This window comes from Trachypithecus francoisi, unplaced genomic scaffold (assembly GCF_009764315.1).
Source record: "Trachypithecus francoisi isolate TF-2019V2 unplaced genomic scaffold, Tfra_2.0 Lachesis_group18, whole genome shotgun sequence".
NCBI classification, from domain to species: Eukaryota; Metazoa; Chordata; class Mammalia; order Primates; family Cercopithecidae; genus Trachypithecus; species Trachypithecus francoisi.
Genome location: NW_022681463.1, coordinates 56,422,832 through 56,494,920, shown reverse-complemented (window position 1 = coordinate 56,494,920; position 72,089 = coordinate 56,422,832). Strand labels below are relative to the sequence as shown.

General features: G+C 39.6%; 1 long non-coding RNA gene across 1 annotated transcript; it reads left to right on the top strand.

Moving 5' to 3' along the window:
* Positions 1–17,775: 17,775 nt before the first annotated feature.
* On the top strand, positions 17,776–53,469 carry LOC117063436. Its single transcript, XR_004428927.1, has 5 exons — positions 17,776–17,865; positions 42,676–42,826; positions 48,471–48,562; positions 51,616–51,767; positions 53,437–53,469. It is a non-coding gene; the product is annotated as an uncharacterized LOC117063436 (long non-coding RNA).
* The last annotated feature ends 18,620 nt before the right edge of the window (positions 53,470–72,089 follow it).

The window sequence follows — 72,089 nt, the reverse complement described above, 5'->3', positions numbered from 1 at the left end:
ATATATTAAGTATGTGTATCCTTTTTTTTAGGGAGGGTATTAGCAGTTTTGGGTTGTATGATACAAGTTGAGCATCCTTAATTCAAAAATACAAAGTACAAAATGCTCAAAAATCCAAAACTTTTGCCCACTCACATGACACAAAAAATACGCTCCTTGGAGCATTTTGAATTTCGGATTTTCAGATTTGGGATGCTCAACTGGTAAGTATTTGCAAACATTCCAAAATCTGAAACCTGAAACACTTGTGGGGCAAGCATTTTGGGTAAGGGATACTCAACCTGTCACTGCATCATATTAAGTAGAAGCATCCTTTTACTATTATCTTCATTTGACAGTTAAGGATGGTCAAATGAGGTATATGTGGCTGCTACGATGAAACGGGTGCAAAGTCCTAGATTGTACTATTGTCAATTTAGAAACTATTTTCTAGAATCCCTTATGAGTAGGTTAGAAGTAGCTGATAGAGGAACTTGCACAAGATTTAGAAGGCAGAGTGAATCAGTGGCTATTATTCTTAGAAGGTTGTGCTGAGTGTGGCAGTCAGGTGCAGAGGTGTCTGTGAGGTCTCATTGTTCTCCTCTGCTCCGTGTCTAGCTCATCTTTGTTATAACTGCTGGCCGTGCTGACCAGTGGTGGTCCCAAGCCTATCACCAGATGTTTGGCTGTGAACCTACACAGGTGGTAGCTACACAGAACCAACTTCCCATAGATAACCTCCACGTGCCCCATCATTGTTTTCCTAATTTGGTGGCTAGAAATGCTTGGCTTCTTGGATTTCCCTGCACACTCCAAATTATCCACCCAGGCCAGCTAGGCAGGCAGATTAGTAACTCACATTTTTTATTGTGGCTCTGCAAATTCCTCTTGAAGACCTTTACTTCCCCAGCATCTCCCTCACAAGTTTAAATTTTAATCTCTATAACAAATTGCTTATTTCCATACTAGTAATTGTAATATGCTCTGCTTCACTGACTGAATCCTGAATAATGATCTTACTCAAGGACATTGGCATTGTAGTTGTTCCCCCTTTCTTCTGCATCATACATTATCTCCTCTTTAGCAGATCATTAATTCCCACCAGGTAAACATGGTATAGTTTTCTCCAATTTAAACTGTAAATACTCTCTTAATCTCACATATTTTTTTCAGCAACAATTATTTATTTCCAGTTATAGCAAAGCTTCTTAGGACATTTGTCTATCATCAGTGTGTCCAATTCCTATCCTTCTTTTTTTCTTTTGAATTTATTGCAACCAAGTTTCTGCCCATCACCTTTCACAAAAACGGCACTTCTCAAGTTTCCCAATTGCGTCCCTATTGCTGTTTTCTTTTTCTTTCTTTTTTTTTTTTTTGAGGCAGAGTCTCGCTCTGTCGCCCGGGCTGGAGTGCAGTGGCCAGATCTCAGCTCACTGCAAGCTCTGCCTCCCGGGTTCACGCCATTCTCCTGCCTCAGCCTCCCGAGTAGCTGGGACTACAGGCGCCCGCCACCTCGCCCGGCTAGTTTTTTTTTGTATTTTTTTAGTAGAGACGGGGTTTCACCGTGTTTGCCAGGATGGTCTCGATCTCCTGACCTCGTGATCCGCCCGTCTCGGCCTCCCAAAGTGCTGGGATTACAGGCTTGAGCCACCGCCCCTGGCATTGCTGTTTTCAATAGACAATTCTAATTCCTTATTTTATTTCACTCCTCAGTTGATATTCATTCCTTCTTGCAACCTTTCTTCACTTGGCGAAGGATGTTCTTTCTCTCTTTTTTCTGTAGCACAACTGTTATCTCTTTGTAGCAATTGTGAGTGGGAGTTCCTTCATGATTTGGCTCTGTGCTTTATTGTTGGTGTTTAGGAATGCTTGTGATTTTCACACATTGATTTTGTAACCTGAGCTCTGCTGAAGTTGCTTATCAACTTAAGGAGATTTGGTCTGAGATGATTCTATATTTCTGAATACAGAATCACGTCATCTGGAAACAGAGACAATTTGACTTCCTCTTTTCCTTTTTGAATATCCTTTATTTGTTTCTCTTGCTTGATTGCCCTGGCCCGAACTTGAGAAGGCATCCTTGTCTTGTGACGGTTTTCAAAGGGAATGCTTGCAGCTTTTGCCCATTCAGTATATTGGTGGTGGGTTTGTCATAAACAGCTCTTATTATTTTGAGAGATGTTCCATCAATACCTAGTTTATTGAGAGTTTTTAACATGAAGGGACGTTGAATTTTATTGAAGGCCTCTTCTGCATCTATTGAGATAATCGTGGTTTTTGTCATTGGTTCTGTTTATGTGATCGATTATGTTTATTGATTTGCGTATGTTGAACCAGCCTTGCATCTGAGGGATGAAGCCAACTACATCATGCTGGATAAGCTTTTGATGTGCTGCTGGATTCAGTTTGCCAGTATTTTATTGAAGATTTTCACATCGATATTCATCAGGGATTTGGCCTGAAGTTTTCTTTTTGTTGTTGTGTCTCTGCCAAGTTTTGGTATCAGGAGGAAGCTGGCCTCCTAAAATGAGTTAGGAAGGAGTCGCTCCTTTTTAATTGTTTGGAATAGTTTCAGAAGGAATGGTACCAGCTTCTCTTTGTACCTCTGGTAGAATTTGGCATGAATCTGTCTGGTCCTGGGCTTTTATTTGGTTGGTAGGCTATTACTGCCTCAATTTCAGAACTTATTATTGGTCTATTCAGGGATTTGACTCCTTCTTGGTTTAATCTTGGGAGGGTGTATGTGTCCAGAAATTTATCCATGTTTTCTAGATTTTGTAGTTTATTGGCATGGAAGTGTTTATAGTATTCTCTGATGGTAGTTTGTATTTCTTTGGGATCATTGGAGAGATCCCTTTATCATTTTTTATTGTGTCTATTTGATTCTTTTCTCTTTAAGTCTAGCTAGTGGTCTATCTTAATTTTTTTTTCAAAAAACAAGCTCTTCATTGACTTTTTGACAGGTTTTTTTGTGTTTCTATCTCCTTCAGTTTTTCTCTGATCTTAGTTATTTCTTGTCTTCTGCTACCTTTTGAATTTGCTTGCTCTTGCTTCTCTAGTTCTTTTAATCATGATGTTAAGGTGTCAATTTGAGATCTTTCCTGCTTTCTGATGTGGGCATTTACTGCTATAAATTTCCCTCTTAACCCTGCTTTAGTTGTGTCCCAGAGATTCTAGTATGTTGTCTCTTTGTTCTCATTGGTTTCAAAGAACTTCTTGATTTCTGCTTTAATTTCATTATTTACCCAGGAGTTATTCAGCAGCAGGTCATTCATTTTTCCATGTAGTTGTGTGTTTTTTAGTGAGTTTCTTAATCCTGAGTTCTAATTTGATTGCACTGTGGTATGACAGACTGTTATGATTTCAGTTCTTTTGCATTTGCTTAGGAGTGTTTTACTTCCAATTATATGGTCGATTTTAGAATAAGCGTGATGAGGTGCTGAGAAGCATATGTATTCTGTTGATATGGGGTGGAGAGTTCTGTAGATGTCTATTAGGTCCACTTGATCCAGAGCCGAGTTCAAATCTTGACTATCCTTGTTAATTTTCTTTCTTGTTGATCTGTGCAATATTGACAGTGGGGCTGTTAAAGTCTCACAGTAGTATTGTGTGGGAATCTAAGTCTATTTGTAGATCTCTAAGAAGTTGTTTTATGACTCTGGGTGCTCTTGTATTGGGTGCATATATATTTAGGATAGTTATTCTTCCTGTTGAATTGATCCCTTTACCATTATGTAATGCCCTTCTTTGTCTTTTTTGATCTTTGTTGGTTTAAAGTTTGTTTTGTCAGAGACTAGGATTGCAACCCCTGCATTTTTTTTTTTTTTTTTGCTTTCCATTTGCTTGGCAAATTTTCCTCCATTCCTTTATTTTGAACCTGTGTGTGTCTTTGCATGTGAGGTGGGTTCCTGAATACAGCACACAGATGAGTCTTGACTCTTCATCTAATTTGCCAGTCTGAGTTTTTTTAATTGGGTCATTTGGTCTATTTACATTTAAGGTTAATATTGTTTTGTGTGAATTTGATCCTGTCATCACGATGGTAGCTGGTTATTTTGCACACTAGTTGAAGCAGTTTCTCCATAGTGTCTTGGTGTTCATATTTTGGTGTGTTTTTGTAGTGGCCAGTACCACTTTTTCCTTTCCATATTTAGTGCTTCCTTCAGGAGCTCTTGCAAAGCAGGCCTCTTGGTGATGAAATCCCTCAGCATTTGCTTGTCTAAAGAGGATTTTATTTCTCCTTCACTTATTAAGTTTAGAAGAAAATTATTTTCTTTAAGAATGTTAATATTGGCCCCACACTCTTTTGGCTTGTAGTGTTTCTGCTGAGAGATCTGCTGTTAGTCTGATGGGCTTCCCATTGTAGGTGATCTGGCCTTTCTCTCTGGCTGCTTCTAACACATTTTCCTTTATTTTGACCTTGGAGAATCTGATGATTATGTGTCTTGGGGTTGCTCTTCTCCTGGAGTATCTCATTGGTGTTCTCTGTATTTTCTGAATTAGAATGTTGGCCTGTCTTGCTAGGTTGGGGAAGTCCTGGATAATATCCTGAAGTGTCTTTTCCAACTTGGTTCCATTCTCCCCATCCCTTTCAGGTACTCCAATCAATCGTAGGTCCAGTCTTTTTACACAGTCCCATATTTCTCAGAGATTTGTTCATTCCTTTTCGTTCTTTTTTCTCTAATCTTGTCTGTCTGCCTTATTTCAGCAAGATAGTCTTCAAACTCTGATATTCTTTCTCTTGTTTGACCAATTCGGCTATTGCTACTTGTGTTTGCTTCACGAAGTTCTTGTGCTTTGTTTTTCAGCTCCATCAGGTCATTTATATTCTTCTCTAAACTGGTTATTCTAGCTGGCAGTTCCTGCAACCTTTTATCTAGGTTCTTAGCTTCTTTGCATTGGATTAGAACGTGTTCCTTTGGCTCAGCAGAGTTTGTTATTACCCACTTTCTGAAGCCACTTCTGTCAATTTGTCCATCTCATCCTCTGTCCAGTTCTGCGCTCTTGCTGGAGAGGTGGTGTGATCATTTGGAGGAGAAGAGGCACTCTGGCCTTTTGTTTTCAGCGTTTAGTTAATTCTTTCTCATCTTCATGAGTTTGTCTAGTTTTGATCTTTGAGGCTGCTGACCCTTTGAGATTTTTGTGGGGAATTTTTTTTGTTGATGTTGTTGTTTTCTGTTTGTTTTTCTTTAATGGTCAGGTCCCTCTTCTGTAGGGCTGCTGTGGTTTGCTGGGAGTTCACTTCAGGCCCTACTCATCTGATTCACTCTTGTATCTGGAGATGTCATTCAAGGAGCCTGGAGAATAGCAAAGATGGGTGCCTGCTCCTTCCTCTGGATCTCTGACCTTGAGGGACACCTACCTGATGCCAGTAGAAATGATCCCGTTTAGGGTGTTTGACAACCCCTTTTGGGGAGTCTCACCCAGTTGGGTGGCACAGGGAGCAGGACTCATTTAATGAAGCACTTTGGCTGTCCCTTGGTGGAGGGGGTGTGCTCTGCTGGGGGGTGACCCACTCATTTAGGTTGCCTGGATTCTTCAGAACTGGCAGGAGGAAAAACTAAGTCTGCTACTCCGCAGAGACTACAGCACTCCTCTCCCTAGGGGCTCAGGCCCAGGGAGATCAGAGTTCTATTCCTGAGACCCTGACTGGAGTTGCTGGAGTTCTTGCAGGGAGGCCCCACCCAGTGAGGAGGGATGGGTCAGGGTCAGGCCTGAAGAGGACAATGTGTTGGGCTGTGGGGAATACCTCTTGGGACCAAGGCATCCAGCCTCCTGGGCTTCGGCAGGGGAAAACCATGGTATAGAGCTAGAGAGGTGGCTGCTGCCCTTCCTCCACACTGGGACCTTAGTGTGTTAGTCAGCTAGCAGTCCCAGTGTTGGCTACGCCCCTCCCCCAAGGAGCTCAGATGGCTTAGACAGCAGGCATCCACAGTTGTGATGGCCCCCCGTCCTCCCAGGGACTTGGCAGGCTTAAGCAGATTCTAGCTGAGTGGATGTTGAGAATCTGCGCAGCTCCGTGGTTGGGACCCAAGGCCCTAGTGGTGTGGTCTCACAAGTGGGATCTTCTGATCTATGGGTTGCACTGTTGCATGGAAAAAGCATGGTTTTCCAGGCTGGGTAGCATGCTCACTCACCACCTCTCTTGGCTGGGGATGGGGGCTCCCCTGCCCCGTGTGGCTCTCAGGTGGGCTGCTGCACCACACTGTTCTTCCTTCCTCTTCTAGGGTCATGCCAGCTGCCCAGTCAGTCCTAGTGACAGAAACTGGATACCTCAGTTGCCAGCTTAGGATTCGCACCATGTTTTGGTTCTTTTCAATGAAAGCCTCTGATCACTGCTGCTTCTATTCTGCCCTCTTGGCCCTGCCCCCTGCCACTCCCACCCCCCAGCACTTTCTCATATCCAGTATTCTTATCACAGAACATGGGAGTACTAAAAGGCATCCCCTGAGGACCTCAAGCATTCCACACATACTCTTCTCTGGTCCAATTGCGTTATAGCTATTTTCTTGATAGTCAGAATCAATCACTCCAGTATAGTAACCATTTCTTTTTTTTTTTTTTTCCCCTATTGGTTCATTGGTAATCAGGTGATAATTTGTCTTTGTTTATAATTTGTATTTTTCTTCTACAATGTAAGCTCTCCCTCCTAGAATGTATGCATTTCCTCTAGAGGGCATAATTTTAAAAAAGAGAGTTTATATTTTGGAGCAGTTTTAGGTTCACAGCAACACTGAGCAGAAAGTAGGGAGAATTCTTAAATAGTCCACACCCCTACACATGCACAGCCTTCCTCAGTATCAGCATTGGGCATTGGGCACAAGAGTGGTACATTGGTTACATTTGATGAACCTAATCCTAATCAACACATCCTAATCACCCCAAACCCACATGTTACATTAGGGTTCACTCTTGGTGTTGAACATTCTGTGGTTTGGACAAATGTATAATGACACACACCCACCACTATAGGATCACAGAGTAGTTTCACTGCTCTAAAAATCCTGTGGAGTTGAGCAGGGAGGTGCCAAGATGACTGACTAGAAGCAGCTAGTGTGCGCCTCTCACAGAGAGGAGATAGAGTGGTGTTTAAACACTAGCTCTTCAACTGGATGGTCCAGGAGGACAGGTTGGAATTCATCAAGAAAGCAGCATGACCCATGGAGAACACAGAACAAGGAGACAGGGCAGCCCCCCAGCTGGGATTGGCTTAGAGCCTGGGAGGCCCCCACTGCTGGGAAATGGTGAGTGAATGAGAGCCCTTGGGGACCCATGCTTCTACCATGACTCTGCAATCCTAGGCAGAGGAGATCCCCCTGACCGTCTCCCCTGGGTGTTTTTAGACTGACACTGAGAGCTGCAGTGGAGTCTGGCCAGAGCCTCCCAGGCCCATGTAGATCCTCAAGGGCCTGAACTCCTGATCACCCCGGTGCCAGCTGCCATAGCTCTGCCAACAAGAAAAGCCAGACTCTCTCTCATATCCCAGACTGCACCCAGGGTAGGGGCTGCATCCACAGTGCTGAGAAGCAGAAGGGCTGCAGGCCTCACCTCCACTGTAGCTCTCCACTCAAAGCCCACTGGCCTGGGGCCTCAGCACAGCCACCTCACCCTGCCTGAGTCTTGGGCTGGCAGCAGCTTTGCATTTCTCTGGGACAGAGCTCCCAGGGGTAACAGACAAGCCCGCCATTTTAGCCACTGCAACAGCCCCTGACCGTACTGCCCTCAGGCTGGACAGGGAGGGAAGAGCCAAAGGGCTTGACGGTGGGTCTCCTGCACAGTACAGCTAGCTGCCTTATGGAGAAGCGATGGGTCTACTGTCCACACGGTCTCTGTCCCTGCTACTCCACACTGGGTGGGGCTTCCCATCTGGGCCCCGGCACAGCCACCTTGCCTCTGCTTGGTCACTTCCACGGTGGCTGTGCATTTCTCTGGAAAGGAAATCTCAGAGACGAGCCACAGGCCCTCTGCCATTGCCACTGCATGGGGTCCACCCTTGCTGCCCTCGGACTGGGGAAGCAATAGAGCCTGAGTGCTTTACTCGTACCTCCAGCACACTACAGCCACTTTACGAGATGGAACCCAGTCTCTTCCCTGTGAACTCTCACCCCACTGCCCTTCACCAGGCAGGGCCTGCTAGCTCAGCATGACCCATGGAGAACACAGAACAAGGAGACAGGGCAGCCCCCCACCTGGGATTGGCTTAGAGCCTGGGAGGCCCCCACTGCTGGGAAATGGTGAGTGAATGAGAGCCCCGGCATTCACTGGGCCCCGGCGCAGCCACCTTGCCTCTGCTTGGTCACTTCCACGGTGGCTGTGCATTTCTCTGGAAAGGAAATCTCAGAGACGAGCCACAGGCCCTCTGCCATTGCCACTGCATGGGGTCCACCCATGCAGCCACTGCACCCAAGGCTGAACATTCCCATTGGCAGCAGCTCGGCATTTCTCTGGGTTGGAGCTCCCGGGGCAACCTAAAGCCCCTCTACCACTGCCACTGCAGCAGTACTGCCCGTTCCACCCTAGGGCTGAGGAAGGCACAAAGACCCCGAGTGCTTTACTAGACCTCTGGGAGGCTACAACTGCCCTAGGGAGAGGCCATTTTGTCTTCCCTGCAAATCCCCCTCTTCCTCTGCTTATAACCAGGCAGGGCCCTCCAGCTTGGGCCTGCAATGCGGCCCCCACCCTGGGTCAATCGCTTTGATTGGCAGTGGATCTGCGTTTCTCTGGGGGCAGAGCCCCAGGCGACAAGTGAAAGAAGCCCCCATTGCACTTGTTGCCAGAAGCTGGGGAGGGAACAAAACATCTGAGCTTACCCCAGGGATGTGGTGCAGTCTGGGAGTGTTGAGCCGAGATCTGCAGCCAGCACTTAGGTGGGAGAGGAGCCCCCACTCTGAGAGGATTGAGAGAGAGTGCAAGGCTGTAAACCCAGGATATACAGTGGGGCCATGGAGGATGGAGAGAGGGAGGCAGGGGTTGAAAAACTATTGAGTATTATGCTGATTACCTGGGTGATAAAATTATCTGTACACCAAATCCCGCAACATGCAACAGACAGACACATGTATTCCTTGAACCTAAAATAAAAGTTGGAAAGAAATAAAAATAAAAATCCTCTGTGCCTTGCCTAGTCATCCCTCTCTCCTCTCCACCCTGACAACCATTGATCTTTTTTATTTTTGCATTTTTAAGTTGGGAATGCATTTTAAAATAGATTTTATGTTTTAGAGCAGTTTTACATTCACAGCAAAATTGAGCAGAAGGTACAGAGATTTCCCATATATGCCTTACCACTGATCTTTTTTACTGTCTCCATAGTTTTGCCTTTTTCAGAATGTCATATACTTGGAATCACAGCAAGTAGCCTTTTCAGATTGGCTTCTTTCACTTAATCAAATGTGTTTAAAGTTTCTCCATGTCTTTTCATGGCTTGATAGCTCATTTATTTGTAATGATGAATAGTATTCCATTGTCAAATGTAGCATAGTTTATTCACCTGTTGGTGGTGCAATTTTGTTCAACATTGTAATACTAGATCCTAATACACTGCTTGGCACATAGAAGATGTATAGTACGTTTTCTTTATGCTTTTTAAAAAAAAATTTTCAACTTTTAGATTCAAGGGGTACATGTGCAGGTTTGTTACCTGGGTATATTGTGTGATGCTGAGGTTTGGGGTATAATTAAGTCCATCAGCCATGTACTGAGCATAGTACCTAATAGTTGCCCCTCTTCCTCCCTCCCTCTCTTTCTCCCTCCCTACCTCTAGTAGTCCCCAGTGTCTATTTTAGCCGTCTTTATGTCCATGAGTACACAGTGCTTAGCTCCCACTTATAAGTGAGAACATGTGGTATTTGGTTTTCTGTTCTCATGGTTATTCACTTTGGATGACAGCCTCCAGCTACAACCATGGTTGCTGCAAAGAACATGATTTTGTTTCGTTTTTTGAGATGGAGTCTTGCTGTGTCACCCAAGCTGGAGTGTAGTGGCGTGATCTCTGCTCACTGCAACTTCTGCCTCCCGGGTTCAAGCAATTGTCTGCCTTAGATTCCTGAGTAGCTGGGATTGCAGGTGCCCGCCACCAAGCCCGGCTAATTTTTGTATTTTTAGTAAAGACGGGGTTTCACCATCTTGGCCTGGCTGGTCTTGAACTCCTGACCTCATGATCAACCGCCTTGGCCTCCCAAAGTGCTGGAATTACAGTTGTGAACCACTGTACCTGACCATGATTTCATTTTTTATGGTTGCATAGTATTTCATGGTGCATATGTACCATATTTCCTTTGTTCAGTCCACCATTGATTGGCACCCAGGTTAATTCCTATGTCTTGGGTATGGTGAATAGTGCTCTAGTGAACATATGAATGCATGTTTTTTTGGAAGAACAATTTATTTTCTTTTCCAGGGTCAAATTGTTAGCTCTGTTTTAAATTCTTTGAAAATCTCCTATTTTCCACAGTGGCTGAACTAATTTACATTCCCACCAACAGCATATAAATGTTTCCTTTTCTCCACAGCCTCACCAACATCTGTTGTATTTTGGCTTTTTCATAATGACCTTCCGATTGGTATGAGATGGCATCTTACTGTGGATTTGATTTGAATTTCTCTGATTACTGTGGATTTGATTTGAATTTCTCTGATTATTAGTGGTGATGAGCATTTTACCATGTTTGTTGGCCATATGTCTGTCTTCTTTCAAGAAGTGTGCATTCATGTCTTTCACTCATTTTTAAAGGGGGTTATTTGTTTTCTGCTTGTTTAATTATTTTAAGTTCACTATAGATTGTGGATGTTAGACTTTTGTCAGATGTATAGTTTGCAAATATTTTCTCCAATTTTATAGGTTATCCATTTACTCTGCTGATAGTCTCTTTTGCTGTGCAGAAGCTCGTTAATTTAATTAGGTTTCACTTGTCAATTTTTGTTTTTGTTGCAATTTCTTTTTTGGACTTACTCATAAATTCTTTCCTAAGGCTTATATCCATTTCCTGGGTTTTCTTCCAGGATTCTTTTTATTATTATTATTATTATATTATTATTATTATACTTTAAGTTCTAGGGTACATGTACATAACGTGCAGGTTTGTTACATATGTATACTTGTGCCATGTTGGTGTGCTGCACCCATCAACTTGACATTTACATCAGGTATAACTCCCAATGCAATCCCTTCCCCCTCCCCCCATAATAGGCCCTGGTGTGTGATGTTCCCCTTCCCAAGTCCAAGTGATCTCATTGTTCAGTTCCCAGCTATGAGTGAGAACATGTGGTGTTTGGTTTTCTGTTCTTGCGATAGTTTGCTGAGAATGATGGTTTCCAGCTGCATCCATGTCCCTACAAAGGACACAAACTCATCCTTTTTATGGCTGCATAGTATTCCATGGTGTATATGTGCCACATTTTCTTAATCCAGTCTGTCACAGATGGACATTTGGGTTGATTCCAAGTCTTTGCTATTGTGAATAGTGCTGCAATAAACATACGTGTGCATGTGTCTTTATAGCAGCATGATTTATAATCCTTTGGGTATATAACCAGTAATGGGATGGCTGGGTCATATGGTACATCTAGTTCTAGATCCTTGAGGAATCGCCATACTGTTTTCCATAATGGTTGAACTAGTTTACAATCCCACCAACAGTGTAAAAGTATCCCTATTTCTCCACATCCTCTCCAACACCTGTTGTTTCCTGACTTTTTAATGATTGCCATTCTAACTGGTGTGAGATGGTATCTCATTGTGGTTTTGATTTGCATTTCTCTGATGGCCAATGATGACTCAAGCTATTCTTCCAGGATGCTTACAGTTTATTGTCTTATGTTTAAGTCTTTAATCCATCTCGAGTAAAATTTTATGTATGGTGAAAGGAGTCCAGTTTCATTCTGCATATGGCTGGCCAACTATCTCAGCACCATTTATTGAATAGGCGGTCCTTTCCCTGCTGCTTGTTTTTGTTATATTTATCAAAGATAGGATGGCTGTTAGGTGTGTGGCTTTGTTTCTGGGTTTTCTATTTTCCACTGCACTATGTGTCTACTTTTGTACCAGTGCCATGCTATTTTTGTCATGATAGTCTTGTAGTGTAGTTTTATAGTATAGTTTTATGTCAGGTAATGTGATGCCACCAGCTTTATTCTTTTTGCTTAAAATTGCCTTGGCTATTTGAGCTTTTTTTTTTTTTTGGTTTTATATGAATTTTAAAATAGTTTTTTCTAGTTTTATGAAAAATTAAGTTGGTAAGTTGTTGGAACAGCAATGAATCTGTAGATTGCCTTGGGCAGTATGGCCATTTTTATGATATTGATTTTTCCAAGTCATGAACATGGGATGTTTTCCATTTGTTTCTATCATCTATGATTTATTTGAACAGTGTTTTGTAGTTCTTGTAGAAATCTTTCACCTCCTTGGTTAGGTGTATTCTTAGGTATTTTATTTTTTTGAGGCTACTGTAGGTGTGATTACATTCTTGATTTGCCTGTTAACTTGAACATAATGTTCAAGTGGTGTATAGAAATAATTCTTATTTTTTTTAATACTTATGTTGTATCCTGAAACTTTACTGAGATCAGGAGCCTTTGGTGGAGGCTGTAGGGTTTTCTAGGTATAGAATCATATCATCAGTGAAGGGAGATGGTTTAACTTCTTAGAATTTCTTTATCTTGCCTGATTGGTCTGCCTAGCATCACCAGTACTATGTTGAGTAGAAGTAGGAAGAGTAGGTATCCTTGTCCTGTTTCGGTTCTCAAAAGGAATGCTTCCAGTTTTTGCCTTTTCAGTATGATGCTGGGTGAGGGTTTGTCATATACGGCTCTTATTATTTTGAGGTATGTTCCTTCAATGCCTGGTTTCTTGTGGGTTTTTTTTTTTTTTTAAATCATAAAGTGATGTTGTACTTCATTGAAAGCTGTTTCTATGTCTATCGAGATGATCATATCATTTTTGTTGTTAATACTGTTTATGTGGTGAGTCACATTTACAAATGGCCTTGTATCCCAGAAATTAAGCTTACTTGGTCATGGTGAATTAACACTTTGATGTGCTGCTGACTTTGGTTTGCTAATTTGGTTTGTTAGTATTTTGTTGAGTTTTTTCTGTTTTTCAGGCATATTGTTCTACAGTTTTTTTTTCCTGTATTTTGTCACTTGGGTGATGCAAGCTTCATAGAATGAGTTAAGGAGGAATCTTTCCTCCTCAATTTTTTTTTTTTGAATAGTTTCAGTGAAATTGGTATCAGATCTTCTTTCTTTGTATGTCTGAAACCATCTCGTCCAGGAGGGTTTTTTTTTTTTGTCTTTTTTTTTTTTTAAATTTATTATGGATTCAGTCTTGGAACTCAATATTGATCTCTTCGGGGTTTCAATTTTTTTCCTGATTTAATTGTGGGAGATTATGTTTTCAGGAATTTATTCATTTCCTCGAGATTTTCTAGTTTACATGCATATTTTATATCCACCTTCCCATTCTGTGCCTTTTAAGTGTGATCATAATAGTCTGAGAATCTTTTGCGTTTCTGTGGAATTGGTTGTAATAGTACCTTGTCATTTCTGATTGTGATTATTTTTTGTTAATCTAGCTAGTGGTCTATTAATCTCGTTTATCCTTTCAAAGAACCAGCTGTTGGCTTTGTCGATTCTTTATATGGATTTTTGGGTCTCAATTTTGTTCAATTATTTTCTGATTTTAATTATTTTTTTTATTCTGCTAGCCCTGGGGCTAGTTTGTTCTTGTTTTTCTAGTTCCTTTAGGTTTGATGCTAGATCATTAATTTGAGATCTTTCTAATTTCTTTGATGTTGGCATTTAGTCCTATAAACTTTCCTCCTAACACTGCTTTTGTTGCATCCCAGAGATTTTGGTGTGCTGTGTCTCTGTTTTCATTTATTTCAAATAAGTTTTTTATTGTTGACTTAATTTTGTTGTTTACCCAGAAGTTATTCAGGACAAGCTGTTTCATTTCCATGTGATTTTGTGGTTTTGAGGGATCCTCTTAGTGTTTATTTTTATTTTTATTCCACTGTGGCCTGAGAGTGGTAGGTATGCTTTCAATTTGTTTTTGGAATTTGAAATTTGCTTTATGGTAGAGCATGTGGTTAATCTTGGAATATGTTCTGGTGCAGAGGAGACGAATGTATATTCTGTTGTTGATGGGTAGAGTGTTCTGTAGATATTTATTAGGTCCAATTTGTCAAATTTAAGTACATAATTTGTTTTCTGACTTGATGATCTGTCTAACACTGCCACTGGGGTGTTGAAGTCCCTCATTATCTTTGTGTGGCTATGTATTTTTGTAGATTTAGAAGTACTTTATGAATCTGGGTGCTCCAGTGTTGGGTGCATATGTATGATAGTAAGTCATCTTGTTGAACCCTTTAGTATTACATAATTACCTTCTTTGTCCTATTCTACATTGTTGGTATAAAGTCTGTTTTATCTGATGTAAGAATAATGACCCTTGCTTTTTTTTATGTTTTCCGTTTACATGGCAGATCTTTTTCCAACCCTTTACTTTGAGCCTGTGGGTGTCACTATGTGTGAAATGTGTCTCTTGAAGACAGAAGATAGATAGGTCTTTTTTTTTTTTTTCCTTTTTCCCCCACCTTCTCACTCTGTGCCTCTTAAGTAAGGCATTTAGATTATTTACTTTCCAGGTTAATATGGGTATATGAGGATGTGAGGTTTTGATCCTATCATGTAGTTGTTAGGTAGTTGCTTTGTAGTTTCTATTGTGTGGTTGCTTGATAGGGGGTGTGGGCTATGTACTTAAGTATGTTTTTGTAGTAGCAGGTATTATTCTTTAATTTCCATGGGTAGAACTACTTAAGGATCTCTTGTAAGGCTGGTCTAGTGATAATGAATTCCCTCAGTGCTTGTTTGCCTTGAAAATATTTTATTTCCCCTTGGCTTATGAAGCTTAGTTTGATGGGATATGAAATTCTTGGTTGGAGTTTCTTTCTTTCTTTTTTTTTTTTTAAGAATGCTGAAAATTGGCCCCCAGTCTAGTCTGGCTTGTAAGGTTTCTGCTAAGAAGTCAGCTGTTAGCCTGATGGGGCTTTCTTTGTATGTGATGTGACCTTTTTCTCTAGCTGCTTTTAGGATTTTTCCTTTAGCATTGCCTTTTTTTTTTTTTTTTTTTTTTTTTTTGATGAAGTCTTGCTCTTTCACTAAGGCTAGAGTACAGTGGTGCCATCTCAGTTCACTGCAACCTCCACCTCCCAGGTCCAAGTGATTCTCCTCAGTTCAGCCTCCTGAGTAGCTGAAATTACAGGTGCCCACCACCATGCCTGGGTAATTTTTGTGCTTTTAGGAGAGACAGGGTTTCACCATGTTGGCCAGGCTGGTCTTGAACTCCTGACCTAAAGTAATCCACCTGCCTCAGCGTCCCAAAGTGCTGCGATGCAGGCATGAGCCACCACACTCAGCCCTTAGCATTGCCTTTAAAGAGCCTGGGCATGATATGTATTGGTGATGTTCATTTTCTGTAGTATCTTTCAGGTGTTCTCTGGATTTCTTGTATCTGGCTATGTACTTCTCTATCAAGATTAGAGATTTTTAAAAGATTTGTTCCTCAAGTGTGTTTCCCAGGTTTGTTTTTTTTCTTCATCTCTCTCAGGAATGCCAATAATTTGCAGTTTTGACCACTTTACATAATTCCATACTTCTTGAAGATGTTTATTTGTTAATGTCCTTTGCCTTAGTTTTATCTGACTACTTTGAAAGATTGTTGTTCAAGCTCTAAAACATTTTTATTTTGCATGGTTCAGTCTATTGATAAAACTTTCGATTGAATTTTGAAATTACTTGAATCTATTGATTCTAGAAGCTCTGATTTATTTCTTTTTAAGATGTATATCTCTTCTTTCCTTTCTTGGATTGCTTTAGAAGTTTTTTTTGTGATGATTTTCAGTTTTCTCTTTGATCTCATTGAGATTCCTTGCAATCCATGATTTGAGTTCTTTATCTGTCATTTCTGAGTTTCCGTATTGCCTAGGGACCATTGCTGAAAAGCTAGTGTGATCCTTTGGTGGTATCATTACATTCGTATTTTTCATAGTGTCAGAATTCTTGCACTGGTTCTTTCTCATCTGGAGATACTGGCACTTCTGATTTTTAAAATGACTTTTTGTGCAGGTAGGATTTTTCTTTTTCTTTCTTTCCCTATACAATTGTCATTTTCTTTCCCTTCTCCCTCCCTCCCTAGTGTGTGTGACTTTCGAGAATGTTGAGTAGGGTCTTTTGGCTTTGTTTCCATAGCCCTGTGCACTTCTGTCACAGGTTTTTATTGAGCTGTGCCATTCAACCTACACACCAGTGGATGCGTGGTGCTTATGCATAAGAGCTGGCCATGGCCAATGTGGCTGGGTATATACTTGATCCGTAATTACTGGGAGAAGCTCTCTGTTGCCTTAGGCAATGGGCTGATTCATGGAGTGCACAATTGTCTGAATTCCATCCTCAGTCCTGGGATGTGGGGGTCAGATGTACAGATCTAGTCTGGACACGTTTGCTACAGGTCCCCTGATGGCAAGCACAAGCCCCAGCACTGAGGGAGAATCCAGTGGGCAGCCACCAAACACCCAGAGATATGCCTAGGTGTGCAGCTGGGAAACCTCCTCAGCTTCAAGTTCTTTGCATGGGGATGGCCTAAACTCCCAATCTAGGACAGTGGGTGCTCTAGATGCCTGAAAATCTGCCTGGCCATGTAGTGGAGAGGTGCCCCCTGGCACCAGGATCTCTGCATAAGAAAGGTGGGACAGCTGAGGCTGCTGTTCCAGGTGAGTGGTTCCTCCAAATACTTGGAGATCTGCCTGAGCATGGAGCAGAGAAGGCCCCCCTGCACCCAGATCTCTGCACAGGAATGATGGAGTGGCTCAGGCTGCCAATCTGGGCAAGCAGGTACTTTGAATGCTTGGAGATCTCCCCTGGTGTGGAGCAGAGAGGGATATATGCACTACAATCTATGCCCAGAAAGGGTGGGGAAGCTCAGGTTGCTGATCCAGGTGGGTGGGTGCTTTGAATGCCTGGAGATCTATCTGCCTGGCATGAAATGGAGGGGTGCCCCCTATAAAGGATCTCTGTACAGGAGGGATAGGGTGATTCAGGCCGCTATTTCATGTGAGTGGTTGTTCCACATGCCTGGCGATCTGCCTCCGTGTGGAGCAGAGACGGTCCCAGTGCGCCATGATCTATGCACAGGAAGGGTCGGGTGGCTCAGGTTGCTGATCCAGGTAAGAGGGTGCTTTGAATTCCTGGAGATCTGCCTGGGCATGGAGAATAAGAGCCCTGCTGCACCCTGGTCTATGTCCATGAAGGGTGGTATGGTTCAGGCTGCTGGTCTGGGCAAGCAGGTCCTCTACCTGGTTTTCTGCCTGAGGGTGAAGAAAAGATAACCCTGCTACACAATCTCAGAGGAGCAGACTGGGGCACCCAGCAATGACATGTGAAGATCAGTTCCAGGTTGCTAAGCTGGTCCTGGCTGTAAGTCTTGTCATCCAGGAGAAACTGCAGCTGTAGCAGCTCTGCTTCTGCTCCAGGCCTACAATGGTTGAGAACACAGTTCCAGTAGCTACTGCTCAGGCGCTTTCCACAGATCTGACTGTGGAGGTCCCTACCTTGCTCTGGAGTAGATGCTCCAATCTCTGGCCCAAGACTAAAATGCTCCTGCAGCCACACTGCCAGGTTACCAAAGAATGGCAGTCTTTGTATGTGCCCAGATTAAAAATGGCATCCTACATTTTTAATGCAGTGTTCCAGGTCTGGGAAAATGCCTGCAGCTATTCCTGGTGTCTTTCCCTCAAAGCATCTCCAAGCCTCTCCACAAGTTAGCGCCAGGGCTTGGGAGAAACAAAGTGCTCTCCCTCAGCCTGGGCTGCTCAGATCCTCAGTGGAAAGGTGAGTCACAGAGGGAGGCTCTCTGCCTTCCTTACATACTGGAGCTTCACTCCTATCAGCTAGTTGCCATCACAGGGGCTATGTGCCGTTGTTTTCTGCTGCAGGATCTAAGGTGTCCTTCATGGTTGTGGTAGATTCCCATTTTCCTTTTAAAATTAAAGCTCATAGATTTGATTTTTATGCACTATTTTGCTATTTCCAAATGGTAGAGGCATGCTAAAAATGTCTAATCCACTATGTTGGAAAGAAGGACCCAATTTTCCTTCCTTATTCTTATCATGCAATTCTCTCTCTGAATAATGTGTCTCCAGCAAATTGCCTGGTCTGATAGTAAATTGAAATCAAATTTCTGGGAATTTGAGAGTCTTCCATCTGCCCTCTAACTCTCACTCTCTCAAATATACCTCTTGACTATCTCTGGAATTAATCCTTTCTGGTCACTGTCATTGATCTGACTCAGGCTTCATTAACTTCTCCCAAATTCGTATATTAGCTTCCTGACTAATCTTTCTGACTCCAATGCATAATCTGCTCCTAAAACACATACCTTATTATGTTGATCTCTTGCTCAAAATATTCAGCAGATTAAAGTTTAAATTTATTTATAGGCATTCACATTTTTCAAGCTTTTACTCTTACAATGTGCACAGTCTCCTGTTCAGCATCTCTTTTTATAAACTTCCAACTTCTATTTTGTGTGCTCCCACAGCTCTGAATTATCTGGAGTATGAAAAGCAAGGTGTGTCTGTTTGTCAAATTAAAGAGCTTTTATATGAATCCTAAACTGTTCGCTGCTGTAGTGTCAGTCCCCCCACCCAGCTTATTCTGGATATGTTTGGAGTAATGGATTAATTCCATTATTGATTCTATATTTCAGAGATGAATTAGACATAAATAAAAATGTGGAGCTCTTGAAACCTGAGGTTGATGGTGTTGGCTTCTATATTTTTACATTTGATAGCTGGGTGCTGTTTCATTAGGGCCAGGGTAAAAGATAAAATTCCAATAAATTCATGGAAGCTTTGTGGTTGGTACCTAGAGAAGTACTGTGTGTAAGTCCTCCAGATTCTGCAGTGAATAGCAAGAAACACTTAAGAAGTGGGTGGATCAGTTCTTTAAATGAAGGACTTTGCTTTAATATGCTTATATCACTTACCTCCCATTATCACCCACAATCCTGATGTCAGATTTTTATTTCTGTTTAAGTGAAGCACAAAAGAACTTTTTGAAAAAAAATATATTTACAAAAGACTAAGGAAACAGCATTCCCACTATGTAAAGAAGAGTGAGTTTTTCATATTCTGTGAGCTCACACTTTGAGCATTCCATACAAACACACACACACACACACACACACACACCATGGAATCTAAGGAGGTTTGGAACAATGTTAAAAATCAAGGATATGAGGTAACGCAGAGTGAAGGGAAGAATGTCAACCTACTTCTGAACAGACAGTGTAATCTTTTTGTGTAATAGTTGCATACCCTAGTAACTAAAGGATCTGATATAATGAGATTCAGCTGAGCTTTGGGAAATTTTATCAACCATTTGATTTCAAGTGATTTCATTCTATCCTTAACTTGCAGCACTGGGCTTTGATATTGAAATAGGAAGAGAACATTGAATCAGATTTTTTTTCCTTGTACTTGCCATTTCAAATAACTTGACAATTATTATTGCCTTCCCAAGAAGTAGGTAGGATTAAAGTGCTTTGATTTTTTTATTGTTAGAGTGTGAGAAATCCTAACATGATAAATGACTTGGAGGTTAGAATAGAGCAAATCAGGACCAGAACAATGTTTAAAATTTATTGATTTCAAGGATTATAGTCGCTCAACTGATCTATTTTCAGTTTAGAAAATAGTGGGATGTTACACTTTGTAATACTAAGCACTGTATGGTTGAAGTTAAAGCCCAGTAAGGCTATTTTACCAGCAGTCAGGAATTTTGAGTCCTAATCCTTGCTACAACTCTTAATTTTCGTTAACACTAATATTTCTGGAATTCAGTTGTATTATCTGTAAAATAAAACAATTAAGATGAATTTGACTAGAGTGAGGAGACTGCTTCACATGACTTCCTAACCTTAGGGTTTTTCAGTCAATGTTTCTTATTGAGGGATAAAAGACCATGTTCTAATGGCACCTCACAGAGACATGAAATTTTAATATTCATATTCTTCTCAATAAAACTTTTGTTTAAATAGGCAAAATAGACAATCTCTTTTACAAAGGGGACACTGGGGCACTCAGTGGAGTGCCTTTTTTCAGTACCACAGCTACTTACCTCCATTCATAATGCCTTCTTTCATGAATCTGCTGGGGAATTGTTTTTTAGTTTATTAATATTATTAAATAACCACTGTCTTTAAAGTCATAATTTATCAAACATATTGCTCTGTTTCCATGCAAAATTAAGTATCATATTTTAGGACAGAATTATAAATTCCAAATGAAAATATTTCTACAAAGTTAACAAAACTCTGATTATTGATATTATTAGCTGATTCATCAAACATTTACTATTCTAGGTTGATTTTATATATATGTGTGTATGTGTGTGTGTGTGTATATATGTGTATATATATGTATGTATATATATAAATTCATTTAATTCTCATAACAGTTCTTTGAGGTAGGTTCCATTCATCTCATCTCCACTGCTGAAGAAACAAATGCATTCTGAGTTTAGTAATCTGTCTGTGATCAATCAGCTAGTTATGGCCAGAGCCAGGATTTGGAAAGCTGGTTTCAAAATCCAAATTCTTGACTAGTTTACTAAATTGTTGGCCCATACATTCCAAATACAACTGGCATTCTAAGCCATGTTAATATGGACATATAACTTATAGAAAGGAACAGAAATATGGAAGATACACATGTGCTTTAGAAGCTTATTATATGAATGTGCAGAGGAAGATTATATTTCGGGCAAATGCATATGAAGGGTGGGACTCTCAATGGTTTGCGATTCATGGCAAGAATTGAGTTTTATGTCTATCTTTGTTTGCCTAAAGCAAACTGAAATTCTATTTTGCTTTTATTTTCTTTAAGAGCCAACTACTTTATACATATAAAATTCCATCTGAATAGCAGAGCAGCATCTAGATTTGATAGCTGTCTTCCTCTGTAAAAAGAAAAGAACGGGAATCAATCTAGCTATTGCGTCTTAGGAATTACTTCCATGAAGAAGCCTTCCATGATTCTCCTAGTCTGAGCCATGTAGCCCTCTGTGCTTCCATGGCAACTCACACTTTCTTCTGCCTTGACCCTACACAGGGTCCTATAATCACCTGTGAGCTTGTCTGTCTTCTTCACTGGCCTGACAGACCTTTCAAGATCAAGGATTTTCTTATCCATCTTTGCAGCTTTCTGCCCAGCAGATGCTTTGTACTTAATAGACATTCAGTAGGCATTTGCTGAAGTAAAATAAAGGTGTCTTCAAACTAGCTTGGGAAATAATTCTGGAGAGACAATGCTTTATTTTTTTTATTCTACCCATGTCTGACTTTTAGTTCTTCTATGGAGTACCTATTTTATGCAAGCAAATACTTGTTCTCTATCTACCTATTATGTTTACATATTGTAGCTATTTAACATGTATTGTTGATTGAATTACATTGGAATAGGTCCTTTAGATGTATTAGAGAATTGGAAGTAGTTTAGTCTGTTTAGGCTAGGCTGTGTTTGGTAACAAACCAACCTCTAAATTTCAGTGTCTTAACACATAAAGATTATTTCTCAGTCATGTAGAATGGTCCAGTGGTGACTCTCCAGATCCAGTGGTGACTCTCAACAGCAGCTCTTTCTAAATGGCAACTGCAAGTTTCAGGCCTCTGGCAGCTTGTAGCTCTGCCATGGAAAACAGGAGGCTTCCAGGTCACCATGGCAGGAAAAAAGAGAGCTGGGCACTGGCTCCCAAATGCTTTGGTCTGAAAATGACACACTTTGCTTCTGCTCACAGCCCTTTGGCAAGAACGAGTCACCTGGTCTTGTCTACTGTAGGGGGGCAGGGGACTGTGGGAGAGGAAAACAGTAAATAGCCTGTCTGGAGGTAGAGAGAGTGAAGTAGGATCTAACCATCAATACTGACATTTAGTTTTTGGTCTGATGCATTCATTTTTAAAAATAGAAGTTAATTTTTAAAAATAGTTAATACATTATTTTATACGAATTCATATAAAGATCAGAATACTGCCCCACCCCCTTTATTGACAGGACCCAAATTAATAAGTGGTTTTTTAAAAAAGTTAGCAAATAAGAGAAACATCAATAATTTTTTAGCCGAAGACCTTTTCTTTAAAGATAATATTAATAAATCAATTGATAATAACCTTATTAATAGCCCCAGTGAAGTTTCTGTCCAAGCAGAGATTCCTGACCTCTCTGATTTTCAAAGTCCTGAGAGAGTCAGGCAAAAAGAGGCATATCCATGGGTAAGTGCTTTCAAAATAACTTGGTCACTGCTTCTCCCTTGAGGTGACCTGCCTTCCTTTTTTATACGTGAGAAAATTGCCAGTAAAAACGACTGATTGAAGCTTTAACTTTCTCATTTGGAGCGCTGAGAGGTGAGGTTCCTTAACTCTTGAATACAAATATTAAAGCAGAAAGCCCACAAAAAGTTCTTCTGACACAGTGTAAGATATCAAGATGAAAGAATTGACAAGCTCTAATTGTTTTTATTTGTTGTATCTTCTATCAATTATGTAGTGGGTCTGGAATGGCCTAAGCCTTGCAATATCAAGCTTTTCTAGAGATAGATTCTAATCTGCATGCTTACGGTTAAAGGAATCATTGTAATATGGCAAATGACCAAGAAAGCACCCTCAGCCTGTTTCTTCAGGAGTGTCAGAGTTCTCAGGACATCATGGAGAAGCACAGGTATGGGTTCATCAAGTCATTTAACTTCCTAGAGCACATGGATGAATTATATTTCCAAGATCTCAGTGGGATTATGTCTCTGAATTGTGAGCAGCGATGGCAATTAGGAGAGGATGTGTTTAAGAATTCCCTTTTCTCCATAGCCTCATCAGCATCTGTTGTTTTTTGACTTTTTATTAACAGCCATTCTGACTGTGTGAGATAGTATTGCAGGAACAGAAAACCAAACACTGGACGTTCTCACTTATAAGTGGGAGCTAATCACTGAGCACACATGGACATAAATGTGGGAACAATTGACACCGTGGACTACTAAAGGTTGCAGTGGGGGATGGGTCAAAAAACTACATATCAGATACTATGCTTACTACTTGAGTGATGGGATTCATACTCCAAACCTCAGCATTATGTAATATTCCCATCTAACAAATCTGTACATGTACCCTCTGTATCTAAAATAAAAGTTCGAATAAATTGTAAACAATAAAAACAAAGAGAAGATGTGCATTTTCCATCTCTCTCTCCGACTGGTACTGCAGTAAATAAAGGAGTTGGCGAATGGAAGCTATCTGGATCCTTGAGTCACCTTGTGGAGGAGTCACAGGCAGCAGAACCTCCTGGCCTCCATCAGACGCTGATGTCAATGAGAAATAGCCTCTGTTATATTAAGGCACTGGAATTTCAGGATTGATCCCAATATAGTATAGCCTAGCCTGCCTACTACAGGCACAATACATGCATACAGACCATGCAAGTGCCAAAAATTTGAAGGGTGCAAGAGACCTCACAATCCCCTCTGCCACAGGCAAACACTATTATTAATTTCTTATGTAACTTTTAGAGATGTATTATGAACTAACATCAAAATGGTAATAATTGTGATAATGGCAGCAACCGCTTAAGCACTTACCCTACCCTATTATTTAAGGTAACACTAACTGCTCTAACAATTGACCCTAAAAGGTGGTATTATTCAAACTCAGAAGAAGGTGATCTAAATCAGCAATATGTGTGTGTGGTGAGGGGGTGCTCTGGCCCCCCAGTGAGTCATTTGAGTGCACTGACTGATGGGGGCCTTGCCATCCTCGGGATGTGGCTTCCAAGACCACTCTGGGCATCAGTATCTAGCTGGAAAAAGAAATAGCATAGAAGATGGCAACTGAGAGGCTTTTATGGGCCTGGCTTGCCAGTCATTGGCTAGAATTCATTCACACGCCATATCTTCCCATAAGGAAGGCTGGCAAATGTGGTCAAGGGTATGCCAGGAAGAAGACAACTAGCAGGCTTATTTAATTTTTACAGCAGCTCTATGACCAGAGACTGCTATGATACTCACTTTACAGGTGAGTAAACTGAATAGCCAAAAAATTTATTTGCTAAAGATCTACTTGAAAGTGGCAGAGTCCGGAAGTGAACCTGAGTAGTCTTGCCAGAGCTGGGCTTAACCACACTCTGCAACATCCTTTCTTTACACAATGCACTGTGCTCCACTTTCTTTTCGCCTTAAGAATATTTAGTGGAGATGTTCAATTCTAGTACAGTTGACCTTCCTTATCCACTAGGGATAAGTTCCAAGACTCCCAGTGGAAGCCTGAAACCGTAGATAGTACAGAATACTGTATGTGTTATGCACAAATTTCTTTTTCTTTCTTCACAATGTCGTAGATTTGTTCTTACCATGTATCTTGGAACTGCAGCATGTGATTTTTTTTTTCTTATTAAGTTGAGGGCTTTCCCGTTTTTACTGAAAGAAAGCACTTTATGACTTCTTTTCGGCACATCCGTTTAGCTGGTATTCCTACTCTTGCACTTTGGTGCCATTATTACATAAAATAAGGTTTACTTGAACACAAACACTGCGATATCAAGACAGTTGATTTGATAGCTCAGAGGGTTTCTAAGTGACTAGTGGTCAGGGAGCATTAACAGTGTGGATACTCTGGACAAAGGGATGATTCATGTCCCAGGCGGAAGAGGGACTGTGCAACGTTTCACAATGCTTCTCAGAATGCTTTGTGATTTAAGAATTAGGAATTGTTTATTTCTGCAACTATCTTTTTTTTTTCCCTTTATTTTTTATTTATTTATTTATTTATGTATTTATTTTATTTTATTTTATTTTATTATACTTTAAGTTCTAGGGTACATGTGCATGACGTTTATATCATGTATAACTCCCCAATGCAATCCCTCCCTCCTCCCCCCTCCCCATGATAGGCCCCAGTGTGTGATGTTCCCCTTCCCGAGTCCAAGTGATCTCATTGTTCAGTTCCCACCTATGAGTGAGACATGCGTGTTTGGTTTTCTCTTCTTGTGATAGTTTGCTAAGAATGATGGTTTCCAGCTGCATCCATGTCCCTACAAAGGACACAAACTCATCCTTTTTTTGGCTGCATAGTATTCCATGGTGTATATGTGCCACATTTTCTTAATCCAGTCTGTCACAGATGGACATTTGGTTGATTCCAAGTCTTTGCTATTGTGAATAGTGCCGCAATAAACATACGTGTGCATGTGTCTTTGTAGTAGAGTAATTTATAATCCTTTGGGTATATACCCAGTAGTGGGATGGCTGGGTCATATGGTACATCTAGTTCTAGATCCTTGAGGAATCGCCATACTGTTTTCCATAATGGTTGAACTAGTTTACAATCCCACCAGCAGTGTAAAAGTGTTCCTATTTCTCCACATCCTCTCCAACACCTGTTGTTTCCTGACTTCTTAATGATTGCCATTCTAACTGGTGTGAGATGGTATCTCATTGTGGTTTTGATTTGCATTTCTCTGATGACCAGTGATGATGAGCATTTTTTCATGTGTCTGTTGGCTGTATGGATGTCTTCTTTTGAGAAATGTCTGTTCATATCCTTTGCCCACTTTTTGATGGGGTTGTTTGTTTTTTTCTTGTATATTTGTTTGAGTTCTTTGTAGATTCTGGATATTAGCCCTTTGTCAGATGAGTAGGTTGCAAAAATTTTCTCCCATTCTGTAGATTGCCTGTTCACTCTGATGGTAGTTTCTTTAGCTGTGCAAAAGCTCTTTAGTTTAATGAGATCCCATTTGTCAATTTTGGCTTTTGCTGCCGTTGCTTTTGGTGTTTTAGACATGAAGTCCTTGCCCATGCCTATGTCCTGAATGGTACTACCTAGATTTTATTCTAGTGTTTTTATGGTTTTAGGTCTAACATTTAAGTCTCTAATCCATCTTGAATTAATTTTCGTATAAGGGGTAAGGAAAGGATCCAGTTTCAGCTTTCTACTTATGGCTAGCCAATTTTCCCAGCACCATTTATTAAATAGGGAATCCTTTCCCCATTTCTTGTTTGTCTCAGGTTTGTCAAAGATCAGATGGCTGCAGATGTGTGGTATTATTTCTGAGGACTCTGTTCTGTTCCATTGGTCTATATCTCTGTTGTGGTACCAGTACCATGCTGTTTTGGTTACTGTAGCCTTGTAGTATAGTTTGAAGTGAGGTAGCGTGATGCCTCCAGCTTTGTCCTTTTGACTTAGGATTGTCTTGGCAATGCGGGCTCTTTTTTGGTTCCATATGAACTTTAAAGCCGTTTTTTCCAATTCTGTGAAGAAACTCATTGGTAGCTTGATGGGGATGGCATTGAATCTATAAATCACCTTGGGCAGTATGGCCATTTTCACGATATTGATTCTTCCTATCCATGAGCATGGTATGTTCTTCCATTTGTTTGTGTCCTCTTTGATTTCACTGAGCAGTGGTTTGTAGTTCTCCTTGAAGAGGTCCTTTACATCCCTTGTAAGCTGGATTCCTAGGTATTTTATTCTCTTTGAAGCAATTGTGAATGGAAGTTCATTCCTGATTTGGCTCTCTGCTTGTCTGTTATTGGTGTATAAGAATGCTTGTGATTTTTGCACATTAATTTTGTATCCTGAGACTTTGCTGAAGTTGCTTATCAGCTTAAGGAGATTTTGGGCTGAGACAATGGGGTTTTCTAAATATACAATCATGTCATCTGCAAACAGGGACAATTTGACTTCTTCTTTTCCTAACTGGATACCCTTGATTTCTTTCTCTTGCCTGATTGCCCTAGCCAGAACTTCCAACACTATGTTGAATAGGAGTGGTGAGAGAGGGCATCCCTGTCTTGTGCCAGTTTTCAAAGGGAATTTTTCCAGTTTTTGCCCATTCAGTATGATATTAGCTGTGGGTTTGTCATAAATAGCTCTTATTATTTTGAGGTGCATTCCATCAATACCGAATTTATTGAGCGTTTTTAGCATAAAGGGCTGTTGAATTTTGTCAAAAGCCTTTTCTGCATCTATTGAGATAATCATGTGGTTCTTGTCCTTGGTTCTGTTTATATGCTGGATTACGTTTATTGATTTGCGAATGTTGAAGCAGCCTTGCATCCCAGGGATGAAGCCCACTTGATCATGGTGGATAAGCTTTTTGATGTGCTGCTGAATCCAGTTTGCCAGTATTTTATTGAGGATTTTTGCATTGATGTTCATCAAGGATATTGGTCTAAAATTCTCTTTTTTTGTTGTGTCTCTGCCAGGCTTTGGTATCAGGATGATGTTGGCCTCATAAAAAGAGTTAGGGAGGATTCCCTCTTTTTCTATTGATTGGAATAGTTTCAGAAGGAATGGTACCAGCTCCTCCTTGTACCTCTGGTAGAATTCAGCTGTGAATCCATCTGGTCCTGGACTTTTTTTGGTGGGTAGGCTATTAATGTTGCCTCAATTTCAGAGCCTGCTATTGGTCTATTCAGGGATTCAACTTCTTCCTGGTTTAGTCTTGGGAGAGTGTAAGTGTCCAGGAAATTATCCATTTCTTCTAGATTTTCTAGTTGATTTGCGTAGAGGCATTTATAGTATTCTCTGATGGTAGTTTGTATTTCTGTGGGGTCGGTGGTGATATCCCCTTTATCATTTTTTATTGCGTCTATTTGATTCCTCTCTCTTTTCTTCTTTATTAGTCTTGCTAGCGGTCTGTCAATTTTGTTGATCTTTTCAAAAAACCAACTCCTGGATTCATTGATTTTTTGAGGGTTTTTTGTGTCTCTATCTCCTTCAGTTCTGCTCTGATCTTAGTTATTTCTTGCCTTCTGCTAGCTTTTGAATGTGTTTGCTCTTGCCTCTCTAGTTCTTTTAATTGTGATGTTAGAGTGTCAATTTTAGATCTGTCCTGCTTTCTCTTGTGGGCATTTAGTGCTATAAATTTCCCTCTACACACTGCTTAAATGTGTCCCAGAGATTCTGGTATGTTGTATCTTGTTCTCATTGGTTTCAAAGAACATCTTTATTTCTGCTTTCATTTCGTTATGTACCCAGTAGTCATTCAGGAGCAGGTTGTTCAGTTTCCATGTAGTTGAGCGGTTTTGATTGAGTTTCTTAGTCCTGAGTTCTAGTTTGATTGCACTGTGGTCTGAGAGACAGTTTGTTATAATTTCTGTTCTTGTACATTTGCTGAGGAGTGCTTTACTTCCAATTATGTGGTCAATTTTGGAATAAGTGCGATGTGGTGCTGAGAAGAATGTATATTCTGTTGATTTGGGGTGGAGAGTTCTATAGATGTCTATTAGGTCCGCTTGGTGCAGAGATGAGTTCAATTCCTGGATATCCTTGTTAACTTTCTGTCTCGTTGATCTGTCTAATGTTGACAGTGGAGTGTTGAAGTCTCCCATTATTATTGTATGGGAGGCTAAGTCTCTTTGTAGGTCTCTAAGGACTTGCTTTATGAATCTGGGTGCTCCTGTATTGGGTGCATATATATTTAGGAGAGTTAGCTCTTCCTGTTGAATTGATCCCTTTACCATTATGTAATGGCCTTCTTTGTCTCTTTTGATCTTTGATGGTTTAAAGTCTGTTTTATCAGAGACTAGGATTGCAACCCCTGCTTTTTTTTGTTCTCCATTTGCTTGGTAGATCTTCCTCCATCCCTTTATTTTGAGCCTATGTATGTCTCTGCATGTGAGATGGGTCTCCTGAATACAGCAGACTGATGGGTCTTGACTCTTATCCAGTTTGCCAGTCTGTGTTTTAATTGGAGCATTTAGTCCATTTACATTTAAGGTTAATATTGTTATGTGTGAACTTGATCCTGTCATTATGATATTAACTGGTTATTTTGCTCGTTAGTTGATGCAGTTTCTTCCTAGCCTCGATGGTCTTTACATTTTGGCATGTTTTTGCAATGGCTGGTACCGGTTGTTCCTTTCCATGTTTAGGGCTTCCTTCAGGGTCTCTTGTAAGGCAGGCCTGGTGGTGACAAAATCTCTAAGCATTTGCTTATCTGTAAAGGATTTTATTTCTCCTTCACTGATGAAGCTTAGTTTGGCTGGATATGAAATTCTGGGTTGAAAATTCTTTTCTTTAAGAACGTTGAATATTGGCCCCCACTCTCTTCTGGCTTGTAGAGTTTCTGCCAGAGATCTGCTGTTAGTCTGATGGGCTTCCCTTTGTGGGTAACCCGACCTTTCTCTCTGGCTGCCCTTAAGATTTTTTCCTTCATTTCAACTTTGGTGAATCTGGCAATTATGTGTCTTGGAGTTGCTCTTCTGGAGGAGTATCTTTGTGGCGTTCTCTGTATTTCCTGAATTTGAATGTTGGCCTGCCCTACTAGGTTGGGGAAGTTCTCCTGGATGATATCCTGAAGAGTGTTTTCCAACTTGGTTCCATTTTCCCCCTCACTTTCAGGCACCCCAATCAGACGTAGATTTGGTCTTTTTACATAATCCCATACTTCTTGCAGGCTTTGTTCATTTCTTTTTCTTCTTTTTTCTTTTGGTTTCTCTTCTCGCTTCATTTCATTCATTTGATCCTCAATCGCTGATACTCTTTCTTCCAGTTGATCGAGTCGGTTACTGAAGCTTGTGCATTTGTCACGTATTTCTCGTGTCATGGTTTTCATCTCTGTCATTTCGTTTATGATCTTCTCTGCATTAATTAGTCTAGCTGTCAATCTTCCACTTTTTTTCAAGATTTTTAGTTTCTTTGCGCTGGGTACGTAATTCCTCCTTTAGCTCTGAGAGGTTTGATGGACTGAAGCCTTCTTCTCTCATCTCGTCAAAGTCATTCTCTGACCAGCTTTGATCCGTTGCTGGCGATGGGCTGCGCTCCTTTGCAGGGGGAGATGCGCTCTTATTTTTTGAATTTCCAGCTTTTCTGCCCTGCTTCTTCCCCATCTTTGTGTTTTATCTGTCTCTGGTCTTTGATGATGGTGACGTACTGATGGGGTTTTGGTATAGGTGTCCTTCCTGTTTGATAGTTTTCCGTCTGACAGTCAGAAGGACTGTCTGTTGGTCTGTTGGAGATTGCTTGAGGTCCACTCCAGACCCTGTTTGCCTGGGTATCAGCAGCAGAGGTTGCCGAAGATAGAATATTGCTGAACAGCGAGTGTACCTGTCTGATTCTTTCTTTGGAAGTTTCCTCTCAGGGGTGACTCCACCCTGTGAGGTGTGGGGTGTCAGACTGCCCCTAGTGGGGGATGTCTCCCATCTAGGCTACTCAGGGGTCAGGGACCCACCTGAGCAGGCAGTCTGTCCGTTCTCAGATCTCAACCTCTGCGTTAGGAGATCCACGGCTCTCCCCAAAGCTGTCAGACAGAGTCGTTCGCGTCTGCACCGGCCCCCGCTCTTTCCCCTGTTGGACTGCAGCTGTGCGCTGTCCGCAGAGGTAGAGTCTACAGAGACAGGCAGGCTTCCTTGAGCTGCTGTGAGCTCCACCCAGTTTGAGCTTCCCAGCGGCTTTGTTTACCTACTTAAGCCTCAGCAATGGCGGGCGCCCCTCCCCCAGCCTCGCTGCTGCCTTGCGGATAGATCGCCGCAGACGGCTGTGTTAGCAGTGAGGGAGGCTCCGTGGGCGTGGGACCCTCCCGGCCAGGTGTGGGATATATTCTCCTGGTGTGCCTGTTTCCTTAAAGCGCAGTATTGGGGTGGGAGTTACCCGATTTTCCAGGTGTTGTGTGTCTCAGTTCCCCTGGCTAGGAAAAGGGATTCCCTTCCCCCTTGCGCTTCCAGGTGAGGCGATGCCTCGCCCTGCTTCAGCTCACGCTGGTCAGGCTGCAGCAGCTGACCAGCACCGATTGTCCAGCACTCCCTAGAGAGATGACCCCAGTACCTCAGTTGAAAACGCAGAAATCACCGGTCTTCTGTGTCGCTCCCACTGGGAGTTGGAGACTGGAGCTGTTCCTATTCGGCCATCTTGCTCCGCCCTCTATTTCTGCAACTTTCTATGTAATGTTTTCAGATCATGGTTGGCTATGGGTAGCTGAATCTGCAGAAAGCAAAACTGTGGACAAGTGGGGACTGTTGTACACATAAGGCTGTTTCTTGATGGCTATTTATTACTCAGTTATATAAATAAATCATAATTAACTACTCTTCATAACTATTATATTGTTTCTATCTTCCACCATTATAAACTGTAATACAGATAATATCATTTTCACATATGTGAGTACATGAAGACAAATAATTTTCACACATGTGAAATTACATGAAGACAAATTTTTAGAATTAAAATTGCTTGGATAAATGGTATATGTGTTATTACTTTTGATAGACATTTTTAAATTTCCTTAACATGAGATCATTTTTTACAACAAAAAGTACCATTTATACACCTATGAATAAAGTATATAAATACATTTCCCTATTTCACACCACACACAGGTTTTCAGCTTTTTTGATTTTTGTTAAATTGTAAGTAAAAACAGAATTTGATAGTCTTACTTTTTATTCTCTTAATACAACAGATGTTTGAGGAGTCCAGCTCCTGCTTAAAAACCTTTGTGTGATTTTTCAGACCTGACCATAGGCAATTCAAAAGGCTTTGCCTGGCAGGCCTCCTGGAGGAAGCTACCCTCCCCACACAGACTTGGTGCACAGCCCCTGCACTGCAGCCTCTCTGAGGACTCGCAGTTAAGGACCCAGGAACCCTCAGCGTTCCATGCCCTTAAGCATAGCTGCCTTTCCAGCTCAGCCTCTTTCATTCAGAAGCCTTTTTATCTAGGGCCTTTCGCTGAGACGTTCCTCACGTGTCTCTGTTGATATCTCCTTTTGGGCACGCGGGGTATGGGGAGATTTGAAGACACTTTTCTCCACTCTGACGCAGTACTACAATACCCAGTACTTTTCCATATTTCATCATTACGCTCCTTTAGCTCTGGGTTTGTAAAGCTGCAGGAGCCTTTTGCTTGGGGCTTCCTCTGTGCTGATCCACTTTCCTCTACTGACACTGTTCCATGGAAGGAAATGAGCAGGAGGAGACAGTGTTTTCTCTGGCTTAGTCTCTTTGCAGGAAGTAATTGAAAGCTTCGCTGTAACTTTCATTTTGGCTTATTTTTTTCATTGGCTACCCTGATATCTGGGAGCTGAGCTGAGCTCCTGACAATGTTAAAATGTCTACATATATGTAAATTTATTGCAGCTTTTATGTCTTTTTAGTGATAGTTCATATCTTTTGCAATATTTTCTTATTGATTTAAAAATATTAAGAAAATTAATAATTTACCTATATGTTATAATTTTGTTTTGGCCAATTTTTCATTTGTCTTTTCATTTTAGTTACAGTGTATTTTTTTCTATGAATTAAATTCAACCACAATTTTTAAGAATTTACTATTCTTATATGAATGCCTGTTTTTCTTTTTTGGGTCAGGTTAAGAAAAAGTTTTTTTTTTCACTGAGATTATAAGACATCTGTATCTGTATTTTCTTTGTGCAATTAAACCTTTGTGTTATTTGCAATTTTGTTGTAAAAAGGGTAAGATAATTCAATTGCAGTTTTCTTTATGGCTATTCAGTTATCTTAACATCATTTAGTGAGTAATTTGTTTTCCTCCATTCTTATAAAACATCACCTTTTTGATATAAAGAATTCCTATATGTACTTGAGTTTATTTCTAGTTAGTCCATAGATCTGTATATTTACATTTTATTACTGCAGATTTAAGTTTACTATGGATTTTTTTAATTTATTTTTTTTATTTTTTTTTTTTTATTTTTATTTTTTATTATACTTTAAGTTCTAGGGTACATGTGCATAACGTTTATATCATGTATAACTCCCCAATGCAATCCCTCCCTCCTCCCCCCTCCCCCTGATAGGCCCCAGTGTGTGATGTTCCCCTTCCCGAGTCCAAGTGATCTCATTGTTCAGTTCCCACCTATGAGTGAGAACATGCGGTGTTTGGTTTTCTCTTCTTGTGATAGTTTGCTAAGAATGATGGTTTCCAGCTGCATCCATGTCCCTACAAAGGACGCAAACTCATCCTTTTTGATGGCTGCATAGTATTCCATGGTGTATATGTGCCACATTTTCTTAATCCAGTCTGTCACAGATGGACATTTGGGTTGATTCCAAGTCTTTGCTATTGTGAATAGTGCCGCAATAAACATACGTGTGCATGTGTCTTTGTAGTAGAGTAATTTATAATCCTTTGGGTATATACCCAGTAGTGGGATGGCTGGGTCATATGGTACATCTAGTTCTAGATCCTTGAGGAATCGCCATACTGTTTTCCATAATGGTTGAACTAGTTTACAATCCCACCAACAGTGTAAAAGTGTTCCTATTTCTCCACATCCTCTCCAACATCTATTGTTTCCTGACTTCTTAATGATTGCCATTCTAACTGGTGTGAGATGGTATCTCATTGTGGTTTTGATTTGCATTTCTCTGATGGCGAGTGATGACGAGCATTTTTTCATGTGTCTGTTGGCTGTATGGATGTCTTCTTTTGAGAAATGTCTGTTCATATCCTTTCCCACTTTTTGATGGGGTTGTTTGTTTTTTTCTTGTATATTTGTTTGAGTTCTTTGTAGATTCTGGATATTAGCCCTTTGTCAGATGAGTAGGTTGCAAAAATTTTCTCCCATTCTGTAGGTTGCCTGTTCACTCTGATGGTAGTTTCTTTTGCTGTGCAAAAGCTCTTTAGTTTAATGAGATCCCATTTGTCAATTTTGGCTTTTGCTGCCGTTGCTTTTGGTGTTTTAGACATGAAGTCCTTGCCCATGCCTATGTCCTGAATGGTACTACCTAGATTTTCTTCTAGGGTTTTTATGGTATTAGGTCTAACATTTAAGTCTCTAATCCATCTTGAATTAATTTTCGTATAAGGGGTAAGGAAAGGATCCAGTTTCAGCTTTCTACTTGTGGCTAGCCAATTTTCCCAGCACCATTTATTAAATAGGGAATCCTTTCCCCATTTCTTGTTTTTGTCAGGTTTGTCAAAGATCAGATGGCTGTAGATGTGTGGTATTATTTCTGAGGACTCTGTTCTGTTCCATTGGTCTATTTCTCTGTTGTGGTACCAGTACCATGCTGTTTTGGTTACTGTAGCCTTGTAGTATAGTTTGAAGTCAGGTAGCGTGACGCCTCCAGCTTTGTCCTTTTGACCTAGGATTGTCTTGGCAATGCGGGCTCTTTTTTGGTTCCATATGAACTTTAAAGCAGTTTTTTCCAATTCTGTGAAGAAAGTCATTGGTAGCTTGATGGGGATGGCATTGAATCTATAAATAACCTTGGGCAGTATGGCCATTTTCACGATATTGATTCTTCCTATCCATGAGCATGGTATGTTCTTCCATTTGTTTGTGTCCTCTTTGATTTCACTGAGCAGTGGTTTGTAGTTCTCCTTGAAGAGGTCCTTTACATCCCTTGTAAGCTGGATTCCTAGGTATTTTATTCTCTTTGAAGCAATTGTGAATGGAAGTTCATTCCTGACTTGGCTCTCTGCTTGTCTGTTACTGGTGTATAAGAATGCTTGTGATTTTTGCACATTAATTTTGTATCCTGAGACTTTGCTGAAGTTGCTTATCAGCTTAAGGAGATTTTGGGCTGAGACAATGGGGTTTTCTAAATATACAATCATGTCATCTGCAAACAGGACAATTTGACTTCTTCTTTTCCTAACTGGATACCCTTGATTTCTTTCTCTTGCCTGATGGCCCTAGCCAGAACTTCCAACACTATGTTGAATAGGAGTGGTGAGAGAGGGCATCCCTGTCTTGTGCCAGTTTTCAAAGGAAATTTTTCCAGTTTTTGCCCATTCAGTATGATATTAGCTGTGGGTTTGTCGTAAATAGCTCTTATTATTTTGAGGTACGTTCCATCAATACCGAATTTATTGAGCGTTTTTAGCATAAAGGGCTGTTGAATTTTGTCAAAAGCCTTTTCTGCATCTATTGAGATAATCATGTGGTTCTTGTCTTTGGTTCTGTTTATATGCTGGATTACATTTATTGATTTGCGAATGTTGAACCAGCCTTGCATCCCAGGGATGAAGCCCACTTGATCATGGTGGATAAGCTTTTTGATATGCTGCTGAATCGGTTTGCCAGTATTTTATTGAGAATTTTTGCATCGATGTTCATCAGGAATATTGGTCTAAAATTCTCTTTTTTTGTTGTGTCTCTGCCAGGCTTTGGTATCAGGATGATGTTGGCCTCATAAAATGAGTTAGGGAGGATTCCCTCTTTTTCTATTGATTGGAATAGTTTCAGAAGGAATGGTACCAGCTCCTCCTTGTACCTCTGGTAGAATTCAGCTGTGAATCCATCTGGTCCTGGACTTTTTTTGGTGGGTAGGCTATTAATTGTTGCCTCAATTTCAGAGCCTGTTATTGGTCTATTCAGGGATTCAACTTCTTCCTGGTTCAGTCTTGGGAGAGTGTAAGTGTCCAGGAAATTATCCATTTCTTCTAGATTTTCTAGTCGATTTGCGTAGAGGCATTTATAGTATTCTCTGATGGTAGTTTGTATTTCTGTGGGGTCGGTGGTGATATCCCCTTTATCATTTTTTATTGCGTCTATTTGATTCCTCTCTCTTTTCTTCTTTATTAGTCTTGCTAGCGGTCTGTCAATTTTGTTGATCTTTTCAAAAAACCAACTCCTGGATTCATTGATTTTTTGGAGGGTTTTTTGTGACTCTATCTCCTTCAGTTCTGCTCTGATCTTAGTTATTTCTTGCCTTCTGCTAGCTTTTGAATGTGTTTGCTCTTGCCTCTCTAGTTCTTTTAATTGTGATGTTAGAGTGTCAATTTTAGATCTTTCCTGCTTTCTCTTGTGGGCATTTAGTGCTATAAATTTCCTTCTACACACTGCTTTAAATGTGTCCCAGAGATTCTGGTATGTTGTATCTTTGTTTTCATTGGTTTCAAAGAACATCTTTATTTCTGCTTTCATTTCGTTATGTACCCAGTAGTCATTCAGGAGCAGGTTATTCAGTTTCCATGTAGTTGAGCGGTTTTGATTGAGTTTCTTAGTCCTGAGTTCTAGTTTGATTGCACTGTGGTCTGAGAGACAGTTTGTTATAATTTCTGTTCTTGTACATTTGCTGAGGAGTGCTTTACTTCCAATTATGTGGTCAATTTTGGAATAAGTGCGATGTGGTGCTGAGAAGAATGTATATTCTGTTGATTTGGGGTGGAGAGTTCTATAGATGTCTATTAGGTCCGCTTGGTGCAGAGATGAGTTCAATTCCTGGATATCCTTGTTAACTTTCTGTCTCGTTGATCTGTCTAATGTTGACAGTGGAGTGTTGAAATCTCCCATTATTATTGTATGGGAGTCTAAGTCTCTTTGTAGGTCTCTAAGGACTTGCTTTATGAATCTGGGTGCTCCTGTATTGGGTGCATATATATTTAGGAGAGTTAGCTCTTCCTGTTGAATTGATCCCTTTACCATTATGTAATGGCCTTCTTTGTCTCTTTTGATCTTTGATGGTTTAAAGTCTGTTTTATCAGAGACTAGGATTGCAACCCCTGCTTTTTTTTGTTCTCCATTTGCTTGGTAGATCTTCCTCCATCCCTTTATTTTGAGCCTATGTATGTCTCTGCATGTGAGATGGGTCTCCTGAATACAGCAGACTGATGGGTCTTGACTCTTTATCCAGTTTGCCAGTCTGTGTCTTTTAATTGGAGCATTTAGTCCATTGACATTTAAGGTTAATATTGTTATGTGTGAACTTGATCCTGTCATTATGATATTAACTGGTTATTTTGCTCATTAGTTGATGCAGTTTCTTCCTAGCCTCGATGGTCTTTACATTTTGGCATGTTTTTGCAATGGCTGGTACCGGTTGTTCCTTTCCATGTTTAGGGCTTCCTTCAGGGTCTCTTGTAAGGCAGGCCTGGTGGTGACAAAATCTCTAAGCATTTGCTTATCTGTAAAGGATTTTATTTCTCCTTCACTGATGAAACTTAGTTTGGCTGGATATGAATTCTGGGTTGAAAATTCTTTTCTTTAAGAACGTTGAATATTGGCCCCCACTCTCTTCTGGCTTGTAGAGTTTCTGCCAAGAGATCTGCTGTTAGTCTGATGGGCTTCCCTTTGTGGGTAACCCGACCTTTCTCTCTGGCTGCCCTTAAGATTTTTTCCTTCATTTCAACTTTGGTGAATCTGGCAATTATGTGTCTTGGAGTTGCTCTTCTGGAGGAGTATCTTTGTGGCGTTCTCTGTATTTCCTGAATTTGAATGTTGGCCTGCCCTACTAGGTTGGGGAAGTTCTCCTGGATGATATCCTGAAGAGTGTTTTCCAACTTGGTTCCATTTTCCCCCTCACTTTCAGGCACCCCAATCAGACGTAGATTTGGTCTTTTTACATAATCCCATACTTCTTGCAGGCTTTGTTCATTTCTTTTTCTTCTTTTTTCTTTTGGTTTCTCTTCTCGCTTCATTTCATTCATTTGATCCTCAATCGCTGATACTCTTTCTTCCGTTGATCGAGTCGGTTACTGAAGCTTGTGCATTTGTCACGTATTTCTCGTGTCATGGTTTTCATCTCTGTCATTTCATTATGATCTTCTCTGCATTAATTAGTCTAGCTGTCAATTCTTCCACTTTTTTTTCAAGATTTTTAGTTTCTTTGCGCTGGGTACGTAATTCCTCCTTTAGCTCTGAGAAGTTTGATGGACTGAAGCCTTCTTCTCTCATCTCGTCAAAGTCATTCTCTGACCAGCTTTGATCCGTTGCTGGCGATGGGCTGCGCTCCTTTGCAGGGGGAGATGCGCTCTTATTTTTTGAATTTCCAGCTTTTCTGCCCTGCTTTTTCCCCATCTTTGTGGTTTTATCTGTCTCTGGTCTTTGATGATGGTGACGTACTGATGGGGTTTTGGTATAGGTGTCCTTCCTGTTTGATAGTTTTCCGTCTGACAGTCAGAAGGACTGTCTGTTGGTCTGTTGGAGATTGCTTGAGGTCCACTCCAGACCCTGTTTGCCTGGGTATCAGCAGCAGAGGTTGCCAAAGATAGAATATTGCTGAGCAGCGAGTGTACCTGTCTGATTCTTCCTTTGGAAGTTTCCTCTCAGGGATGACTCCACCCTGTGAGGTGTGGGGTGTCAGACTGCCCCTAGTGGGGGATGTCTCCCAGCTAGGCTACTCAGGGGTCAGGGACCCACCTGAGCAGGCAGTCTGTCCGTTCTTGGATCTCAACCTCCGCGTTGGGAGATCCACGGCTCTCCCCAAAGCTGTCAGACAGAGTCGTTCGCCTCTGCACCGCCCCCGCTGCTTTCCCTATTGGACCTCAGCTGTGGCTGTCCCCAGAGGTGGAGTCTACAGAGACAGGCAGGTTCCTTGAGCTGCTGTGAGCTCCACCCAGTTCGAGCTTCCCAGCGGCTTTGTTTACCTACTTAAGCCTCAGCAATGGCGGGCGCCCCTCCCGCAGCCTCGCTGCTGCCTTGCGGATAGATCGCCGCAGAGGGCTGTGTTAGCAGTGAGGGAGGCTCCGTGGGCGTGGGACCCTCCCGCCAGGTGTGGGATATATTCTCCTGGTGTGCCTGTTTCCTTAAAGCGCAGTATTGGGGTGGGAGTTACGCGATTTTCCAGGTGTTATGTGTCTCAGTTCCCCTGGCTAGGAAAACGGATTTCCTTCCCCCTTGCGCTTCCAGGTGAGGCGATGCCTCGCCCTGCTTCAGCTCACGCTGGTCAGGCTGCAGCAGCTGACCAGCACCGATTGTCCGGCACTCCCTAGAGAGATGACCCCAGTACCTCAGTTGAAAATGCAGAAATCACCGGTCTTCTGTGTTACTCGTGCTGGGAGTTGGAGACTGGAGCTGTTCCTATTCGGCCATCTTGCTCCGCCCCCTACTATGGATTTAAACATGTTTGGCTCTTACTGTAGAAATTACTTTTATTTAAAAATATCTTGGTTGATTTATTTTTATACAGGTGTTTTAAAAATCGGCTTGAAGTTAATATGAAATCCTATTCTAGAGATCACATACATTCATATGTTTCATATTCATATATGTATACACATACGTATATACACTTACGTATGCATGTGTACACAATGCACATATGTATGCATGTATAAATGTAAGCACATACACATGCAAGTATGTATATATACGTGAATACATATACATATGCATGGATGTATATACACACATGTATGTTTATACATATGTATATGTGTGTATAAACATACATGTATATACACACATTATGTGTATATATGTATAAACATAAACATAGGGAGAATTGTTTCTTTTCACCCAAGAACAAAGTTAAACTTTTATTTGGGTTTTCCCTTTAGTTTCTTCAGGTGCATTTAGAAGTATTCATCTAAATTTCTTTTTAAGCTTATAGGACATTTGATTTTTTTTTTTTTTTTTACTGTTTTTCTTTTATAGTTCTATAGTTTCTAATTGCTTGTTATTTTATATATATATATATATATATATATATATGTTACTCATTTTGTATATCAGTTTTATTCCCAGTCACATTAAAATAATTATTAAGAGGCTGTGAGTTTGGTGGGAAAGATCTCACAGGCCAGCACTAGACAACCTGGTTTTGAATCCCAGCCTTGACACATTCTGGTTGTTATTGTGAGGATTAAAGGGAATTCATGAAACATGCTTAGAATAGTGCTTAATCAATTTAATCATTATCTCACATAGCAGTATAAAAGATTTCCTTGCTTCAGAAAAAGAATTTTGATGCTTTCCTGTTTCTACACTTGGAAAAAGTTTAAATAGAAGCTTCTGTTTTTGTTAACATAAAGATAAATGAGACACATTTCCTCCCCTTCAGGGAAACTGTTTTGTTCTTCACCAACTCATTTGAATCTCTAAATCTTTTTTGATAAAAGAATAATTAGAGTAAATTCATAAATGAATCTACTACTCAGTCTAAAAAAGCATCTAAGCCAACATTTAAATCCAATTCCTCCTACTCTACAGACAACAATCAAGATTTAAACATGTCAGCACAGTAAAAGAAAAGCTTCAGGGACTTCTTTATTTGAAAATACATGCTCTTTTAACTAAAAAAAATTACTCTTCCACATTTATTGATTAATGGAATGTTTTCCTGTAATACACTTCAGTATAAAATGTATACAGTGTACTTTACACTTAAGTTCAATTTATGGAATGTTCCAAAGAAAGAAATGAAGAACAAAAATAGTACTATTGATTTTCACCCTTTGCTTTTGTGTCTTCCTTTGTATCTTTTCTCCGTCATGGTCTTTCATAGTTCTGACCTTTAAAATATCTGGCCTGGGTTGGATACTACCAACCTTGTAAAATGGTTTCTTGGACTCTACTTTTGTTCCTTCTCCACACAACCACTAGAGCAATATATTGCAAATTTGATCATGTTTCCCCTTCTACAAAAGTTAGAGCTCATAAGGGTGGCCTCACAGCTCTCCTTCATTAAACTTCTTTCCAGTCTGAAATCTTGCTGGAATGCTGTATCAATATCAAATGCTCAAGGTTGTCTTGAGAATACAAAGTACCTTTTCATCTTGAGTTTGGCCTCTTCACTGCCGTACCCCATTTGCCTTCCTCTCCCCCTTTTTTTTTTAAACCTGACTCACGATTTATTTTCTCCAGCAAGCTCTCTTTTTATTTCTGAGCCCCTAAGTGTTTGGGTGCTCCTCTACAATGCTCCCATCATAAGCTCTCCATGTCTTCCTCTCTCAGAGCACTTACAAATGTTCATCCTCGTGCCTGCAATGTCTTAGGATTGCTGGAATCTTGGACTTGTGACCATATCTTTATTTATCTTAATATCGCCAGTACCTTGCATTTACTTCATATACAGGAGGTTCTCCAAAGATACTGGTTCAGTGAAAGAATAAGCAAATGCTACCCATTCCCCCTGGCCATCTTTTTAAAAAGTCTGTTAGGAAAGTATTTTTTATTGGGACAATTTTGAGAAGATTAAGCCAAACGCCTAAATCCAGGAGTCCTGATTATTAATTCCAGTTCTGTCTTTAACTCACTCTGGAGCCCTGGCCTATCTCTGCAGGTCTGTGGATACATAAGTCTCCAGGTAGATTCAGGTCCTATATTAGCACAGTATTGAGGTAAAATTAAGCTTCTTAAATCTCAGATTTTGGAAACTCAACCCTGCCTTACCTCACAGCTGACCCATCCTTACCCTCTATAAGCCCTCCTTTAACATTGTTTTCCTGGACATTTCCATTACAATTTTTGAGCAACTGACTTAACATAGAAGATGTGGTAGGTTTACATATGGAAATGTGTAGATGATAAGTTCGAAACTGGTATTAAGTCACATACACACTGATTCCCCTTGCATTAGCTCTGTGGCTAGCCTGCCTCCTTTCCCAGATGTTAAGGATAAAGCACCGGTTGGTAATTAGTGAAGGAAAGGAAAAGTTGCCCCTGTAGCAAAATAATATTGAGGAGGAATGCCAGCAGGGGGTTATCTTTCCCACCACAGGATTGTTTGGTTGTTTTTTGGGTATTTGGTGGTCTCCAAGGCCAGGCCACCATGGAAAATCCAGAGCACCCCTTCTGCCTAAGCAGTGAGAGACCCGGAGGGAGAAAGGACTGAACATCCTTTCTGAAGACCATCTAAAAGAGAACAAGGGGCATAAGACTGGAGCAAATGACTTGGAGGGGGGAGGGGGCAGGGAAAGGTCTGGAGGAGGGAGTCTCTTCATCAAGGGTGAGCTTGCAGGCCCCATGCCATAAATAGGATTGTGGCTTCTTTGCAGCGAGTGCCTAGATCTCTGTTCCCCTTGTAGGCTCTGTATTGCTTAACCTGCAGTGAATAACCACCTGAACATTTTAAAAGATTCTATATGTGTTCTTCATGACTTAAAGAGGAGGTAGATGCCCTTTTCTTTCCCTTCTCCAGCTGATGTCTAGATTACTTCAGAGTGGAAGGCAGGATGGTGAAACATCCTGCATGGGACCCCATCACACCACAGTAGACAGACTGTTCTTGTTGTTGTCATGCCATTGCTGCCTTCCCTCTTCTACAATAAGAGGTTTCGTGCCCGGGTAGCACAATGGGCACCAGCAGAAGACTAGCAACCATGGCATGTTTTTTTTTTTTTTGAGACACTGTCTTGCTCTGTCACCCAGATTGGAGTGCAGTGGCGTGATCTCAGCTCACTGCAACCTCTACATCCTGGGTTCAAGCGATTCTCCAGGTTTAGCCTCCTGAGTAGATGGGATTACAGGAATGCACTGCCACCCCCAGCTAATTTTTTGTATTTTTAGTAGAGACGGGGTTTCACCATGTTGACCAGGCTGGTCTCAAACTCCTGGCGTCAAGTGATCCACCCGCCTCGGCTTCCCAAAGTGCTGGGATTACAGGCGTGAGCCGCAGCACCCAGCCCATAGCATGGTTTTGATTCAACTTAAGAAATTAGCTGCCTCCTCTCCCATCTTCCTCCTATGTTAAGCATTTGCAGTTGCTTCAGGCTTTAAAATTGTTATTTCATTAAATTATGCTTTCATGTATTGTTATAGGATGTATAACAATATATTGCCATGCCAAAGCTATTTTATTGTTATGTAAGTTAGGAATATATAAAGAAAAAAAAAGATAAAATCCTCTGGAACACTCAATTCCAGCTTCTTGTTTTTTACATGAGATGAGGGAACATTGAGGCTAATTTTTTTCTTTGTCAATTTAAAGTATAATTTTCCTAGGACAGTTTTTCTGTTTCTTGATCATAGGATCTACAGTGGCTACAATAACCAAGTGCTACAAAAATGCTGTGACAAGGAATCTGAACAACAGAGATTTGAGGGAAACAAAGCACTTTCGACGAAGGTCTGCTGCTTGTCTTCAGCTCGGTACCAATTAGAGCTTCACTGGAGGTGAAAAGTGAGTGTCTGAGAATCTTTTTTTTTTTTTTTTTTTTTTTTGAGACGGAGTCTTGCTCTGTCACCCAGGCTGGAGTGCAGTGGCGCGATCTCGGCTCACTGCAAGCTCTGCTTCTTGGGTTCACGCCATTCTCCTGCCTCAGCCTCCTGAGTAGCTGGGACTACAGGCGCCCGCCACCGCGCCCGGCTAATTTTTTTGTATTTTTAGTAGAGACGGGGTTTCACCGTGGTCTCGATCTCCTGACCTTGTGATCCGCCCGCCTCGGCCTCCCAAAGTGCTGGGATTACAGTGTCTGAGAATCTTAATTCAGCCTTTTTTGATGTTTAAACAGAATCTACACACAGCTGCTACCATCTTCCAACTGCCATGAATCTGTTGTTACTTTCTATTTTCCCTTTTTTTGATGTTGCTTTTAGCTAATGAATATCTTAAAGCAAACACCTTTGTAGCTACCACCCAGGCCAAGAGATAGAACTTTGCCAGCCACCCCAAAAGCACCTTGGTGAGGCTTGTTTCCGTTATAATCACTCCTATCAGAGTAAACACCATCCTGGCTTTTATAGTAATGGCTTCCTTGCATTTTATTTTTTCAGTTTTGTCACCCATGAGTGTGCACTTATACATTGTATTTTAGTTTTTTTCCATTTTAAAAATTGATGTTTTTAGATTCTCTTTTAATCTACTCATCCCCTCCCTCCACCCATCATCTTATCCCTTTTTTTCCCTTACCATTTACTCATTTAAAGACCCAGACAGTCCTGTCAGATTCCTATTGTTTGGATTTTGTTAATTGTGTATTCTTGGCTAAGTTATCCTGTTCTTTTCTCCTATTTCCTGAAAAATGGTGGCACCATTCAGAGGGTTAATCAGACTCATTTTAGCATTTTGGCAAGACTATAGGAGACATGTAGTATCTTATTGTCCCTGTTTTTGTTGGCAAACATTAATATCTAATATATTGATCCATCAATTCGTTGAACAGAGGGCAGTACCAAATAATGATAATCTATTATTTAAAAAATTATTAGCTGGAGTTTAAAAATAGATAGTTTTCTTCACCTATCATTTGGTTACCCAGTGATATAGCCATGTAGGAATGGCAGAATAAATGCTTGATTCTTTCTCTTTATTTACCTTCCTCTGAAGGTGATCAATTATTTTTTGATAAATATTAATGAATAGATTTATTCACATTTGTTGATTTCAATCCCTTGGCAATTATCTTCCTTACAGATGCTAAATTTTTCCATCTTTGGCCATTGGAAATCTCATAAAGTTGGCTTGCCCTATTGACATGTTTCTAGTAGTCATGACTTACTTTTTGACAAGGTATTTCAGGCTCACCTTTTATATATTCTGGCCCAGACATGGAAGCAGACATTTCTCCAGGAAGCCCCCTTGGTTCTTTTAACAGAAAGAGGCAATTCAAAGCCACAGTCTTGTTGCTAATAATGCTATTCTAATCTGAGTATTCCTCCTTTTGTTGTTTCTGAATGGTTATAGACAGCGTTTTTGGTTATAGACAACATTTGTGTCTCCTTAGAATTGATAGGTTGAAATCCTATCCCTGAAGGTGATAGTATTAGGAGGTGATTAGGTCACCCTAATCATTTAGGAGGGGAAGCCCTCATAAACAGGATTAGTGGCCTTAGAAAAGAGACCCCAAGAGTACCCTAACCCCTTTCACCATGTGAAGACTTAGTGAGAGGATGGTTTTCTATGAACCAGGAAGCAGACCCTCTTGAGACACTGAATCTGCCTTGATTTTGGATTTTTCAGCCTCCAGAATTGTGTGAAACAAATTTCTTTGTTCACAAGTCACCTAGTTAACAGTGTTTTGTTATAGCAGCCCAAACAGCCTAAGACAAGTAGTGTTCAAAAGCTGGTGGCTTGCTTTCTGAGACTTCTTTCTTCTATGTCCTTCTTTTACCTTTCATGTGGACATTGACTTTCCATCATCTCTTTTCTTTGTCCCATTCACTTTTTATTTTATTTTTTTTAAATGGACACTGTATTAGTCTATTCTCACACTGCTAATAAAGATATAACCGAGACTGGGTAATTGTAAAGGAAAGAGGTTTAATTGACTCACCGTTCCACATGGCTGGGGAGGCCTCACAATCATGATGGAAGGCAAGGAGGAGCAAAGGCATGTCTTACATGGCAGCAGGCAAGAGGGTATGTGCAGGGCAACTCCTGTTTATAAAACCATCAGATTTCATCAGTCTTATTCAGTGCCATGGGAGCAGTATGGGGGAAACCACCCCCATGATTCAACTGTCTCCACCTGGCCCCACCATTGACACATGGGGATTATTACAATTCAAGGTGAGATTTGGGTGGGGACACAGCTAAACCATATCAGACACATAATAATTGTACATATTTTTTGGACAGTGATATTTCCATACATAATGTATGGTGATCAGATCAGAGTAATTAGCACATCCTTCATCTGAAACATTTAATGTATAACACTGTTGGATGATTCTAGTTAAAAATAATATATAGTTTCAAATAGTTAGGAGGGTAATACTAGAGTCATCCAATGGTGTTATAGGACATTAGAGATTATTCCTCCTACCTAACTGTAATTTTGTATACTTTAACACATCTCTGACTCTCTCCCCCTTCCCCTTCCCCTTATCAGCCTCTAGGACCCTCTGTTCTATTTTATACTTCTATGAGAGCAACTTTTTTTTTTTTTTTTTTAAACTTCAACACATGAGTAAGAACATGCAGTATTTAACTTTCTGTTCCTGGTTTATTTCACTGAACATAATGTCCTCCAGTTCATCCATTTTGCAACCAATGACAGAATTTCATTCTTTTTTATGGCTAAATAATATTCCATTGTGTATATACCACATTTTCCTTATCCATTCATCTGTTGTTGGACACCTAGGTTGATTCCATATCTTGGCTATTATGAATAATGCTGCAATAAAAATGGGGATGCAGATGTCTTTTTGATATTCTGATTTCTTTTCTTTGGATGAATGCCCAGTAATGGTATTGCTGGATCATGTGGTAGTCCTATTTTTTTTTTTTTTTTTTTTTTTTTCTTTTTTTTGAGATGTAGTCTTGCTCTGTTGCCCAGGCTAGAGTGCAGTGGTGCAATCTTGGCTCACTGCAACCTCCGCCTCCTGGGTTCAAGCAATTCTCCTGCCTCAGACTCCTGAGTAGGTGAGATTACAGGTGTGCACCACCACATCAGGCTAATTTTTGTATTTTTAGCAGAGATGGGGTTTCACCATGTTGGTCAGGATAGTCTTGGACTCCTGACCTTGTGATCTGCCTGCCTCGGCCTCCCAAAGTGCTGGGATTACAGACATAAGCCACTGCACTCAGCCTTATTTGAAGTTTTTTGAAGAACCTCCCTACTGTTCTCTATGGTGCCTATACTTGTTCGCATTCCCAACAACAGTAGTGTATAAGAGTTCCCTTTTCTCGACATTCTTACCAAAATTTATTATTATTTTTAAATAACAGCCATACTAACTGGGATGAGATGATATCTACTTGTGTTTTTGGTTTGCATTTCCATGATGATTAGTTATGTTGAGTATTTTTTTTTTTGTCATTTGTCTTTTGAGAAATGTCTATTCAGCTTGCTTCCGAATTTTTAAATTGAATTTTCTTTTCTTGCTTGACTTGCTTGCTTGCTTTTTTGTTTTTAAGATGTTTGAGTTTCTTATATATTCTGGATATTGATCCTCTGTCAAATGAATGATTTGCAAATACTTTCTCCCATTCTGTAGGTTGTTTCTTCACCCTGTTGACTGTTTCCTTTGCTATGCGGAAGCTTTTTAGTTTGATATAATCTCATTTGTTTATTTTTGCTTTTGTTGCCTGTGCTTCTTTGGTCTTATTCATAGAATCTTTTCCCAGAGCAATGTCCTAAGTATTTTCCTTTTTTTTTTTTTTTCCCTAGTAGTTTTAACGTTTCAGTTTCTTATTTAGGTCTTTGCTCTCTTTTGAGTTGATTTTTGTAAAGAGTGAGAGGTTGGGATCTAGTTTCATTTTTCAGTTTCTTAAAGTCTAGATTGCTCTGCAGTCTAGATTTCCAATTCCTTCAGTTCCTAATGCAGTTTTCTTATACACTCCTGTTATTAGTTTGGGCAAAATCCCTCCTCGTTTCAGATACTGTTTTCCAATGTACTTGTCATGATATCCAGTGAACATCTGTTGGCTATTACTGGTGTCTTTTTTGCTTGGGACCCTCAGACATCCTGTTTCCCTTTACTTTCTTCTGCACATACACTGATACCATGTAGATCTTACAGTTATTGGTGAATTGTCTCCAGTTGTTTTATTATTTGGGGTTTGTGTGGATGCCCTTGTCACTTAGCTTGTTATAAATACTATCCATTTTTTTTCTATACTATCTAGCTACCTTATATAAATATTTAAAGACATCCAAAAACTATGTGGCGATTATTTTTCCAGAATTTTTTATTTTTTCTTATAGACTGACACTAGAGAAATAGCTTTACTATATTTTCTTCTTCACCTCTAGGCATTTTAGATTTTCTTGTGTGAGTTCACTAGTTAGTTTTATGACTAATAGAACTCATGTTCAGTTGATGTGTAATCATAGCATAAGTGATCATACTGTCACTTGAAAATAAAATTTGAAAATAGTCACAGGGTCATCATCAGCCACACTACTATTACGTGTCATCCTTTATTTTCTTTCATTTTCCTTTTCTATATTCTCTTTCTGTAGATAGTACCCTTTCAGGGTTATATGCATCTTTCAATATTTTGTAGCTTTCTTGGAGCCAGCTTATAAAGAACTACTGATGTCTTTCTTGTACTCCTCCCTAACTCGGCCTAAGTCTGTCTTAATATAGAAGGGTAAGATGCCTCATGATATAAAATAGTGACCTTATTTAATTAGTCTTGTCAAAGGTAAATAAAATTAGTTTGGCCCATGAATATAAACATCCATTTGTTCTGCTTTAACCCCCACTTTAAATTTTAACTTTAGTCATTAAATGTTTGGGGCTAGGTAGGAGAATTATGGCCAAAGGAACTGTAGGAGGAAGGCTGTTTCTCTTAGTTTCTGTAAATAACCTGACAAGGAGACTTGTTGCTTAATCAGCACCTAATATGTTCATTTGTAATTCTCCAATGCTCAATTTTATTAGACATCTACAAAACAAAGCTTGTTTCCCCCCTGCATTGCAATTAGTGTAATTAGAGTTTATGTGTGAAGTATCATATATCTATTGTGTGGTGGTTTTTTAGAGTAACAAGGGTACTGAATTACCTTGCTAAGATTGCTAGTTTCAACAATTAGTTTATGGAGAATATTTAATAATACTTCACACTAGGAAATTGAAGTTCCAATCAAAATAGCATTCAGTTATCCAGAGCAAGAATATGTTCTTGCTTGTATTCTGCCCACTCCTCAGAGCTGACTACACATGATATTTATATCTAAAATGAAAAACAGAGCATAGCAAGATTATAAGATGAGTTTTTTTTCCTGAGAGACTAACAAGAGTAAGTGTCATGCCATGCTAGCTCAGGGAACAAAATTGTAAATATAGGGAGGAGAAACAGGTTTTCAAGTTTATATTGCTGCTATCTTATGGGGATCAGCTTCTATTGTTACCATAATGTGTTATGTTGAAAGGGGCAGACAGGGTTGCTGAGTGGCTGGTTGAAGAGTCCCTGAGAGATTACCCAAGAAACTCAGTTGCAACACATGGTGGAGCAGCCTCTCAGGTGAAAATAAATTCACAGCACGTGGTTATCTGCCTGGGCGTACTTGTCATTCACTGCATAGTTCATCTCTGTGGAGAACCTGAATATTTCTTTGTCAAATAAGAAACTGCAAAATGGCAAGTGTTGTATTTCGTACAGACCAGCCCTGAGTTTTCTCCAGTTTTCTAAACCTGATGTAAATGGCGGAGTCTGTAGATGGTGGTGAGAAAATGTTTTGGCCTTTTAGGACATCACATTTTTCAGCTGTAGTTAAAGTTCATCTGAAGTGGCTCCTGTTGTTCCAGACCAACTGTTAATTGATATGCTCAGTCTATTTTCTCTTTACCCCCAAGCACCACTATTGATCACAAGCTAAATTGGATCAAGTTGCTATGTGTAACATATTGCCAGCCCTGTGAGCAGACTTTTTTCTGATCTTGGTGCCCTTAATTATACTCAACCAAATTACTGTTTAAGGAAATTCACATAAAGTTCGAGTTCATATGTAGATTTCTTGCTGTTGTGAATTTCAGAGAGACAAGTGCTTTGTAAGGATATGCATGTAATACAGGTGAGTGGGTAGTAGAAGATACTATAGAGGCAGTTAGTGGTATGTGTTGTATAGAGCACTGAGAAGTTTCCTGTATTTTTTCATTCTGTCTAATATGAGAGACGTAGTATAAGAAGTTTCAATGACAACTTTCAGTCTGTTCCTAGAAAAGGTTAAATCTTAGTTATTAATACTTTTACCACTTACCATGACAAATATTTTACCCCAGGCTGCTTCTCTGACAACTTACATTGTTTTTCTGCTTTGTCCCATAGTAGAGGCAACTGTATAATTTTGGTAGCTTTTTCCGTGAGAAATGATTTTCATTAAACATAGGCAGAATTAGTTACAATTTCCACTTGGAAGGTTAAGACCTAGTGCTCTATTTAGTCTTTTTGAAAGAGCTTAGGCACTAGTTTATTTCTAACTGGTGCGTTTCCTCTGGATTACTGACTGCTTTGAAAGAGTTCAAGTTATTTCATTAAGTCTGTTCAGTCCTCTTGAAACTGCCAGTAAAAAGACTAGGATGCAGAGGATGTTGTCATTAACACCTTTAAAAAATGTCTTTGTAAAACTTTTAAATTCGACTTCCAGAACTATGAGTTTCTACTGTGACTATGGATCAGATTTTTTTTTTTTTTTGACGAAAACGAGTAAGATCATGTTTATGGCGCACATCTTCTAAGAAGGAGATTCATGGCTATATTAAACACAGTTCTGGACCTATTTTTTTCATGGATTTAAACTACAAATGCTCTCAAAATTATATTCCACTCCAAGAAATAACTGATTTCTACCATCAGTTTCTAGTTTCCTAGGCATTTGAACTAGTAGTCACACAGAATGGGCAACTTGTATTGTTAATTGAATTGTAACACTTGGATGGCTCCCAGGCGATGTCACAAATAACATTTATTTTCAAAATCACTTAGCGAAAAGCAAAAGAAAGCACACAAAACATATTCTTCAGTGACCTTTGCATCCCTTTCAATATGTGTCTTAAAGGTAACTTTTAGGTAGCTCGAGATTGGCAGCATGGGGTAGCAGCCAGCCCTGGTCCCAAGCTTCCTTAGAATGCATATCTCCAATGAGAAAATGTGTGGTGAAGACATTGAGCTGTCAAACAAAGTATTTCTGCCTCCCTGTACCCCTCATCTTACATGTTGTAGAGCTGTTGGTGGCAAGTGGTTGTTCAGCTAGGGACCACATTTTCCAGGACCCCCTTGCAATTAGATACAGCCATAGATTGGATTTTAGCAAATGGAATGTGATTTGAAGCGCTGCGCATCACTTTCAAGTCTGGCTCATAAAAGCCTACTCTTCTCCAGGCTCTGTTTCCTACCAGTTGGTTGGTACGAGGATAACAATGGGATGAACTAGCAGGCTTTGTGGTGAATATGGCAGAATTCATGTGATCCTGGGTTTCTGTGGCTTCGTGGAAGGGCTACCTCTCCTGTTCTCCTGCTCAGTATTATTTGATAAACAAGAAACAAATTTTAATTATGTTGAGTCTTGGAAATGTTTGGTTTTGTTAGTCATGGAAGCTAGGGCTTCTCTAATAAAGCTTCTAAATTCACCCAAGCATTATACATATGCCATACCTAATAACTGAATTAAAGGCAGGGACAAGGCTGGCAAAGGAGGATAAAGAGGTTGTTTTGGGTCCTAAATTGCTGAATGTATACCATGGAAGGCGGATACATGTAATTCATTTTATTTTCAAGATAAGAAAAGCTATTGCACACTAATTGTAGAGTTGGAACCAGTGTAAGATTCAAACACATTCATTCTCCCTTTCACTCACCAAGTGCCCCCTATGTGTAAACGTTGTCCTACACATTAGGGTTAACTCAGTAAAAAAGAGAGATCAAAACATTTCAGGCTATCTCTTATCATTCCTGCTTCTACTCATCTTTAGTTGCAGTTGTCATAAATCAGTAAAATCCCACTGTTGTTTGCTCTTATAATTTTAGTTCTTTATGAATGTTAAGTTGGCTTAGTTAGGGACCTTTCTGGAGGTGAATGGAATAGTCTACCTGGATTTCTTTAGTCTTGTCTACTAATTCTAGCTTGGTTCTGACAGCAAAGCAAATGGGAATATGTATGAGGCTATAAAATAACTGATATTAGAATGTGCAGGATTCAACGTTTAAAAGGAATTGCATTTCAATACAAGATAAAATTTCCAGATTACCTTGAGAATTGGGGTCATTACTGTCTGTTATATTGAAAGAATTCCAAAATGCTAAATTGCCTGACAAGTTGTGGTGTTTTATGTGCTATATTGATATTAGAGTGTTTGTTTTGCTTCAATTGGTACTTAATTATTTGTTTTTTCTTGACAGTGTGCTAGAATTAATTCATAGCATTTTGAAGCTGCTTTAAACATCCTCTTGAGGGCAAGGGCTGACTCGGGTAAACCTAGTGCCTCATATGAATGTTTTGCCCTCGGTTTAAATATATTAAATTAGACTCATGAATTACTTTTAAAAAGAGATGAATTATAGCTTTTTTTATCGTAAAGGAGATTTTTAGGAATGCAAGATGAAAAGAGCTAAATAAAACTATAGGAAATGGAGACTGTTATCAGCATCTAGCTTAGGATGGAGAGCCAAGCATGGCTCTCAGGTGCAACTCACATGGAGATGTGGCTCTCAGGTACAAGGTACCACTCAGGTACACTTTATCCATTAGCAATTAACAATTATTTCCTACACAGAACAAAAGTTGTAGCCACACTGTACTTTCCTTCGAAAATACAGAAGGCACAGAATGAGTTTGCCTAAAGGTTTTATAAATCCTTAGTTTGTAAAAATTCTCTATTAGTAGTAGCCTATAGATAGGTGCGAGTTAATATAACATTTACATATTAATTAACATAACAATGATAAGCTCTTTAGTACAACAACTCAGAAAATTAACCATTAATGTTCTTTATTTGGTACTGAAAGTCCAAAATTTTGTTTTCCTTTTACCTGGAAGGTAACTGAGAATATCAGACAAAATAATTCTGAAAAAATATTCATGAGAGTGTTTTTTTTCCATGCAGAAAATGGAGTTCTAAGTATAGTAACAATTTAGTTACATAGTTACTTCCACTTCCAGAGATGTGATCCCTTACTGTGTAAATTATGTTTTCTAACAAAAATGACACAGATGGGTCAGATTTCATGGTTAGAAATTAGAAAGCTTAAATGAAATCCCATTCTTTCATGGAATTATGTCAGCAATTTTGGAAGGTAATAGTGGTCTTACTAATTCATATTTTGATGAACTCTTAAGATGCATTTAAATGTGATTCTCATATTGATACTTGCCTTTTTACTAGGGGTTTCAGTAGAGGATAGTTTTGTGGAAAAATATCTGTCTGAATAAGGCATCCTGTGATTTTTCTAAAGTGGGTAATCATGAGACACTTGGAAAGGAAAGAAAAGGAAAGAAATAGGTACTCCTACATTCATATGGGGCATGAGTGTTTTCTTTTCCCGTTACAATAGCAGCAGAAACAAGCTGGTTATAGGTCAAAGAGAATAACAGAAAAATGTTACAAAATTGAAGCAAAAGTTTAGCCTTTTCTTCACGTTCCTTAGTAATGCCAGCATTCTATATATTTTATCGTGATAACAATGGCGGTGCCAATGATTATCCATGGAACTGGACCAGTGATTCCCCATGTGTGCTCCATTTTCCTACCTTGTTCATCTGTGAGAGGTGGATTTGGACGACATATTGAGAGTATCCAAATGTAGCCCTTTCTGTGTTTGGAGGAAGTAACTTTATATTAGTTGTGTAGTTTTATATGTCATTGAAAAGAATATCTTTTGAAAACAGAGAGTCCATTCAGCAGTCTAGCGTCTGTGTTTGGTGGCCATGAAGGCCTAACCATTGCCATTTCAGGGGGAAAGTGCAGGGGACAGGTGGACGGGGAAAGAAAAGAAAAAGCAAGTACATACACTGCGTATTCGAATCAGTACCTCAAATTCATCATGCTAACTTACACGATATTTTTCTGGTTTGAAAGTTCTTATTGTAAGGAAATAAACACAAAACTTGCCAAATAAGATAGTATTAAAATACTAAAAATTAGTATTAAACTGAAACAAATAATTTTATACTAAAACACTATTTTAGTGAGACTAGTCATGTTTTGCTTAGAGTGAATGTAATTTCTTAAATGTTCATACGAAAGCTAGTGACTTTTTATATATTTCTCGATGGTAAATTTGAGAAGAAAATCAGTTTTATCTTCTAGTATTGTATAGAAATTAGGCAACAGGATTTTGATAAATGGATAAGTAGTTTTTTAATAATAAATTTTGACAAAAGTTTTCAAATGTTCTTTCAGTTTCAGATGTTGCAAGAAAAGAAGCAAAAAAAAAAAAAAAAAAAAAAAGCACAGTGTGAAAAATAGTGATGTGAACCTGAAAATCGCTATAGGAGTATTCTCAAAAAAAGTTAATGTAATTGAGTTCATTCTGACATACCACATTTATATATATACTGAGGCATTTTGTTTTTAAAAGAAAATAAGAATGTGACATTCTTAATATAATAAATTCCATAATGCTTTATCTTAATAAGCAATTATCTATAATAAACAATCTTCCACTATAATGGGCATTGGACTATGAACATTTATTTTGGTTACAGATCTCTGTAAAGAAAGTTATTAAGTCATAATGCATCAAAGGAACTTGATTCGTTTGCAAGGTGCGATTGGGGTAGGTATATGAGTATATTACTTTTATTGCATTCACATTTCTCAAGCGCTGATTTGATGCATTTTTCCTGTGGGTTATTCTCTTAGGAGCTATACAGACATCTGGACTGTGAAAAATGTAAGTAACAACAAGGCAAACATTTTTTCTTACATAATTCTTATATCAAACATGCCCGTTGATAGAAAGGAAGAAGCTTTATCATAAAGGGAAAGTTTTGTTAAAGTAAAAAATTGCAGCAGTATCTTAGAGTCCCACAGCAGCTCCTCTTCTTCATATTCACCAATGAATTTCTCCAGTGATACGGTCTGTGTCAGACGAACTTTTCATATGGAAAAAATCTCAGAATTTACCTTCTTCTAGTGTGGTCCGTCCACCTCTCATTTTCTGCTGGTCATTTGTCCCTTTGCCCTTTCCCTACCCTGTTATCGAGGATCACTTCTGTTTGGCAGCAAATACACAAAAACAGAATGCCCGTTTCCTGCCCGAGTGATCTTTCTAAATGCATATTGGACCATGTCACTCTTCAGTTTAAAATCATTCAGAGGTCTCTTTGTTGTCCTAAGTTTGAACTCCCAAAGCTCTGCTCTGAGTTTGCTGTTCTCCTGCTTTATCAGTCTTTAAGTGATCCTCATTGCCTATGAAAGAGCATTTGAGTAGGAAATACAGCCTGCAGCCAGGTTAAAGAGCACCTTGTGCCAAACCACAGATTTTATTTCATCTGATGCTTCTTCACATGAGCACTAGCCAAATGAATTCATTGTTTTCCCCGAATTTCAGACGTTTTCTGCTTCATGATTTTGTTTCTTAGGTGAAAAAGATCTGTGCATATCCTGAATCATTAGGTATTGTGAAATTGCTCTGTGGCATGAGTGTACTGATTTTACTTCTAAGAATAGTGTATGAGTTCCTATTATGCCATAGATATTGGATGAGTCTGAAATGGCAACTTGTTTTAGTTTTTTATACACTTCCTTGATTTCTAGTAAGGTTGAACATCTTTTCATATATTATTTGAGCTTTCCCTTTTATGAATTACTTTTTAATATCATGCCCATATTTATTTCTTTCTTCCTTCCCTCCTTCCCTTCCCCCTTTCCTCCTTTCCTTTCCTCTCTCTCTCTCTCTCTCTCTCTCTCTCACTCACTCACTCACTCTGAAACAGGGTCTCACTCTGTCGACTAGGCTGGAGTGTAGTGGCACGATCATAGCTCACTGCAGCCTTGAACTCCTGGGCTCTCTCTAATGATCTTCCTATTTTAGCTTCCCAAAGTGCTGGGATTACAGGCATAAGTGACCGCACCTGGCAATGCCCATGTTTTTCTATTGACTTGCTCCTTGTAGATACTGATGTCTTCTAGGCTGAGTTGGTTACAATCTTCTTTCAGCCAGATATTTATGTTTTGACTTTTTTTCTTTTAATATTGCCATTTGATAGGCAGAAATTCCTAATTTCAGTGTAGCCTAACTTACTGATCTTTTTCTTTATGATTCAGTTTTTGGTGTTTTGAAAAGCAATATTCTATTTTTTTCACGTAAATGTTCTAAAGTTTAATGCTAATTTTTAGGTCCTTAAAGCACCTGGAATTTATTTTCATTCATGATGTGAGAAAGGAATCCAATTTTTTTTTCCATATTCTAACCAATTGTCTGAGCACCATTTATTGTCTATGTTTTCTTGGCTAATCTGCAATGATATTTCTTTCATATATCAAGGTACTGAATATGGATACATCTGTTTCTGGGCTTTCTATTCTCTGTTTCAATATCTTGCTGTCTTCAAATAGTTTTATGTATAATAACACCTGCTATATGATAGAGTGACTCCTCTTTTCTCTTCAAAATTGTTTCTTTATGTTTTAGCGCATTTTAGAATCAGCTAGCCAAGATTTAAAACCAGACAAACTCATCCAGGTTGTATTTAAAATTGTATTTAATTTATAGATTTCTCTTTTCAAAGTTCAGGAAAAATGGATCTGACTGTCATTTGTTTTCTATCCACCCTCCTAGGAACAACTGCATCTTGCATCTAAAGAGCCCTATATGCACCCTCCAGAGCAAGCTCTCCTTAGTGCTTCAGAGGAGATGTGCTCTGTAACAGTGACCACTGGGGACTTTCTAGTACCTCCACTCTAACTAGTCCAAAGGAGAAAAACCAAGCAAGTTTATTTTCTGGCAGGGGGCTCCATTAAATGAAGACTGGCAAAAATAACAAAAGAGCACTAACCAGTACAATTAGGAGACAGTTGATGTCAAGATTCCATTTGCATTCTTTGAAAGCCTTCTTGCTTTCCCTGTCTGTCATCACATGACATCCTTTACCATAGGGAGAGGAGGAGGGAGGACTATGAGAAATAGGATGCAACTTTAAGAAGGCAGGGGGTAAGGTACGAAATTGACTTATCGAATATTATATTTAGATGGAATTTTAAAGATTTTGTGATCTAGTCTACCCATTTTATTTTGTTTTATAGATGAGTAAAATGGTGACCCTAAGAGATTAAGTAGCTTGTCTACAGTGTTCTAACTAGTAAATGGAAGAGCCAGGATTATCACAGTATCTGGTTCATTGCCCATTACTCTTTAAATGAAAATATTTAAAGGGCTATAAAAAGTAAGTATTTTATTACTATGTTTTAATTAGAAGAATAGCTACTTATTATCCAAATTTACCTTTTCTACTCATTTTACCATTATTTTGAATATCTTCATGGTTTCAGAACTTTAAATTTCTCCTAGTACAAGACAGTGTGCTCTGGTAGCATTCTCTCTCCTCTCTCTCTCTCTCTCTCTCTCTCTCTTTTTATTCTGTTGTTGTTGCATGAATAATACAAGAACAGCCATTACTTATTAATTTGTGTGGATGTGTGGCTATATTTATTTTTCTGATTGGCTTTAAGTCTTAGACTATTAGGAAAGTGTTCATAGGAATTTTTATTCACTAAATACAGGTAATATAATGTGTTTAAAGCATTAGTAAATGATGATTTCTGCACATTTTTGTTTTCTGTTTCCTGGTTAAAAGATATTAAAACTATTTTCTCTATTACTGATCCTAGTTATTCAGACATAATTATTAGCATGCAGAAAAATGATTTTTTTTATCTATACTTCCAAATGGTAGTATATTTTATTTAAGTATGCTTTAAAATTTTGTTAGGTAAGACAGAATTATAACTGGAAATCATTTGGTCTAGAAAAATTGAGTAAGATGGAAATTTGGGGCACATGCTAAGTAGAGGATATGAAATAGCAAATAAAGCTGCACTTTTGTGGAGCAACGTTTGACACAAAAGGGGCAAGACTCTCCTGTCAGCATAGACTCTTGCTACATACTCAACATTTCTTTGAGTGTGTAGCAAATCCATAACTTCTTCAGTGAGCTTCCTGTATTCATAAGTCCAGTCCTATTTGTCTAATTTAAAGCTTCTCTTGTCGGGTTCAGAAGCCTGCAGTGGGGAGTGGGGCAAGCATCTTTGTTCTAATCCCGCCTCACTCATTCTGCTGTTTCTGGGTCTTTTAGGGTCAGAATGAAAGGGGAGCAGCAAATTAGAGGAAAAGGACAAAGGTTTATTTGACTGGTGGTGCTGTGATCTGGCAGGGCTGCCTTCTGTGAGATGATGTCACAAAACATTTTAAAGATGTACTTATTTATTAGAAATACTATTTCTTCTCTTTTTTATCCTCTAAAAGTTGTATAATTTTACATTTTTCTTTTTTTAATTGGCAAATAATAATTGTACATATTTATGGGGTACTTGGTGATGTTTTAACACATATAATGTATAGTGATCAGATTAGGGTAATTATTTTCACCATCTCAAACATTATCATTTCATATTGAGAACATTTAATATTTTCCTTTTAGATCTTTGAAACTACATATTATCATTAACAGCTTTAGGATTTCAGCTAAACCTTTGAGACAATAGGAAATTTTCCACTTCTGAGTTTATATAGACCATGATGCTTTCCTGGGTTAGTTTGATACCCAGCATTGGAAGAAGTCAAAATTAGTTTCTGTGATCAGGTTTGAGTCACCACTGCAGAAACAGCATCTTGATGTTTAGGCTTTGGGCTTTTGGTTTATAGCCTAGGCTGGATGTGTGTGCATTTGTGTGGGGGCGTGCAGGTGTGCATGTTGTGGCGAAGGGTAGTGTATTATTCAAGGCTCTCCAAAAAGCAGTCCTTTTGAATTTGCTCTTGTAATTGCAGGAACAGGCAAGTCTAAAACTTTTAGTGCAGGACAGTAGGTTGAAAATTTAGGCAAGAGTTGATGTCATACTCTTGAGTCTGAAATCTGCAAACCAGACCAACAGACTGGAAATTCAGGCAAGATTTCTATGTTGCAGTTTGGAGACAGAATTCCTTCTTCTTTGGAAAACCTCAGTCTTCTCTCTCAATAACTTCAACTGATTGGAATAGCCACGCCCATATTACGGAAGGTTTTCTATTTTACTTAAAGTCAGTGATATTAAATATTAATCACATCTAAAGAACACTTTCGCAGCAATACCTAGATTAATGTTTGATCAGATACCTGAGTACTGTAGAGCCTGACCAAGTTGATGCATAGAATTAGCCTTCATAAGTTGATAGCGTGTTAAGTCTTCGTTTTCTTTATTCAGCTTCTCAACAATGACTGAGGCTGAGGCATGTAATACTAGCCCAAGCACTTAGTTTCTCTTTTCCATGGACAAAATGACATCAAATTTAAATGAAAACACTCTTATTAATTCTTTGGTTAACCTCTGTCTTCTCTTACTAGACTAGGAACTACTGAATAGCAGATATTGAATCTGCTTTTGCTTGCCATTTTATCTCCAGGGCCACATTAAAAAATTTTTTCTGGAGAGTAAATGAAGGAGTAGTTGTGGTTGTCCAGCACATTTTTACCAGAGTAGAAAAGCAGACACAGGGAAAGAGACCTAGGCAGAGACAGTCCTCAGGCATTTGGCATGGAGTACTCCATGATTCACACTCCAACATTCAGCATAGCGGCTGGCAGTAAAATAAACTGTCAGGGTGAGAATATCCTTGTTTTTCTTTGCTTGGCCACTATTTGTAAAAAGAAGCAAGAAGAATTTATGATGAACAAATAAGAGATTGTGGTTCTCATAATTTACAAACAGAATTAAAGTTTACTTGTTAAAACTTGAAGTGGAAAAAAGTTCCAAAGAGATTTTGAAGCTAAGCTCATTTGAACCTTAAGTCTTAAAAACCACATGTTCTCACTTTAGGAGTGGGAGCTAAACAATTGGTATACTGGACATACAGAATGGAATAATAGACATTAGAGACTCCAGAAGATGGGAGGAGGGGAGGGGGCTGAGGGTTGAAATACTACCTATTGGGTCCAATGTACACTATTAGTGTGATGGTTGCACTAGAAGGCCAGACTTCAGCACTACACAAAATATCCATGTAACACCACTGCACTTGTATCCCTAAACCTATAAAAATTAAAACACAAAATGTAAAACAAACAAACAAACAAACAAAAAAACCCTGAGAATTCAACGAATCAAGAAACAAGGAGAACGTGTTGTGCACATGCCCTAAAGGGGTTGATAGACTGATCTGAAAACTATTATATGCTTTGTGGTCATTGCATGAGAGGAAATCATGAGATCATGGGAAAGAAATCAGACTTTTCTGTTCTTTCCATTTTCATACACTAATTCGTTGAGTCCTGTTTCATCATTATTTTTCCTTTAAACATCCTCTTACAGCCACCTAAATATCCTGGATGGAACAAGAGTGACAGAATAGACTGGTTTGGGTTTTCATCAATCTGGATTTATGGCTTTGTACTCAGCCGCAGGCTACTTTAATCTCTTCCCTGAGCCTTCACAGACAGGCTGTGCACATGGAAAGTGAGTGCAGTGTGGTTACCATTGAGCTCATAATTGAGTTCAAGGAGGAATGGTAGGAAAGAAGATCAAACTTACTCATTGCCTACTGAGTGCAGACACCATGGTGGGTGATCTGTTGTGTAACATCTCACTTAATTCATGGAAATTAGCTATTATTATTTAATTGGAACTGAGGTTCGGAAAAGTTTAGTGATTTTCTAGATTCTCAGCCAGAAACTAGTGGATTCAGGATTGAAATCTATTTGTTCTGGTTTCAAAGCCCAGATTTCTCTTGCTCTTTCACATTCCTGTTCATGACACAAGACAATGTAGGTTCTTTCTTAAATGTCTCGCAGGAAATGACAATTGATTCTGTGATATAACAAGAAAAAGTGTCAATGCCCCAAATAACATTTTTAGCCTTTGATTCATCGTTAAAACATGAAATGACACATACACATATGTACACACATATACACACTTCCACTTCCACCTCACCCCCATTATTTCTGAATGTGTTAAGCACTTCATATACTTTGCATGCATCATCACCTATAGTCTTGCCAAGGGTCTTATAGTGTAGGCACTGTTATTCTTATTTTTGAAGAAGAAGTTGAGACTCAGATGATTTTCCCAAAGCCACATAATAAGTAATAGAGCTGAGACGGGTGCCCACATATCTGTGTACCCAAAGCTAACTGCTGTTAACCACTATGATATATTGCCATACACTTACAAGTATTTGAGTGCTTTCTCTGTTCTATACTATACTAGACAATGTGCATACAACAATGAAAACTACCTTTTGTTTTTGTTTTTTTCAACGTTTTAGTTTCGTGGGGTATATATGCAGGTTTATTACATGGGTATACTGTGTGATGCTGAGGTGTGGGGTATGATGATCCTGTCACCCAGATACTGAGTATAGTACCTAATAGTTAGTTTTTCAACCCTTGCTGCCCTCCTTCCTCCCTTCTTTCTCCCTCCTTCCTCCCTCCCTCCTCCCTCCATCCTCCCTCCCCCCTCCCTCCATCCTCCCTCCCCCCTCCTCCCTCCTCCCCCCTCCCTCCTTCCTTCTGCCCTCCCTCCCCCCTTCCCCTTCCTTCTGCCCTCCCTCCCCCCTCCCCCCCCCCCCTCCCCCCTCCCCCTTCCTTCCTCCCTCCCCCTCCCTCCCCCATCTCCCTCCCTCCCTCCCCCTATCTCCCGCTTCCCTCCCTCTTCCTTCCCTCTTCCCTCCCTCCCACCTTCCCCTCCCTCCCTCCCCCTTTCCCCTTCCCCCTTTCCCCCTCCCTTCCCCCTTCCCCCTCCCTCCCTCCCCCCTTTTCCCTCCCTCCTCCCTCCCTCCCCTCCTTTCTTTCTCGCTCCCTCCCTCCCCTCCTTCCTTTCTCCCTCCCTCCCTCCCTCCCTCCTTCCTCCCTCCCTCCCTCCCTCCCTCCTTTCTCCCTCCCCTTTTCTCCCTCCCTTCTCCCTCCCTCTTTTCTCCCTCCCTCCCCCCTCCTCCCTCCCTCCCACCTTTCTCCCTCCCCCCTTTTCCCTCCCTCCTCCCTCCCTCCCTTCTCCCTCCCTCCCCCTCCCTCCTCCCCCCCCCTCCCTCCCTCCTTCCTCCCTCCCTCCCTCCTTTCTCCCTCCCTCCCTCCTTTCTCCCTCCCTCCCTCCTTTCTCCCTCCCTCCTCCCTCCCTCCCTCCTCCAGTAGTCCCCAGAGTCTTTTTTTCCCATCTTTATGTCCATGAGTACCCAATGTTTATGCCCACTTATAAGAAAAGAACGTGCAGTATTTGGTTTTCTGTTCCTGTGGTAATTCACATAGGATAATGATCTCCAGATGCATCCATGTTGCTGCAAAGAACATGATTTCATTTATGTTTATGGCTACATACCATTCTATGGTGTATATGTACCACATTTTCTTTATTGAGACCATCATTGATGGTGGGCACCTAGGTTGATTCCATGTCTTTGCTATTGTGAATAGTGGTGCAATGTACATGAGAGTACATATAGAGTATGATTTCTTTTCTTTTGGATATATACCCAGTAATGGGATTGTTGGGTTGCGTGGTAATTCTAAGTTCTTCGAGAAATTTCCAAACTGCTTGCCATAGTGGCTGAACTAATTTATATTCCTACCAACAGTGTATAAATGTTCCCTATTCTTTGCAGCCTTATTAGCATCTTTTTTTTTTTTTTTTTTTTTTTTTTTTTACTTTTTAGTAATAGCCATTCTGACTAATGTGAGATGCTGTCCCTCCCTCACTGTGGTTCTGATTTGCATTTCTCTGATGATTAGAAAACCACCTATCTTTTAACCTAAGGGAATTCAGTCAGGTGGGGAAAGCAGACAAATAATTGGACAATGATAACATTTGGTAAAGCAACGATAAATATGTATTCAGGACTCTAATATGCAGATATGTGTGGGAATTATACATATCTCCTTCATGGCGGCTCAGAGGAGAGATGCCTAATTTGGTCTTTGCTTGGGAGCACTGAGGATTATGTCATGGAGGGATTCTTCTGAGAGAAGGTGACTCTTCCTTCATATGAATATTAATTAGTAATAAAAAGCTTACCAACTAGAGACAGCTGAAATGGAGAAAGCACTACACATAGAAGGAATTGTGTGGTCCAAAGCACAGAGAAGACACCAAGTGTGATATGTGTTGTAGAAAGACTGTAAGAAGTTCAGTGATGCTGGAGTGAGAGAGCAAGGCAGGGAGTTATGAGCGATGAAGTCAAAGAGCTTTTTGGCTGCATTAAGGAGCTTTAACTTTTCTAGATCAATGGTTATAGATATCTGAGAATCTGATCAAATCTATCCCAGAAAAATGATGTGCATCCAAGATTGCACACTGATATACACCATCCCCCTGAACACTTGCTATATACTTTTACAATTTTAAATATGAATCGTATTTTTGGGTGGAGAGTTCTGTAGATATCTATCAGGTCCATTTGATCCAGTGTTGAGAGGAGGTCCTGATATCTTTGTTAATTTTTTATCTAATATTGTCAGCAGAGTGTTACAACTTCCCACTATTAATCTGTAGGAGTCTAAATCTCTTTTAAGGTCTCTAAGAACTTGCTTTATGAATCTGAGTGTTTCTGTGTTGGGTACATATGTATTTAGGATAGTTAGATCTTCTTGTTGAAATGAAACTTTTGAATTGAAGATCATTATGTAATGATCTTTTGTCTTTTTGATCTTTGCTGGTTTAAAGTCTGTTTTGTCAGAAACTAAGATTGCAACCGCTACTTTTTTGTTTTCCATGTGCTTGGTCGATTTTTATCCATCTCTTCATTTTGAGCCTATGTATGTCATTGCATGTAAAGACAGGAATACTACTGGACTCAGCAATCCCATGAGTGAGTATGTACCCAAAGGAATATATATTCTGTTATAAAGACACATGTACATGTATGTTCATTGCAGAATTATTCACAATAACAAAGGCATGGAATCGACCTGAATGCCCATCAGTGATAGACTAGATAAAGAAAATGTGGTATATATACACTATGGAATGCTATGCATCCATAAAAAGAACCAGATCATGTGCTCTGCAGGGACATGGATGGAGCCAGAGGCTATTATCCTTAGCAAACTAATGCAGGAACAAAAAACCGTATTCTGCATGTTCTCACTTTTAAGTGGCAGCTAAATGTTGAGAACACATGGATACATAGAAAGGAACAACATACATCAGGGCCTATCAGAGGGTGGAAGGTGGGAGGAGGGAGGAGGGAGGGGGTCAGGAAAAATAACTAATGGGTGCTAGGCTTAATACCTAGGTGAGGAAGTAATCTGTACAACAAACCCTCATGAAACAAGTTGACCTATGTAACAAACTTGGACATGTATCCCTGAACTTAAGTTAAAGAAATATTTAAAGTAACTTTACCAAAGAAAAAATCATGTGGATCTATGGAATCCCCCAAGTCAATGTGGCCCACAGACCTAGATTAAGAGAGAGTCCTACTCAAGAGAATGTTAGAGTAAAATGTAGTTAGAAATAGAGGAACATGGGATAGTTGATGGTTGACTTTTTTCTGAGAACAGTTTTTATGTGTAAATAAACACAAGAAATAAATAAATTTGAGGTCCTTTGTTCATCTTGGATGTTTCTTGACTCAGATCATGAGTGGATATCTGAAAGAAAAAGAGTGAAGAAGGTGGAAGGAAAGGCAATATTCTTAGGGTGTCTACTGAGTCCTAAGTACCTGACAAACTATCTCACTGGATTATCACAATAGAATAAAAAAAAATAAAGAAAAGGAAATTGAAGTAGCTAAAGGAGCTTCTCTAACTTTACTCACTAAATTAAAGGAAGAGCCAGAATATGAAATAGGAATTAATCTTTTTCTCAAGCCCCACACTTTGTCTATGAGACCGCTCAATATCTCTGGAATGGGAAGAATATGATTGTATATGACATATTCCTCTACTTTTTCCTACCTAAGGTGCTTACTAGAAAAAGCTCAGAATCACCACCAGTAAATGCCTTTGTAAGAAAATAGTTTTGTGCTTTAATTGTCCTCTGCATTTGGAGTTTTATTTACTGTATGAGTTTTATGTAAGTTCATAAAAGTCAATAAACTCAATATTCCAGAAACCGCTTGCAATTTAACATCTAGATAATTAGGGCAACAAAAAGAAGTTAATTCAATGTTGGTTTATGATGGTGATTAACTTAGTTCCATTTCTTTTCCTAAAGTGAGAAAGAGTTCAGAAATAAAGCAATGGGAATCCGCTGCACCCAAGGAGATAGATGCAAGAACAAAAGATTTGTTACAAAACCCTTAAAAATCACAGTGCCCTTTTACCTAATTATAGTGGCTTAATTAAAGTTATTTTTAAGTCATAGTTAATTATGCTTAATTAAAGTAATTACAGAATTAGCCAGGGGAATTTGAATGAACCATAATGTAGACATGTTTGGCCTCTGAGGATCAAGTATACTAGTTTGCATAAATCCAAAAACATCTCCATATGTGTGCATGGAACAAGATATGAAATAAAGCCTAGGTTCTGGTTTCAATTGCACAAACTACTACTAATAATGAATAAACTGATACACATGATTCCACACAGAATACTACTGTGCCTTCAAAAAATGTAACTTGAGATTATATTAGATTTGATTTCTTTTAATGTAGGTTTACTTTGGGGAAGCAAATTAATATTAAAGGTCTAACAGTCAATGCTGTTTGTGTTTTTAAAGTCTAAATTATCGTTTTATATCCATGCATTATTCAAATTTACCAGATGCTGTAGGGATTCTGACTGACTTTAGGAAAGCTCTTGCATTTTGTTTGATGTGAAGATACAATTTGAACTGAAATATCTGGGCCTAACGTAGTTACCATCCTGTTCTTGATTTAATAATAAAAGCTACTGGATCCGTAGGCAAATGTGCAGTCTTCCCTGGGCCTTGGTAGTGCTTCTTAACAACCTCCCTTAATAGCTTCTTGGCTTTGCTGTTGCTGGGATACGTCATTATTTTCTTTAGGAGAATTTCCAAGGATTGCTATTGTGTCAATAGTTCTTAAAGTACAGTATCCCAGAATCTTCTAGGTTGTGTGCTTACAGGCTAATTTTAGTCTTTTCTGGATTAGCATTTTCCCCCTAGATAAGCCTCCCAGCAAGGTCATAGTCTTAAAAAGTTTTGTGATTGATCTAAGCTTCTGCCTAGATTTTCTGGCTCCCCAGGTTTCTTATTCAATTTTCTGGTGGGCAGTTGCTACTCTTTCTCTTTAACAAAGAATATTATTTAAGAAGCTGTGGTCTTGGCCCATAAATGAATGTTAAGCAGACAGTGAAATTTTAGTGTTATTTTTTCCTTGTGTGTAGTCACACTGGGATAGAGAGGGATGATGGCCTCTGAGAATCAAGCCGGGAGAGAATAGTTCAGCTCTCAGGTTGAGTTCTTTAAAAAGTGCTAACATTCACCATCACCCCTCAGGAATTTTGTTTGCTAGTGATGGGCACATTGTTAGTTCCTAGTAGAAAAATATCACAGCAATAGGGACTCCTAATTAGAGTATCTTACCTTCTCAAAGACTCGTGACATCTCCTGAGACTCTCTGAGACCCAGTAGATGGGAAGTTGAAAGTGTTAATGAGCTCTTAAAATGAATACTTTTTCTCATTTAAAATATATTTTACTTAACACTACTGTAATTATTTCATTAATTACTATGTAACTTCAAGAGTGATGCATGTTTATTGTGAAAGGAAAGACAAACTGATATGCAAATATCTAGAAATGGAAATGCCCTTGTGCACATGTTGCTAGATTGACGCTGTGAATTTGGAGCTGTTGGTGAGTCATCTTTCACCCCATGTGGAAAGAGACTTCACAGGACCAAATGAACATAGAGAAAAGCAGAGTTGAGAGAAGAAGAGAGAGAAAGAGCCTTAATGGTGTTGCTTGAGCCCAAAGATTTTACTACTTCTGCAAAAGTCCACTATTGGATTACTTTTGTTGCTTAAACTGGTTTGAGTTGGGCTTCTGTAACTTACAGTTGAAAGGGTCAGACGGTCAGACAATACTTGCATGCCTTTGTCTTATTGTGAAGCACTGTGCACTCCATAAATTCCCAGTGACCTGGGGAATGACTGTCATGAAGTCATGGTTGAGCTTCAGTGTGAAATGCAACTGGAGGTACCAGAGAAAAAGAGGAAATTTCTAACATGAGAAATAAAAATGAAGGGAGACTGATACTAAATATTTATTAAATACAAATGGGAAAATGGCAACTTTACAGTGGAGAAACATAAATGACAACACCTTAACCAAGTGATCAAATTAACATCACCAGTTAAGGCATGTTGATATCATGTATCCCTTGATATAATTGAGAAGAGCATATCATGTCTCTGGTATCCTTTCCAATCATTCTTAACTCAAGCTAATCATGAGAAAGCATCAGACAAGCCCAAATTGAGAGATACTCTACAAAATGACTGGTGCTCTTCAAAAGTGTTAAGATCATGATAGACAAAGACAGACAGGAACAGCTATACATTAAAGGAAACTAAGAAGACGTGATATCTAAATGCAATATGAGTTGCAATATCAACTTGATGCAATTTAATGCAATATTAGATTCTTAAAGAGGACATTCATAGAAAAAGATGAAATCTGAAGTCTGTAGCATAGTTAATGATTTTGTACCAATGCACTTATGGGAAGCTGGTTGAAGGGTATATGAGAACTCTCTACTATTTTTGCAATTCTTACATAAGTCTAGAATTGCTTCAAGATAAGAAGGACAAATAGTACACACAGCAAGAAAACAGAGTGGAGGAGATAATGAGGGTGATAGAGATGAAAGAGAAGGGGCATTGGTCACCATAGAAAGCCCTTACATGGGGGCAGAATATTTCTCTAGCTTTAGTGGAGAGGAAGAGCTATCCAATGGGAGCTGTTGGATGGAAGCTCTTCTACCTCCTTCATTCCTTTAAGGTCCTGCTTTCTGCCTTAGGACTTCATCACAGATTTGGCTAATATCTGGCAGATCATTGGTCGATATTCTTAGTTTCTAGAGCTATTGAAATTCTTCATTTCTCTTTGTCTGTACTTTAGTATTTGAATGGAAAGTTAGGAGAAGGAATTTGCATTTTCTCATTCTCTTTATTGACAGTGTCAGTACGATCAGGCATCTGTATTTTCTCATTGTCTTTATTGAGTAGGAGTACTTTTGTATAATCCAAGGAGTCCTTTATATAGATGAGTATCACAATGATTCATCATTGGAAGGAAGTAGATTACTTATTATTTGTAATTCACATAATTAGAATAGTATTTGGAACATAAGTAGATGCTCAATAAATATCAATAAATATCCATAAAATAATTTTTGATGTCAGCTACATATTTGAAATTTTACTGAATATAAAAATGTAGTGAACTCTGCAAACATATTTTTATTAAACATGTAATTTGTACCAGCCACTATGCTAAGTGGCTTAAATAGGCATTCACTTTTTCAGTCTTCAAAACACTTATGAGGCAGGTATTATCGTTTTACAGATGAGGAAAATGGGGCCCACAGAGGTTAAATAACTTGCCCATTTTACACTAAGTTGCCAGCCTAGAGTTCTAGCCCTTCTTTGTCTGACTCCTACCCTTATATTCCTGACTACTACACTCTACTGCTTTTCTGAAAAGATGTTAAGCATTCTCAATCAGTTTCAAAACTGATATGTTAAAAGTGAATAATTGTTTGATTTTGGTTTAAAAATATAAATGGGAGACTACCACACAATAATTTTAATATTAGAAGCAATATATCCATTTAGCTACCAAATGCTTTGCTGTACTGCTGTTTGCTTCATATGTGCTTATATCCTTTATAATATGTCTGACATATTAAGAACAAAAGATAGGCTTTAAGTATACAGCTGCTGTTCAGTCTTAGATATGGTGCTAAGGTTCTTAGCTCTACAGCTCTACAGAGAGTCTCACCAGAGCTTATGATCTGAGATGGTCACACTGATGGGAATGTATGTGAGAGGCAAAAATAAGCACATGTATGTGCATACACACACACACACACACCACTAAATCAGGTTATGAATATACATTAAAGTACCTTTAAGTGAATTTTTGAATGCTCTTAAATACAATTAGAAAACAGCATAGAATCAAAGAAAGTTTTTATGAAACTCAAAAAGGTTAAAATATCTAGGATTTTGTCTTGGTTGTTTTCTATTATAGTGCCCATTATTTTTTGTGTGTTTTAAAATAAGCACTTAAGGGCCGGGCGCGGTGGCTCAAGCCTGTAATCCCAGCACTTTGGGAGGCCGAGGCGGGCGGATCACGAGGTCAGGAGATCGAGACCATCCTGGCTAACACTGTGAAACCCCGTCTCTACTAAAAAATACAAAAAAACTAGCCGGGCGAGGTGGTGGGCGCCTGTAGTCCCAGCTACTCGGAGGCTGAGGCAGGAGAATGGCGTGAACCCGGGAGGCGGAGCTTGCAGTGAGCTGAGATCCGGCCACTGCACTCCAGCCTGGGCAACAGAGCGAGACTCCGTCTCAAAAAAAAAAAAAAAAAAAAAAAAAAAAAAAGCACTTAAGGAGCCAACTAGGGGTCCCTTTCTTTCTATATCTTATTTCTTTTCCCATTGGTCATTTCAGGACAAACACATCAAACACACAGAAGCCTTACTATTGCATAATATTTTGTGTCAAGCAGATATTTCTGGGGCAGTTAAAGCAGTTTTTTCTTTGAGTGCCAGAAGGACTTTGCTGTAGCTTTGCTTTATCTACTACAGTTTCTCAGCAAGGGCAACCTTATGGGATGTATTCAGGTTGCCAGTTGATAAAAATGACAATTTCTTCACCCTCTACAAGTCTTATATCACTGCTGAAGAATGGGAGTTTCTGTTGCTGCAACAGGTTAATATTCAATTAAAGGATTCTATGATCATTTCAAAATGTATAGTGAATTTGTATTACTCAGGATCGCCCCCTTAGGAAGCCAATGTGCTTTGGTGCCACTGGCATAATCGGCAGCTCTGGACTGGTCTAGTCTGATGTAAGATTAGAGTCGTCTAAGGAGAACTCAAAGGCATCTTGTGCTGTCAGGGACCAATCCAGTGAATCAGAGGCAGCTGAGATGGAAAAAAGGCAGCTGCTGGCCCAACACCATGAGACTCAGAGTTATTTTTCAGAAAGTGCAAGTGAATTATTTCTTTTCAATGTGTGGCTCTTTCTGTGAATAGAACACAGTGACATTGGGTGAAAAGGATACATTTTACCAGGATTTGGCTGACTGAGTTTCGGGGCAGGTGTGCATACTGGGAAGAGCTGGGATGGATGGATTGGAATAAAATATGACCAGTGGTCCAAGCTACTTCACAGCACCACAAAGCCATCTGTTAGGGCTCAACTTAGTATGACCACTATCTCCTGTAGGAAAAGACAGAGTAAGGGTGCAAAGTTATAAGTGCATGAAGGGAGTTCAAGAAAAATACTCAATTTCAAAGAAAAATTAAAATGAGCTAACTGCTGGAATTTAACAAGTTAATGTCAACACACAATCATCTACAAAGGGGCAGGTCAGAAATTTGTTTTCAACAACTAGACATGTTTTTAAAGAGGAAAATTACTTGGTAAGAATTATATCTTCTATCATTTTCTATCTTATGATGTGGATATTTATGGAATTACAAATCAAAGTGTCTCAGATCAGGTTGAATGTTCAGATATATGTTAAGACCAGACATTTCCTGTACTGGTTGGATCAGAGAGAGCCCAGGCCCTTTGTATCCCAGGCAGAGGGTCTGAATATGGAGATAGAGGTGACACAGAAGATACGGTGTAAGCCTTTTTGTTTGTTTTTTTGGATTCTTGGTAAAGGAGGTGATATGGTTTGGCTTTGTCCCCACCCAAATCTCATCTTGAATTGTAGGTCCCTTAATTCCCACATCTTGTGGGAGGGACCTGGTGGGAGTTAACTGAATCATGGGGCCAGTTTCTCTCATACTATTCTTGTGGTAGTGAACAAGTTTCACGAGATCTGATGATTTTATAAGGCGTTTCCCCTTTCACTTGGCTCTCATTCTCTCTCTTGCCTGTGGCCATGTAAGATGTCCCTTGCTCTTTCGCTATGATTGTGAAGACTTCACCAGCCATGTGGAACTGTGAGCAATTAAACCTCTTTCCTTTACAAATTACCCAGTCTTGGAAGCATCTTTATTAGCAGTGTGAGAATGAACTAATCTTGATTATTTTTTAGGAGCTTTGTAAGTATGAAAGTGCTATAGTCTTTTCTTTTGTCTCAGCCAACTCATTGTTTTTATAGTAAGAAGGTTTCTCTGGTACATTTTTCTGACCGTACCCTCTCCTGCACCATCATCACATAAACAGAAAGGTACCACTTTTTGTATAGCGTGAGATTCAATAAATGCGAGTTGAATGTGTGAGAGGAGAACATGACTGTGTGTGTCAAGAGAACAGACACATAAATAAAACCCAGAAATCTTACACAATGCTCCTTCCCCTTCTATCTTCAGTTACTCCTCTATTTCTCATTGTTATTTTCTCAAGTACAGCCTCTTTTTTTCAGAGGACAAATCACTCTTGTCAGTGTTCAATAGTCCTTTATTGGTGTTGATGGACTCCACCTTTAATGGCCACTAGAGTTGAGACTGAACACCTAGGAGAGCCAGAGATGAGCTGGTATCTTGGTGCAGGTGACAGAGACTGTGGCTATGTGTAGAAATCAAACCTCGGGCTTTCGGACATATTAAAACTGGTTATCAAAAGGTTTAAGGTGAAGTAGGAATGGGGGAGCAAGTCAAAGTCAAAGCAAGTCATGTCAAGAATGGGTTGTGCCTCAGAGTGCTTTTCGTGAAACAGCTCCAATAATAATCAAGTATTCCAATCTCTGTATCTCACCTCCTGATTTGACTCTATTGGGCGTTCTTACTCAGGACGTTAAAAAGCTCAACTTACGTGATGCAAGTATTAAAAAGGAAAAAAAGGAATAGTTGATATCATCAGCTGCCCTTCTTCCAGTTCTTTCACCAGAGTGGAATATTTGCATGAGTATTTATATATATTTACACTTGGGATAGATGAGGCTTACGGGGAAATGTGGCTTTGATTGCACCTTCTGAACCATAGCTTGACTGCTCAACTGTTTCACAGCATAAGTGGGGCCAGATGCGTAGAATTAGGTTTCAGGGCCAGGGTGACCAGTCACCCCAGTTTCCCCAGGACTGGGGCAGGGAATAGAATGTGGAGTTTTATTTTAAAATTGGGATAGTGCTGGGAAAATTGTCCTGATTTGTCTGGGACTGATAGGTTTGGAGGTTGACTGACCAGACTATATGTGCATGTGTAATACTGTATTGACATTATGTAAGAACCACCTGCCCACCCCCTACCACTTCCCTTGTGTTCATCAAAGTGGGTTAGCCTCTCTCTCACCCCTCTCCCGTGAGGTGGTTCTGTCAGATCATCCTAAGACCATGGCAGAGGAAGTAGGATGTATGTTGTTGGCTTAACCACTTCATTTTATGCAGGGAAGTAACATTAATATATTAGAACACATATCTGGCTGGGTTTCATTTGCTGGTACAAAATTATGTTTTGATTCATGGTACATTTTGATCTGAAACTATACCTACTAACTAAACTTTGATCAGTGCTATAGTCTCTCAACAAAGGGAGAAAATACGCCTGTAGAGGAATATTCTCACACATCTGCTTCACATTTCCTATCTCAAGTGCAAACTTAGAGAATCATAAATGGAACTTTAAGAAATATCCTCTAAGGTTGTCATGAAAACAGGGTTGAATTCGGATTTGGGAACAAGGCCACCGAGTCAGGAACAAAGGTGAGTGAAGACTGAAAGTGGCAGTCAGAATAATCAAAAAATTGCCCATGGATTCTGCTCTGCATTGCTGTTGG